This window comes from Lissotriton vulgaris, chromosome 9 (assembly GCF_964263255.1).
Source record: "Lissotriton vulgaris chromosome 9, aLisVul1.2, whole genome shotgun sequence".
NCBI lineage: Eukaryota > Metazoa > Chordata > Amphibia > Caudata > Salamandridae > Lissotriton > Lissotriton vulgaris.
Genome location: NC_141697.1, coordinates 952,546,134 through 952,614,080, shown reverse-complemented (window position 1 = coordinate 952,614,080; position 67,947 = coordinate 952,546,134). Strand labels below are relative to the sequence as shown.

Below are 67,947 nucleotides of genomic sequence, written 5' to 3'. Positions count from 1 at the left end.
CGTAACACAACAGAACCTTTCGTATGTACAGGCGTTGGCTAGATAGGAGGCCGATGAGGGTACAGAGAGGGATGGTATAGGTTCGTGGGTACTGCAATGTTCCTTGCAAAAAGGAGAGGTCATGTTGACCGTACGAGCTGACCAACTGACAAAAGGATCATGTAGCGTAAGCCACGGCATTCCCAAGATGAGCCGGAACTGTGGGGCGTCTATCAGGTCGAACTGGATGTGTTCCCGATGATCCTCCCCAAACTCCATCAATAAAGAAAGGGTGTTGTAAACCACCGGGCCTGAAGAAAGGATGGTTCCGTCGACTGCCTTAACGGTTTCTGGGCGTAGTTTTTTCTCGCACGGGATGCCCATCCTTAACGCGAAATCCTGGTCTATATAATTGCCCGTGGCCCCGGAATCGAGAAGGGCATCAACTTGCAAGGAATCGTTGGTCGCTATCCAGAGAGTCACACTTATATTTATATGGGCCACTGCGGGATGAAGGGTATTGGCCAGAACAGGGGAGATCATATGGAACTGGCATCTCGAGTCGTAGACCTCCTTTGGACTCGAGATCTTCAGTTTTCCGACGGTTCGTTGTCCTTCTGTGTCGCCTGGACTCGGGGAGGAGTAGAGCGCCCGGGAACATAGTTTCTGGCTCTGCATTCCTTGATAAAATGTCCTCCCTTCCCACAATATAGGCACAGTTTCAGGCGACGTCGTTTGTCCTTTTCTTCTGTAGTAAGGGGGCCTCGAACCCCCCCAATTTGCATGGGTTCAGCGTCATCAGACACCTTAGGTTTGTCTTCTCCTCCGGATCTAGATCGAAGGGGGGGATAGTAGAAACGGTTCTCTCCCCTTGGTTTTTCCCCTCTTCTTTCCAGCAGACGATGATCTAACTGAACCGTCAGATCAATGAATTCAGATACCACGGTAGGTAGTTGCACCACCTGAGCAAGAACATCCTTCAGTTCTCCTCGTAACCCTTGATAAAAAAGGGAAATCCGTTTTCCCGCTGGCCAATCAGTTTCCACCAGCAAGCGATTGAAGGTAGTGATGTACGTCAATAAATCCTGTGATCCTTGTTTGAGAGTCATGATTTCCCGGTCAAGGGTGAGCATATGGGATTTACGGTCGAAGAGTTTCCTCAACTCAATACAAAAATCTGAGAAATTATGCAATACCGGGTCGTCTCGCTCCAATAAAGGAATTGTCCAACTCGAGGCATTCCCACCCATGTAGGACATCATGAATGCCGTTTTCACTGCTTCCTCCTGAAAGACTACGGGTTTACACAGGAAATGAAGCCGGCATTGGTTCAAAAAAGTTTCGAACTTGCGAGGATCTCCGAAAAACCTCTCCGGGGGGGCTAACGGAATCCCTTGGTTCTGGATCACCTGAACCGTTGGTAGTGCCTCCTGGGCTACAGCGGGAGTAGATAAGGGCAAAAAATACCCCCCTGGTCGGGAAGAAGAAGGCGGTGGTAACGTGGCCGGTTTGAGTATGGGCCTGACTACTGGCTCCTTTTGTGCCAGGTCAGACATATCTTTGCGCAGTTGGGCCACTTCTTGATATAAGGCTTGGTTCTCTGCCCGAGAGGTAATAACCTCCTGACGTAGTTCCGAGAAGCTCTCCAACAGTGAAGCGAGAGTAGCGTCGGCGTCCATCGTCCGGGCTGAATCGTATTCGTGGGCTTGACAATCTGTCGCGATTGCAAGCAGCGCTACAACTATATCGCGCCACTAACCTGAGAATGTCTGGATCAGCAGGAACGATGCGATGAATGTCCTTCGGACTTATCTGAACACCACACCCAGGGGTGTCTCGGGGAACACCTCCTGAATGGGTATGCGCGAGAAGCCGGGAGGATAAGGCGCAGGGGGGCACACGGATCAATGGCAGGGTCCTCGGGGTCTGATAAGGCAGAATCCGTAGTGCAGGGAGGTACTGCAGCGTGGAGAAATAAAGGACAGGTATAAGTCCCGGTTCCACAAAAAGCACACTTCCTTCCCCGACCCCAATCCCTGGCACTTACCAAGGAACACTTCAGTGGTTCTCTAAAGGAAAAAACAAAGTGTTCCTCCTTCTTCTGTGATGGGCCGGAGGGGAGAAAGTTATTCGTCACTCTCTCGTCAGGGCTGTATCCTCCTAGTCTCGGCTTTACCCCGGGGATCACGGAAAAGTATTTTTTTTTTGCTTCCTCAATACGGCTTGAGAAGCAAAGGTATCTCTATTGCGCACTCTACCAAGCTACACACTCAAACACTTGGTAAACGGAATGCGCATCTGGATGCTATCAGGGTCTCGGATAAACAAAATAAACAGGGAGTAGAAGAACGATCCCGTTCTCCTAGGTATACTTGCAGTTAGTCGGAAGTTACTTCACTCCATTGACCACGCTGGCTCTTGATCGGAAAAGAAAGGCTTGAACTAGTCTGGCCGCGCAGGCTCTTGATCGGCGATGAGATCTTGCGCTGAACACGCAGGCTTTTGATCGGCGATGATGTCCTCGAACGCACTCCGGCGGGGATCACCATCCGCAACAAACACACCAAGAAAACAATTGTCAAGCGCCGATCTGTTTCCAAGGAGGAGTTATATAGGCTCCGCCTTCTTACCTTTTCTCCAGAGCCGTTTGGCCTTCTGGGACATGTAGTTGAAAGGGATCCCTCGTACTCGTTTCCCTTTCCTACTTTCTTTCGCAGCGGCTGTGTAGGCGATCATGACAGGAGAAGCTCCAAGGAAAGTGGTGAAGAAGAGTTAGTAGGAGAGGGTGGGTTCACTTTCCCTCACTTTCTTGACGTGGAAGATGATGTTGATGGTATTTTGGACCCCTGTTTGGAGCATTTACGAAATGTCGAAGAAGATGATTTTTTTGTAGTGACGGGGTCATTAGGAATATCATCCATTTTTCTTGCAGGATAATGAAAGGATTATAATCTTCTAAAGATGCACCATTGGACTGCTGAGCTTCTTTACGATTGGCACGGGATAATGCCATTACATATACTGAAAAAGGTGTTCCTCAACAAAACCTGGAGAATAGATTATAGCAATGGGGTCTTTCCAAATGCAAAGTAATGCACGGCGTCACGCTATGGAATGTATGTGAGGAGAAGAAACACTGGTAGCAGATCAGGGAATCCAAAAAATTGTTGTTCAAAATGAAGGAGAGCAGCAGAGAACACAGGAAAATATCAATTCAATGCCAACAGTCAATATGATGAAGAGAAAAAGCGACCCAAGTCTAAAAGGTGCTACTGTGAGAAACGTCATAGGACAAAATGGCACCTAGCGCAGGAAACCCAAATAATGTTGCTGAAAAAGAGAGGAGAATAATAGTGACCAAAGGAAGAACATCAGTTCAATGGCAAACTGACAATGTGGTGAGGAAAGACATTGTCCCAAGTTGGGTGGCAAATGTGAGGAGCGTCAGAGGACAAAATAGCATTTAGCTCAGGAAACCCAAATAATGTTGCTCAGGGAACCCAAATAATGTTGCTCAAAATGAGAGGAGAATGGTATAGACCAAAGGAAGAGCATCAGTTCCATGCCAGGTTATCGTAGTGGTGAAGAAAGACATTGCCACAAGCTCAGAGACGGCAAACGTGAGGAGCGCGATACAAGACAAACACAAGATGGCGGCCGCGATTATGCTTCAAGCTGCGGCCGGCAGGCAAAGGCAGAAATACCTTGTTGAGCTCACCCTGCTTCTTTATTCATATTGCGGACAGTGGAGCAGCAGTTCCGACGATAATAGATGCAGCTTTCACGCTCCGAAAACGTGCAGAAATATCCTGGAGAGTTCCCGTTGCTTCACGCCACTGCGGAGCTCCTGGGACCGGCAGCCATCTCCGTAGGCTCCTAAGCCACGCCCCCTCACACATTTATTCATGACAATCTTTACTGTGTTGTTTCACGGGGTGACATATCCCTTGAACATTGATGACATTTTGAGATTTTTCTTTGTCAAAATTAAGTTTTCTAGCGAATGAAAGAGGGAGAGAACAAATTTCTGATCTGCATCGGAGGGCGCAGAAAGAAAGGAACTGACGTCAATGCACAGGGGTGGCAAATATATGTGGCTCCAGTGTTGTTTCCATGTCACAATGAAGTCAACGCAGATCCGCACAACGTCACCTACTTGTGTGCAAAGGAATTGATGAAAATCTCCAGATTCAGTCTGGAACTTGGGGGTATTCATAAAGTGAGGAGTCTGCGGTTAGAAGTATCCAGCTGAAATGTTTCTTTTCTCATCACAGGTCAACTTAAAACTAAGATAAGGCTGAATGATTTGTGACTTTTGGATACTCTGCACTTCTGTCCATTTATCCTAAATGTATGCTATTAAACAATGACAGCAGCCTTCAAAGATATTTAGGTTTATTTCAGTGCTTTGTAAAATTGGAATCAGGCAGAATGGCCTGACATACAGAAACTTTAACAAGCAGCAGGCTTTTCTACATACCTGTGAATCCATGGATTCGAAGGAAATGGAAAGAAATCACGTGGTGTACAAACATATAGCGAATTTTATGTGACCCTGATGAAGTCCCATGTGGAAACGAAACATGTTGACTGGGCTGTTGCTGTCTGATTTTAATAAAGATGCAATAAATAATAAAGATTGAATCCCTGTTTTTTAACCAACAACATCTGAATCTCTTTTTTGTGGATGGCGCTTGAGTAAGGATATTATTTGGAAGATAAGGATTTAGGACTTCTTGTTTAGTTGAATAATTGTCTTCCTGAATCTATTTGAACAGCTTAGAGGGATCTCCCACTCAGGGCATTCTGTTTTAGTTTTGTTTTCAGAACTTGCGGAGTCACTTTTAATACAGTTTTTAGTGTACCCGAACAAGTGTAATATCATTACTATGCAAAAATATATATGTCAAAAACGTTTCTGACCTGAATTTGGAGTGACATACACAGAGGCCAATGTGCCCAGTGTTGCCTATCACCTTTGGCCAGTTGTTGATTTTTACCCAAAATCGCTTTGCATTCTTGCACTTATAGTTTTGCTTCTAAGTAGCCAAAACTCTGATGTGTTGTGATCTGATGACTTTATTATATGATGTTGTGTCTCAAGTGCTTAATGAAGCCTTAAAGCATCTCATGAGTTTGCATCCAATCAATGCTAACTCAGAGTTAATTATTTTAAAGTTCATAAATTGAGTACTGCTAAATTGGGTTAAGATAACATCCTGATTTACCGTGCTTTAAAAGATAGTGACGCTGACACTGGTAATGGATAGTGCGAGTATTAGAAATGGGTGGCACCCTCCTAAGAAACACTTTCAACCCTGGCTTAAAAAAAAATAATAATTTTAGCATTGAATTTATATAGTATATTTCCGTGTCTACCTACATATGATATGGTTCTCCCCTAGGTATGAGAGAAGAGAAAATACTCTGGAGATCATGAAAGAAGGTAAGAAGGAGGATGCAGGTGTGGTATTGAGGTAATCAAAATACATGTAAGGGTTCAGCTGCAGTACATGCACTTATTGTACCAGTTCACTTGAACCTAGGCAAATTCTGAAAACAGATGGTAGTGCAACTTCTGAATTATTAAACAGGGATCTCTTTCATTATCATCCATAATGCCTCCCACCGCCTCAAACAATTGATAAAAAACTACACACATATTTCTCAGCACCAATGGGCAGCTGTCCCAAAAGTGAGTCTGAGTTATTTACTGACAATTCTTTTTTTAATTGTTTTTATTTTTAAACATCAGCCCAAATGTTTAAACATCAGCCAAAACATCAGCTGGTGAGTCTTATACACATCAAGTTTGACATTGTTACAATCAATTGTTACTTTCAGGGATACAAAAATTGGACAATGGGGATCCATCTCCAGTGCTCCTACCCCCTCCCTCGAAAACTAGCAATGCTTTATGCTTAATTCAAAATGGAAGTGGTGTATATGAAACTGATGTTTATTCCAAACTGGGAGATATTTATGGGCGTACACAACATGAAACACACAACATTCACTTTTCCACCAATCCAGCACTGGAGTGCTTCCTCTAGTTTTTTTTAGATTTATAGGTTGAGCCCTTCCTGGTTTTGTATACTGGGATAGGGAAATATAGACCTAATGAACATAGGGCAGCGTGTAAAGCAGTCTGTGTTTTTTGCACAGCAACTAGCTTGCCACATGCCCCACCCATTTTGCACAATCGTAGTAGGTGGCAAAACCTCCTGGCTCATTATTGTGAATGAGGTAGAAGGCATTTTGTGACACTCCTGTGAATGCAGGGAAGAGGGTGTATGCGAGACAGCAAACTTTCCCTCCCTGCATTCGCATTCCCACTAAAGGGACAGGGGCTGCTTTTAAAAGGGAAAAATAGAAGTGCAGGGAATTATATCGAAAGAGCATACTGTATAACCATGGATCTGTTACTTCCCCAGTTGTCGCCCAGCATCATTCACAAGGTGGAAGCTACCCAAAAGGCAGCTTCCACTTTGTGAATGGGTTGCTTGCCACCACTTGGATCTCAGTGCTCCAGTTTATAAGGTGTTAATTCAGCACCTCACAGTTAGTGATACCAGAGGTCCTGTTAGCTTCAGGGGATGCTGAATGAACAGCAATTATGGGTGGAAAATCCCACCTGTTTTGAGGAATTTTCAGGGGTATCAGTTAATTCCAAGTTTGATTGCCCATTAATTCTCAATTTTTCACAGTCATTTTCACTGGCCAGAGATTTCCGTTGCTTTTAGCAGCTGATATCTCTGGTGAAAATATTACAGATTCATGGTGTTCTTCATAATTATTGGCAGTAGTGTTATCAGCAACTTATTCTCAAGCATCATGTCACTTGGCAATAACCTGCAATTGTGGCTGCCATAGCATTGACACATACTATTGCGAGTTACAGTGAGGTGAGGGTTGCCCTTTTCACACCCCCTCCAATTTGGGATTTGGAAAGAGTCAGTCACAAAAGGTACTTTGTCAGTGGAAATTACCTTTAGCACATTACGACTTGTGATTATGTGATCAAAATGCCTGTGATTTGCGAATCGCAGCCATTGTGACTGTAAGAGCACTTACTATATGAAGACCTAAGATCGCCCATGCAGTTGACATTTTTACTAACGGTGGGAGAGCAAGCATAAAGGGCTACATTCTCATGTCATTTCAAAGAATGTGTTTACTTTTTAATTGCTTTTCATAAAATGTGTAAATTTTACATTTTGCTGTAAATATGTAAGTGATTGTTTTTGTAAATCAAAAACAAAAAGCCTAAAAATAATGACAAAGAACAGCTCATCTTGTGCCAAGCTAGACACCGGTGAAGAGCATAAAGCAACATAGGACCATGAAGAAGTTACCATAGGAAACAGGTACCAAGCTATCTGTAATAGAGAGACAGCAGCCTTTCTCACAAGGTTAACAAAATGTCCTTTCACATAGATTGGTTCCTTAGCTTTGCTGTCAATATATCCCTCAAAGTTCTCCATGACAGATCTTGCAGGATAAATGAAAGAAGATTCCTTTTCTACCCATAAAGTTAAACATATAGAATCATTCATATTCTGTGATAACAAAGAGGAGGAGTATTTAAGAAAAAATGAAGTATGATACGAAGAAAAATCAGGAAAATTGACTCCACCCAAATGTTTAGGTTGCTTAAGTTTGGAAAAAGACATCCTAGCTTTTTTGTTTTGCCACAAAAAAAATTATAAAATATTATAGATATTCTTGTAACAGGATTTTGGAATACTAATTGGAAGATTAGATAAGAAAAATAAAATTATTGGAACTAACATCATTTTCACAGACTCTGATCTACCCCACCAGGATAGAAATAAGGGATGCCATTGTGATGTGAAATTAGTTAGACTTGATTGTAGATTTTTTTAATTGAGTGATACAGTATCTTTAATAGAAGGAGTAAATCATAGGCCTAAGTATTTGATCTTTGTAGGGATCCAGTGAAAAGAGGAAGCTAAGAAATCAGCATGGAAAAATGTTTATTTAAAGGAAGGATTTCACATTTATCAACATTGAGTTTATATCCTGAAACTAAAGCAAAAGTGGAAACCTCTGAAAGAAAAGTTGGTATAGAAGTTTGAGGATTAGATATAAATAAAAGGATATCATCGGCATATGCTGAGAGTTTTAGGTGTATATCACCATGTGTAAAGTCTGTAATATTCTTGTTCAAACGAATTTTAGTTAGCAAAGGTTCTAAAGCCAAAATTAATAAAAGAGGGGAATGAGGACAACCTTGTTGGACGCCTCTGAAAAGAGGAAATGAGGAGGAGACGAGGCCATTTGCTAGAATAAAGGATCTAGGAAAAGAATAAAGAAGTGAGATATAAGAAAGAAATTTAGGGCCAAACCAAGTGAGTGTTGAAAAGATAAACTGCCAATTAACCCTGTCAAATGCTTTCTCAGCATCTAATGCAACAGCTGCTAACAAATGACTATAGGAGTGGGATTTACTAAGAACATTGAAAAACAGACGAGTATTATCAGAAAGATGGCGGCCCTTAACGAAGCCACATTGTTCTTTGCCAATTAATTTTGGTAGAATGTTGTCCAAAGGCAGCGCAACAATTTTCGCAAATATCTTATAACCCAGATTAATTAAAGAAATGGGTCTGTAATTCTTACACAATGCATGATCTTTATTTTCTTTAGGGAGGAGACAAATCAAAGCTTCTTGAAATGAGCCTTCAGATTTCTGGGATGCTATAAAAAATAAGAATAATTGATGTAATTTGGGAATGAGTAGATTGGAAAAATGAGTGCAAAATTCTATGGTAAAACCATCAGGTCCAGGAGCTATTCCTTTTTTAAGTGTTTGAAAAGCTGTGAGAATGTCCTTAGTTTGTATATCAGCTTCCAAGGAAGCAAAGTCTTCATCTAGGGAGGAAGGTGGAGAAATAGAGGATAAATATTGAGCAATGTCATTTGGATTGGGGGGATGATTCAGGTGTATACAATGATCGATAGAAGTTGGAGAATTCTAAGAGAATATCTTCATCTTTATGGATCATAGTATTTGATGAGGATACATTAGATTCAATTTTAGTACGTTCTTTTTTGACTTTGAGATAATTAGCAAGTAATTGCCAGATTTATTTTGTGCATTATAGAATTTAGCGCTGGATTTAAGTAGGTACAGATTTGCAGAATCAGTAGAAAGTTTATTAAAAGAAAGCTTGGCTTTAATAAGTTCCTTTAAGTCAGTTTGGCTCTTGGTTAAGTAATAGAGGTGTTCCATTTTTTTAATCTGTGTATTAAGCAATCGCATTGATTGGGAAGCTGCACGTCGCTTTTGAGCAACAAAAGAAATAATAAAGTCTCTGGAGGTAGCGTTAAAGGAATCCCAAATAAGTTGAGGGGATAACTGGGCAGATTTGTTTTCTTCAAAAAACAAGGTTGCAAAATCAAGAAAGGCTGTTGTGAATTTAGGATCTAGTAAAAGAGAGTTATTAAATCTCCGGCGTCTAGTACCTTTAATGGGAGGGAGTAGGTCCAAACTTAATGAAACTGGAGCATGGTCCGAAATTAAAATAGAACAATCAGAGTGAGAAATGTGTTGAATTAGGGCTTTGGAAATAAAAAGATAGTCTATTCGGGATTGTGAGGAGTGAGCAGGTGAGAAATAGGTGTATTCTTGTAACATTGGATGACAGAGTCTCCAGGAGTCCACAAGAGACCTTTGAGAGATAATGGAAGTGAATTGAGAAAGCATGAAAGAGGGAGAGAATCTGGAGTTAGATCTTCTATCAATAAAGGCGTCCATAATCATATTACAGTCACCACCAAAAATAAGATACTCGTCAGTGTATTGCATCAAAGAGGAAAGGGTTTGGGGCCAGAACAATTTATCTTGGTTAGTGGGAGCATAAACATTAAAAATAGTGAGAGGAATATCTTTGGAATTATTATCTTGTCTTATGAGTTGAACATCCAAGCGTTTATGGCAAAGAATAGCAATGCCATTGCGTTTTTCTGAAACTGGTGAAGCAAAAACATGTCCTACCCAATGATGTCGTAGGTTAGTTATCTTAGCATCTGTTACATGAATTTCTTGCAGTAAAGCAATATCTCCTTTTAAATTTGCAATATGCGATAAAACTCGCTGACGTTTAATAGGAGAGCCCACACCTTTAACATTCCAAGATATTTAATAACATCTAAATCTTATACATTATAATCCTAAAAATTCTTGAGAAAAAACTAATATGTGAAAGTGTAAAATAAAGCATCATTTGTAAAAAATATGATTAAGGAGAGTTGTCGTAGAGAAATAATAGTTATAGATACACAATTGTAGAATAGAAAAAGAAATGAAGAGGAGAAAAAAGATGATATGAATAAGAAAAATAAAAGAAGATCCAGAAATTAAGGTGAAACAAGAAATTAGGGAGAAGAAGAGGGAAGGAGTGAGCACAACCAAAAACAGAGAGACAAAACAAAACAAACATCTGATAAGAAGATACGGTAACAAGAAAACATACCACAAAAGGACAATAATGATGGGGTAGGTGGAGCCACATGGGGGAGATCAGACGCCGGATGGCAGATCCCAGGACGAGACCAACACGTAGAACATCATCCAGGACAAAATGAAGGAAACAGAAAACGAGGGATCACAAAAACCGCATCCTGGTAAAGGAGAAAAATAAAACGTTAATTAATGAGGACTATTATAATAATACAAAATTTACAAATACACCAGGAGTTAAACGACTTTATGACTAAGAACGAACAAAAAACAAACAACAAACAGTTGGCATTGAGATTCTCAGACCATTTTATGGCCTAGAAGTATCCATCAAGTTTCCCCTACAAGAATTCAAAAATTGTTGTAGCAGAGCAGGATCTTCATAGTTTGTTGTTCTGTTATTGTAAGTCACTTTGAAGAGTCAGGGATGAAAAAGGCCATATCGTGCATTCAGGCTGCGAAGTGCTGGTCTCATATCTAAAAACTTCTTCCGACGATCAGAAGTTATTTTGGCATAGTCCTGGGCAAAAAAGAGGTTTGATCAATTTCATGGGATTTTACCTCGATTGTTTGGCAGCATCTAGGACTTTAAGTAAATCAGTGTACTCTTGGAAGTACAAAATTACTCCTCTAGGGTTCGCTGAAGAAGATGTAGAACAAGGGTTTTGCCCCAAGCAATGCACACGTTGGATATTTAATGGTGGAGCATCTAGAAGACAAGAAGAGTTGGAAGAAAGGATTGAAAATAGGATATTGGGTTAGATCCTTAAAGGCCCTCAGTCAGACCCTAAATGCGTAAGTTGTTACGCTTATTGCGATTTTCCAAATGTTCAACGTGTTGTTTGAGCTGTTCTATCTCTTTATGTATAAGAGGAACTTGAACAGTGAATTCTTGAACAGAGTCCACTCGTTTCTCCAGGACATCAACTCTTTGCTCAGTATGAGACCAGTTATCTTCCAGACTCTGCAAAAGAGTGTTGGTTTCTTCCATATATGGTTTGAGAGCGAATCTCTTCAAGGAGAAGCTCCAAGGAAAGTGGTGAAGAAGAGCTAGTAGGAGAGGGTGGGTTCACTTTCCCTCACTTTCTTGACGTGGAAGATGATGTTGATGGTTTTTTGGACCCCTGTTTGAAGCATTTACGAAATGTAGAAGAAGATGATTTTTTTGTAGTGACGGGGTCATTAGGAATATCATCCATGTTTTCTTGCAGGATAATAAAAGGATTATAATCTTCTAAAGATGCACCATTGGGCTGCTGAGCTTCTTTACGATTGGCACGGGATAATGCCATTGCATATACTGAAAAAGGTGTTCCTCAACAAAATCTGGAGAATAGATTATAGCAATGGGGTCTTTCCAAATGCAAAGTAATTCACGGCGTCACGCTATGGAATGTATGTGAGGAGAAGAAACACTGGTAGCAGATCAGGGAATCCAAAAAATTGTTGTTCAAAATGAAGGAGAGCAGCAGAGAACACAGGAAAATATCAATTCAATGCCAACAGTCAATATGATGAAGAGAAAAAGCGACCCAAGTCTAAAAGGTGCTACTGTGAGAAACGTCATAGGACAAAATGGCACCTAGCGCAGGAAACCCAAATAATGTTGCTGAAAAAGAGAGGAGAATAATAGTGACCAAAGGAAGAACATCAGTTCAATGGCAAACTGACAATGTGGTGAGGAAAGACATTGTCCCAAGTTAGAGGTGGCAAATGTGAGGAGCGTAAGAGGACAAAATAGCATTTAGCTCAGGAAACCCAAATAATGTTGCTCAGGAAACCCAAATAATGTTGCTCAAAATGAGAGGAGAGTGGTATAGACCAAAGGAAGAGCATCGGTTCCATGCCAGGTTATCGTAGTGGTGAAGAAAGACATTGCCTCAAGCTCAGAGACGGCAAACGTGAGGAGCGCGATACAGGACAAAAACAAGATGGCGGCCGCGATTATGCTTCAAGCCGCGGCCGGCAGGCAAAGGCAGAAATACCTTGTTGAGCTCACCCTGCTTCTTTATTCATACTGCGGACAGTGGAGCAGCAGTTCCGACGATAATAGATGCAGCTTTCACGCTCCGAAAACGTGCAGAAATATCCTGGAGAGTTCCTGCTGCTTCATGCCACTGCGGAGCTCATGGGACCGGCAGCCATCTCCGTAGGCTCCTAAGCCACGCCCCCTCACACATTTATTCATGACAATCTTTACTGTGTTGTTTCAAGGGGTGACATATCCCTTGAACATTGATGACATTTTGAGATTTTTTTTGTCAAAATTAAGTTTTCTAGCGAATGAAAGAGGGAGAGAACAAATTTCTGATCTGCATCGGAGGGCGCAGAAAGAAAGGAACTGACGTCAATGCACAGGGGTGGCAAATATATGTGGCTCCAGTGTTGTTTCCAGGTCACAATGAAGTCAACGCAGATCCGCACAACGTCACCTACTGGTGTGCAAAGGAATTGATGAAAATCTCCAGATTCAGTCTGGCACTTGGGGGTATTCATAAAGTGAGGAATCTGCGGTTAGAAGTATCCAGCAGAAATGTTTCTTTTCTCATCACAGGTCAACTTAAAACTAAGATAAGGCTGAATGATTTGTGACTTTTGGATACTCTGCACTTCTGTCCATTTATCCAAAATGTATGCTATCAAACAATGACAGCAGCCTTCAAAGATATTTAGGTTTATTTCAGTGCTTTGCAAAATTGGAATCAGGCAGAATGGCCTGACATACAGAAACTTTAACAAGCAACAGGCTTTTCTTCATACCTGTGAATCCATGGATTCGAAGGAAATGGAAAGAAATCACGTGGAGTACAAACATATAGCGAATTTTATGTGACCCTGATGAAGTCCGGTGTGGGAATGAAACATGTTGACTGTTCTTTTGCTGTCTGATTTTAATAAAGATGCAATAAATAATAAAGATTGAATCCCTTTTTTTAACCAACAACATCTGAATCTCTTTTTTGTGGATGGCGCTTGAGTAAGGATAATATTTGGAAGATAAGCATTTAGGACTTCTTGTTTAGTTGAATAATTGTCTTCCTGAATCTATATGAACATCTTTGAGGGCTCTCCCACTCAGGGCATTCTGTTTTAGTTTTGTTTTCAGAACTTGCGGATCCACTTTTAATACAGTTTTTAATGTACCTGAACAAGTGTAATATCATTACTATACAAAAATATATATGTCAAAAACGTTTCTGACCTGAATTTGGAGTGCAATGTGCCCAGTGTTGCCTATCACCTTTGGCCAGTTGTTGATTTTTACCCAACATCGCTTTGCATTCTTGCACTTATAGTTTTGCTTCTAAGTAGCCAAAACTCTGATGTGTTGTGATCTGATGTTTTTATTATGTGATGTTGTGTCTCAAGTGCTCAATGAAGCCCTAAAGCAACTCATGAGTTTGCATCCAATCAATGCTAACTCAGAGTTAATTCTTTTAAAGTTCATAAATTGAGTACTGCTAAATTGGGTTAAGATAACATCCTGATTTACAGTGCTTTAAAAGATAGTGACGCTGACACTGGTAATGGATAGTGCCAGTATTAGAAATGGGTGGCTCCCTCCTAAGAAAAACTTTCAACCCTGGCTTAAAAAAAAAAAAAATAGCATTGATTTGATATAGTATATTTTTGTGTCTACCTACATATGGTATGATTCTCCCCTAGGTATGAGAGAAGAGAAAATACTCTGGAGATCATGAAGGAAGGTAAGAAGGAGGATGCAGGTGTGGTATTGAGGTAATCAAAATACATGTAAGGGTTCAGCTGCAGTACATGCACTTATTGTACCAGTTCACTTGAACCTAGGCAAATTCTGAAAACAGATGGTAGTGCAACTTCTGAATTATTAAACAGGGATCTCTTTCATTATCATCCATAATGCCTCCCACTGCCTCAAACAATTGATAAAGAACTACACACATATTTCTCAGCACCAATGGGCAGCTGTCCCAAAAGTGAGTCTGAGTTATTTACTAGCAATTCTTTTTTTTAATTGTTTTTATTGTTAAACATCAGCCTAAATGTTTAAACATCAGCCAAAACATCAGCTAGTGAGTCTTATACACATCAAGTTTGACATTGTTACAATCAATTGTTACTTTCAGGGATACAAAAATTGGACAATGGGGATCCATCTCCAGTGCTCCTACCCCCTCCCTCGAAAACTAGCAATTCTTTACGCTTAATGCAAAATGGAAGTGGTGTATACGAAACTGATGTTTATTCCAAACTGGGAGATATTTATGGGCTTACACAACATGAAGCACACAACATTCACTTTCCACCAATCCAGCACTGGAGTGCTTCCTCTAGTTTTTGTTATATTTATAAGTTGAGCCCTTCCTGGTTTTGTATACTGGGATAGGGAAATATAGGCCTAATGAACAAAGGGCAGCGTGTAAAGTAGTCTGTGTTTTTTGCACAGCAACTAGCTTGCCACATGCCCCACCCATTTTGCACAATCGTAGTAGGTATATATATTTTACAAAACAAGGGAACCCAAGGTGCAATCGCTAGGGACCTATGGGTAGTACTTTTAACAGAGACAGTGGTCCCTAAACAGACAGGATTAATTCAATGAATATAGACTAGATAGTTCTATATTAAAGTCCAGCCGGACCGTTTTATTTAATTAGATAATTGATTGTATCAAAATCTTAAAAATGTAAGTGGGACACCAGCCGGTGCCCAACTAAACACACTCCACAAGGGAAAAACATACAACATAAATTGTAGGCAAAACAAGAGGTAGTCTGATTGGCATGAATTATAAACAGACTAATCATAAGGTACACATATGCACATACAGAATCTCAATGCATTAGTGACATTTGTGTATGCTGTCGATGACGTTTCGAACTACAACTTATTTAGAGTTCATCTTCAGGACTGTTGATCCTTTGCCTATTCTAAATGGCTGCGCTAAATTCGCATACCAATAACAAATTATTCGATTTACCAACAAATAAACAAGAACAAACAAGGATAAGGAGAAGAGAGAATAAAAACAGTACATTAGAAATTGGCATATCAGACTATCCACACTATTTATCACATTTACGAAAAATTATTTTTCTCTCCAGCAATTGTAGTGACAAAAACCAATAATAATTGGGACCTTACAACCCATGTGACTTAATACAAACAAGGTCAGAATTTTCGTGTGGGTAATGCTAGTGACCCCAGTGTGTGACGCGAGGTTGCAATTAAAATACCCTTGTACATCGAGGTGAAAATAGGCGATGGAAAGTCTACTGTGGTAATTTAAATAGCCTGGCCGAAGACGCGGTGTTTGTGAAAAAAACAAACAAAGACCAGTGTGGGTTGGGATAAGAAGCTGGTTCGCATGCATAGACCCCAGCTCTATCACACATGCTGCATTAAACGAAATAGCGAGTATTAAGCTAGCTGGCGCTTACCAAGCTCGTCAGAATGGTGGGAAAAACGAATGCCGAATTAGATTCCACCGTTAAAGGGCCTGGGGGCGTAGAATAATTACGAGGTTATTATTGTACCCTGGATGTGGAGTCATTATATACCAACATACCTCAAAATGAATCCCTACTAGTCATACAGAATGTACTCAATAAGAGACCTCGACCTCACCAAGTTCCTACCTTATTTATCTTACAGCTCCTCGAAATTTGTCTAACAAACATTTTTTTCTTCTTTGACGGCAACTACTTTGGCCAAATCAAAGGGACATCCATGGGGGCAATTTTTGCCCCCAATCTAGCCATTTTGTATATGGACCACCTGGAGGTTGGGCGTATCCTTGGCTCTTCCAATCCCTTCCATAGTGCTATTGCACTATGGAGGCGATATATAGATGACATCTTTATGGTGTGGACCGATTCTGAAGAGCTGATTCCACATTTTATCCATTGGCTTAATGGTAATAGTAGTGGCTTAACATACACATCTACGACTAGTCGTGTCTCCATTCCATTCCTTGATCTCAATGTCCAGGTGAGAGATGGTGCTTTGATGACGAGTCTCTACAGAAAACCCACTGAGCGCAACACTCTTTTAAGTTATCAAAGTCATCACCCGCGAGCACTTAGGGATTCCTTGCCTTTCTCACAATTTTTGAGACTACGTCGTAATTGTTGTATGAAAGAAGATTTCTTCAAGGAGTGTGCGATACTAAGTGCCAAACTAACCAATAGAGGGTACCCACGAAGGCTTATCCGTAGATCAATCAAAAGAGCCTGGTATTGTCCTAGGGACACATTACTTGAGCCAAAACCAAAGAAAAAAGAGGAGCGGTTGGTCTGTGTAACCACATTTTCCCCGGCCTCCAACTCCATTACCAAGAGCATAAAACGACACTGGCATGTCCTTAATGCGGGAACTTTGCAGATTGAGAGACCCTTATTCGCATTTAGGAAATCTAAAAATATCAAGGACCATCTTGTCCGGGCAGCCCTCCCATGCCCCGAACAATGTGATACCTTGGAGGGGATATGATCATTACCTCGAATCACAGGTCATGTCAAGTGTGGAAATTGTACAATGTGTGGTAGTACAGTAGAAGGAAAAGAATTTTCTTTTAATGATGTAAGACATGTCCGGAAGCAATTGACAAATTGTAATAGTAATAATGTCATTTATGCTATTATATGTACTTGCCCTAAAATCTACATTGGACAAACCACGCAAAAAGTTAAATTGAGGATGTGTCAACATAGAAGCCATATTCGTTGTAAGACCCCAAACGCCCCTCTAGTTGACCATTTTGTGGATATGGGTCATACAGAACTTGATTTTGACTGGACTGTCATTTCCTTGGTTAAGCAACCTCCCCATGGTGCAAACCTCCAGCAACTTCTAAATAAGGAGGAGTTACACTGGATCTTGAAGACACGGAGTCTGCATGAAGGACTGAACAGGCAGGAGGACTGGACCTCATTGCTATGAACTTGTTTTGCTTTCCTCTAAACACCCTGGCAACCATTCAGGCTTGTTTCTATCAATTGAGAATGTCATTCTTTGTCATTGTATATGCGTAAACAGTGTTTGAGAAGTGTATGACGAAAATGGCACAGCCAATGGTTCTGGATTATAAGGGTCACATTCTCTTCACTCACTTTGTAAATCATACAGTTTTAAAGGAAAATGGATTATAAGGGTCACATTCTCTTCACTCACCTTGTAAATCATACAGTTTTAAAGGAATTTTTTTTTGTTATAATTGCACTATTTAACTGCCACGATTAACACGTAACATGATTACACCATCACTGACCCCGTTAGTATAAGCTGAGATCAGCAACCAAACACGCTGTACTAATAATGAAACCCCTGGTAACCACTATAATATGGCCGCCACGACTACATCGAATACACTGTCGGCTTGCTCCAAACAGTATTTGAGCATGCGCGGCGTTTGTCCAAATGCGAACTCAGCCACAAGCAGAACGGACCCCCATTGAGGACCTGCTACCCCGGAAATATTTGGTGAGTGGCAACCAGACGTAACCGCCGTTTCGGGACCTTCATAATTCGGAATTAGCTCAAATTATAACTAACTCCCTTGATTTCAGGGCATCGACCCCAGCGTACATTAGACTCCCATTGTGGATCCTTCCCACAACGGTTACCGGGTAAGCGTAATATCTAGAGCGCCCCAAATCACCTCCATTCGATATAAGAGACAGGCCACTCACTACTCTTTGGTTTTTTCTGTCCTTCATTAGGATTCCGTACTTTACTCTGGACCGCGGCAACTTTAAATTTTGCTGATGTGCCAACCGCCCTTGCATAAATTTCTTCCCCGGTAAGCCCATGAAACTTAACTAACGTGCAGTAGCCTGAACCACAGTGTGGATAAAAATAACCTCGTAATTATTCTACGCCCCCAGGCCCTTTAACGGTGGAATCTAATTCGGCATTCGTTTTTCCCACCATTCTGACGAGCTTGGTAAGCGCCAGCTAGCTTAATACTCGCTATTTCGTTTTAATGCAGCATGTGTGATAGAGCTGGGGTCTACGCATGCGAACCAGCTTCTTATCCCGACCCACACTGGTCTTTGTTTGTTTTTTTCACAAACACCGCGTCTTCGGCCAGGCTATTTAAATTACCACCGTAGACTTTCCATCGCCTATTTTCACCTCGATGTACACGGGTATTTTAATTGCAACCTCCCGTCACACACTGGGGTCACTAGCATTACCCACACGAAAATTCTGACCTTGTTTGTATTAAGTCACATGGGTTGTAAGGTCCCAATTATTATTGGTTTTTGTCACTACAATTGCTGGAGAGAAAAATAATTTTTCGTAAATGTGATAAATAGTGTGGATAGTCTGATATGCCAATTTCTAATGTACTGTTTTTATTCTCTCTTCTCCTTATCCTTGTTTGTTCTTGTTTATTTGTTGGCAAATCGAATAATTTGTTATTGGTATGCGAATTTAGCGCAGCCATTTAGACTAGGCAAAGGATCAATAGTCCTGAAGATGAACTCTAAATAAGTTGTAGTTCGAAACGTCGTCGACAGCATACACAAATGTCACTAATGCATTGAGATTCTGTATGTGCATATGTGTACCTTATGATTAGTCTGTTTATAATTCATGCCAATCAGACTACCTCTTGTTTTGCCTACAATTTATGTTGTATGTTTTTCCCTTGTGGAGTGTGTTTAGTTGGGCACCGGCTGGTGTCCCACTTACATTTTTAAGATTTTGATACAATCAATTATCTAATTAAATAAAACGGTCCGACTGGACTTTAATATAGAACTATCTAGTCTATATTCATTGAATTAATCCTGTCTGTTTAGGGACCAATCGTAGTAGGTGGCAAAACTTCCTGGCTCATTATTGTGAATAAGGCAGAAGGCATTTTGTGACACTCCTGTGAATGCAGGGAAGAGGGCGTATGCGAGACAGCAAACTTTCCCTCCCTGCATTCGCATTCCCACTAAAGGGACAGGGGCTGCTTTTAAAAGGAAAAATAGAAGTGCAGGGAATTATATCGAAAGAGCATACTGTATAACCATGGATCTGTTACTTCCCCAGTTGTCGCCCAGCATCATTCACAAGGTGGAAGCTGTCCAAAAGGCAGCTTCCACTTTGTGAATGGGTTGCTTGCCACCACTTGGATCTCAGTGCTCCAGTTTATAAGGTGTTAATACAGCACCTCACAGTTAGTGACACCAGAGGTCCTGTTAGCTTCAGGGGCAACTGAATGAACAGCAATTATGGGTGGAAAATACCACCTGTTTTGAAGAATTTTCAGGGGTATCAGTTTATTCCAAGCTTGATTGCCCATTAATTCTCAATTTTCCACAGTCATTTTCACTGGCCAGAGATTTCCGTTGCTTTTAGCAGCTGATATCTCTGGTGAAAATATTACAGATTCATGGTGTTCTTCATAATTATTGGCAGTAGTGTTATCAGCAACTTATTCTCAAGCATCACGTCACTTGGCAATAACCTGCAATTGTGGCCGCCATAGCATTGACATATACTATTGCGAGTTACAGTGATGTGAGGGATGCCCATTTCACACCCCCTCCAATTTGGGATTTGAAAAGAGTCAGTCACAAAAGATACTTCATCAGTGGAAATTACCTTTAGCACATTACGACTTGTGATTATGTGATCAAAATGCCTGTGATTTGTGAATCGCAGCCATTGTGACTGTAAGAGCACTTACTATATGGAGACCTAAGATCGCCCATGCAGTTGACATTTTTACTAACGGTGGGAGAGCAAGCATAAAGGGCTACATTCTCATGTAATTTCAAAGAATGTGTTTAGTTTAATTGCTTTTCATAAAATGTGTACATTTTGCTGTAAATATGTAAGTCTTTGTTTTTGTAAATCAAAAACAAAAAGCCTAAAAATAATAACAAAGAACAGCTCATCTTGTGCCAAGCTAGACACCGGTGAAGAGCATAAAGCAACATAGGACCATGAAGAAGTTACCATAGGAAACAGGTACCAAGCAATCCGTAATAGAGAGACAGCAGCCTTTCTCACAAGGTTAACAAAATGTCCTTTCATATAGATTGGTTCCTTTGCTTTGCTGTCAGAATATCCCTCAAAGTTCTCCATGACAGATCTTGCAGGATAAATGAAAGAATATTCCTTTTCTACCCATAAAGGTAAAGATATAGAATCATTCATATTCTGTGATAACAGAGAGGAGGAGTATTTAAGAAAAAATGAAGTATGATACGAAGAAAAATCAGGAAAATTGACTCCACCCAAATGTTTAGGTTGCTTAAGTTTGGAAAAAGACATCCTAGCTTTTTTGTTTTGCCACAAAAAAAATTATAAAATATTATAGATATTCTTGTAACAGGATTTAGGAATACTAATTGGAAGATTAGAGAAGAAAAATAAAATTATTGGAACTAACATCATTTTCACAGAATCTAATCTACCCCACCAGGATAGAAATAAGGGATGCCATTGTGATGTGAAATTAGTTAGGCTTGATTGTAGATTGTTTTAATTGAGTGATACAGTATCTTTAATAGAAGGAGTAAATCATAGGCCTAAGTATTTGATCTTTGCAGGGATCCAGTGAAAAGAGGAAGCTAAGAAATCAGCATGGAAAAATGTTTATTTAAAGGAAGGATTTCACATTTATCAACATTGAGTTTATATCCTGAAACTAAAGCAAAAGTGGAAACCTCTGAAAGAAAAGTTGGTATAGAAGTTTGAGGATTAGATATAAATAAAAGGATATCATCGGCATATGCTGAGAGTTTTAGGTGTTTATCACCATATGTAAAGTCTGTAATATCAAGGTTCAAACAAATTTTAGTTAGGAAAGGTTCTAAAGCCAAAATTAATAATAGAGGGGAATGAGGACAACCTTGTTGGACACCTCTGAAAAGAAGAAATGAGGAGGAGACTAGGCTATTTGCTAGAATAAAGGATCTAGGAAAAGAATAAAGAAGTGAGATATAAGAAAGAAATTTAGGGCCAAACCAAGTGAGTGTTGAAAAGATAAACTGCCAATTAACCCTGTCAAATGCTTTCTCAGCATCTAATGCAACAGCTGCTAACGAATGACTATAGGAGTGGGATTTACTAAGAACATTGAAAAAGAGACGAGTATTATCAGAAAGATGGCGGCCCTTAATGAAGCCACATTGTTCTTTGCCAATTAATTTTGGTAGAATGTTGTCCAAAGGCAGCGCAACAATTTTCGCAAATATCTTATAATCTAGATTAATTAAAGAAATGGGTCTGTAATTCTTACACAATGCATGATCTTTAGTTTCCTTAGGGAGGAGACAAATCAAAGCTTCTTGTAATGAGCCTTCAGATTTCTGGGATGCTATAAAAAATAAGAATAATTGATGTAATTTGGGAATGAGTAGATTGGAAAAATTAGTGCAAAATTCTATGGTAAAACCATCAGGTCCAGGAGCTATTCCTTTTTTAAGTGTTTGAATAGCTGTGAGAATGTCTTTAGTTTGTATATCAGCTTCCAAGGAAGCGAAGCCTTCATCTAGGGAGGAAGGTGGGGAAATAGAGGATAAATATTGAGCAAAGTCATTTGGATGGGGGGATGATTCAGGTGTATACAATGATCGATAGAAGTTGGAGAATTTTAAGAGAATATCTTCATCTTTATGGATCATAGTATTTGATGAGGATACAATAGATTCAATTTTGGTACGTTCTTTTTTGACTTTGAGATAATTAGCAAGAAATTGCCAGATTTATTTTGTGCATTATAGAATTTAGCGCTGGATTTAAGTAGGTACAGATTTGCAGAATCAGTAGAAAGTTTATTAAAAGAAAGCTTGGCTTTAATAAGTCCCTTTAAGTCAGTTTGGCTCTTGGTTAAGTAATAGAGGTGTTCCATTTTTTTAATCTGTGTATTAAGCAATCGCATTGATTGGGAAGCTGCACGTCGCTTTTGAACAACAAAAGAAATAATAAAGTCTCTGGAGGTAGCGTTAAAGGAATCCCAAATAAGTTGAGGGGATAACTTGGGAGATTTGTTTTCTTCAAAAAACAAGGTTGCAAAATCAAGAAAGGCTGTTGTGAATTTAGGATTTAGTAAAAGAGAGTTATTAAATCTCCGGCGTCTGGTACCTATAATTAGAGAGAGTAGGTCCATCTTAATGAAACTGGAGCATGGTCCGAAATTAAAATAGAAATAGAACAATCAGAGTGAGAAATGTGTTGAATTAGGGCTTTGGAAATAAAAAGATAGTCTATTCGGGATTGTGAGGAGTGCGCAGGTGAGAAATAGGTGTATTCTTGTAACATTGGATGACAGACTCTCCAGGAGTCCACAAGAGTCCTTTGAGAGATAGTGGAAGTGAATTGAGAAAGCATGAAAGAGGGAGAGAATCTGGAGTTAGATCTTCTATCAATAAAGGGGTCCATAATCATATTACAGTCACCACCAAAAATCAGATACTCGTCAGTGTATTGCATCAAAGAGGAAAGGGTTTGGGGCCAGAACAATTTATCTTGGTTAGTGGGAGCATAAACATTGACAATAGTGAGAGGAATACCTTTGAAATTATTATCTTGTCTTATGAGTTGAACATCCAAGCGTTTATGGCAAAGAATAGCAATGCCATTGCGTTTTTCTGAACCTGGTGAAGCAAAAACATGTCCTACCCAATGCTGTCGTAGTTTAGTTATCTTAGCATCTGTTACATGAATTTCTTGCAGTAAAGCAATATCTCCTTTTAAATTTGCAATATGCGATAAAACTCGCTGACGTTTAATAGGAGAGCCCACACCTTTAACATTCCAAGATATGATATTTAACAACATCTAAATCTATTATATTATAATCCCAAAAATGTTTGAGAAAAAACTAATATGTGAAAGTGAAAAATAATGCATCATTTGTCAAAATATGATTCAGGAGAGTTGTCGTAGAGAAATAATAGTTATAGATACACAAGTGTAGAATAGAAAAAGAAGTGAAGATGAGAAAAAAGATGATATGAATAAGAAAAATAAAAGAAAGTCCAGAAATTAAGGTGAAACAAGAAATAAGGGAGAAGAAGGGGGAAGGAGTGAGCACAACAAAAAACAGAGAGACAAAACAAAACAAACATCTGATAAGCAGATACGGTAACAAGAAAACATACCACAAAAGGACAATAATGATGGGGTAGGTGGAGCCACATGGGGGAGATCAGACGCCGGACGGCAGATCCCAGGATGAGACCAACACGTAGAACATCATCCAGGACAAAATGAAGGAAACAGAAAACGAGGGCTCACAAAAACCGCATCCTGGTAAAAGAGAAAAATAAAACATTAATTAATGAGTACTATTATAATAATACAAAATTTACAAATACACCAGGAGTTAAACGACTTTATGACTAAGAACGAACAAAGAACAAACAACAAACAGTTGGCATTGAGATAATCAGGCCATTTTATGGCCTAGAAGTATCCATCAAGTTTCCCCTACAAGAATTCAAAAATTGTTGTAGCAGAGCAGGATCCTCATAGTTTGTTGTTCTGTTATTGTAAGTCACTTCGAAGAGGCAGGGATGAAATAGGCCATATCGGGCATTCAGGCTGCGAAGTGCTGGTCTCATATCTAAGAACTTCTTCCGACGATCAGAAGTTATTTTGGCATAGTCCTGGACAATAAAGAGGTTTGATCCATTTCATGTGATTTTGCCTCGTTGTCTGGCAGCATGTAGGACTTTAAGTAAATCAGTGTACTCTTGGAAGTACAAAATTACTCCTCTAGGGTTCGCTGAAGAAGATGTGGAACAAGGGTTTTGCCCCAAGCAATGCACACGTTGGATATTTAATGGTGGAGCATCTGGAAGACAAGAAGAGTTGGAAGAAAGGATTGAAAATAGGATATTGGGTTAGATCCTTAAAGGCCCTCAGTCAGACCATAAATGCGTAAGTTGTTACGCTTATTGCGATTTTCCAAATGTTCAACCTGTTGTTTGAGTTGTTCTATCTCTTTATGTATAAGAGGAACTTGAACAGTGAATTCTTGAACAGAGTCCAATCGTTTCTCCAGGACATCAACTCTTTGCTCAGTATGAGACCAGTTATCTCCCAGACTTGCTAACGAGTGTTGGTTTCTTCCATATATGGTTTGAGAGCGAATCTCTTCAAGGAGAAGCTCCAAGGAAAGCGGTGAAGAAGAGTTAGTAGGAGAGAGTGGGTTCACTTTCCCTCACTTTCTTGATGTGGAAGATGATTTTGATGGTATTTTGGACCCCTGTTTGGAGCATTTACGAAATGTAGAAGAAGATGATTTTTTTGTAGTGACGGGGTCGTTAGGAATATCATCCATGGTTTCTTGCAGGATAATAAAAGGATTATAATCTTCTAAAGATGCACCATTGGACTGCTGAGCTTCTTTACGATAGGCACGGGATAATGCCATTGCATATACTGAAAAAGGTGTTCCTCAACAAAATCTGGAGAATAGATTATAGCAATGGGGTCTTTCCAAATGCAAAGTAATGCACCGCGTCACGCTATGGAATGTATGTGAGGAAAAGAAACACTGGTAGCAGATCAGGGAATACCAAAAAATGTTGTTCAAAATGAAGGAGAGCAGCAGAGAACACAGGAAAATATCAATTCAATGCCAACAGTCGATATGATGAAGAGAAAAAGCGACCCAAGTCTAAAAGGTGCTACTGTGAGAAACGTCGTAGGAAAAAATGGCACCTAGCGCAGGAAATCCAAATAATGTTGCTGAAAAAGAGAGGAGAATAATAGTGACCAAAGGAAGAACATCAGTTCAATGGCAAACTGACAATGTGGTGAGGAAAGACATTGTCCCAAGTTAGAGGTGGCAAATGTGAGGAGCGTCAGAGGACAAAATAGCATTTAGCTCAGGAAACCCAAATAATGTTGCTCAGGAAACCCAAATAATGTTGCTCAAAATGAGAGGAGAATGGTATAGACCAAAGGAAGAGCATCAGTTCCATGCCAGGTTATCATAGTGGTGAAGAAAGACATTGCCTCAAGCTCAGAGACGGCAAACGTGAGGAGCGCGATACAAGACAAAAACAATATGGAGGCCGCTATTATGCTTCAAGCCGCGGCCGGCAGGCAAAGGCAGAAATACCTTGTTGAACTCACCCTGCTTCTTTATTCATATTGCGGACAGTGGAGCAGCAGTTCCGACGATATCGTGCAGAAATATCCTGGAGAGTTCCCGCTGCTTCACGCCACTGCGGAGCTCCTGGGACCGGCAGCCATCTCCGTAGGCTCCTAAGCCACGCCCCCTCACACATTTATTCTTGACAATCTTTACTGTGTTGTTTCAAGGGGTGACATATCCCTTGAACTTTGATGACATTTTGAGATTTTTTTTTGTCAAAATTAAGTTTTCTAGCGAATGAAAGAGGGAGAGAACAAATTTCTGATCTGCATCGGAGGGCGCAGAAAGAAAGGAACTGACGTCAATGCACAGGGGTGGCAAATATATGTGGCTCCAGTGTTGTTTCCAGGTCACAATGAAGTCAACGCAGATCCGCACAACGTCACCTACTGGTGTGCAAAGGAATTGATGAAAATCTCCAGATTCAGTCTGGCACTTGGGGGTATTCATAAAGTAAGGAGTCTGCGGTTAGAAGTATCCAGCAGAAATGTTTCTTTTCTCATCACAGGTCAACTTAAAACTAAGATAAGGCTGAATGATTTGTGACTTTTGGATACTCTGCACTTCTGTCCTTTCATCCAAAATGTATGCTATCAAACAATGACAGCAGCCTTCAAAGATATTTAGGTTTATTTCAGTGCTTTGTAAAATTGGAATCAGACAGAATGGCCTGACATACAGAAACTTTAACAAGCAGCAGGCTTTTCTACATACCCGTGAATCCATGGATTCGAAGGAAATGGAAAGAAATCACGTGGTGTACAAATATATAGCAAATTTTATGTGACCCTGATGAAGTCCCGTGTGGGAACGAAACTTGTTGACTGGGCTGTTGCTGTCTGATTTTAATAAAGATGCAATAAATAATAAAGATTGAATCCCTTTTTTTAACCAACAACATCTGAATCTCTTTTTTGTGGATGGCGCTTGAGTAAGGATATTATTTGGAAGATAAGCATTTAGGACTTCTTGTTTAGTTGAATAATTGTCTTCCTTAATCTATTTGAACAGCTTTGAGGGCTCTCCCACTCAGGGCATTCTGTTTTAGTTTTGTTTTCAGAACTTGCGGAGCCACTTTTAATACAGTTTTTAATGTACCTGAACAATTGTAATATCATTACTATACAAAAATATATATGTCAAAAACGTTTCTGACCTGAATTTGAAGTGACATACGCAGAGGGCAATGTGCCCAGTGTTGCCTATCACCTTTGGCCAGTTGTTGATTTTTACCCAAAATCGCTTTGCATTCTTGCACTTATAGTTTTGCTTCTAAGTAGCCAAAACTCTGATGTGTTGTGATCTGATGACTTTATTATGTGATGTTGTGTCTCAAGTGCTTAATGAAGCCCTAAAGCAACTCATAAGTTTGCAACCAATCAATGCTAACTCAGAGTTAATTCTTTTAAAGTTCATAAATTGAGTACTGCTAAATTGGGTTAAGATAACATCCTGATTTACCGTGCTTTAAAAGATAGTGACACTGACACTGGTAATGGATAGTGCCAGTATTAGAAATGGGTGGTACCCTCCTAAGAAAAACTTTCAACCCTGGCTTCAAAAAAATAATAATTTTAGCATTGAATTGATATAGTATATTCCTGTGTCTACCTACATTTGATATGATTCTCCCCTAGGTATGAGAGAAGATAAAATACTCTGGAGATCATGAAGGAAGGTAAGAAGGAGGATGCAGGTGTGGTATTGAGGTAATCAAAATACATGTAAGGGTTCAGCTGCAGTACATGCACTTATTGTACCAGTTCACTTGAACCTAGGCAAATTCTGAAAACAGATGGTAGTGCAACTTCTGAATTATTAAACAGGGATCTCTTTCATTATCATCCATAATGCCTCCCACCGCCTCAAACAATTGATAAAGAACTACACACATATTTCTTAGCACCAATGGGCAGCTGTCCCAAAAGTGAGTCTGAGTTATTTACTAGCAATTCTTTTTTTTATTTGTTTTTATTGTTAAACATCAGCCTAAATGTTTAAACATCAGCCAAAACATCAGCTGGTGAGTCTTATACACATCAAGTTTGACATTGTTACAATCAATTGTTACTTTCAGGGATACAAAAATTGGACAATGGGGATCCATCTCCAGTGCTCCTACCCCCTCCCTCGAAAACTAGCAATTCTTTATGCTTAATGCAAAATGGAAGTGGTATATACGAAACTGATGTTTATTCCAAACTGGGAGATATTTATGGGCGTACACAACATGAAACACATAACATTCACTTTCCACCAATCCAGCACTGGAGTGCTTCCTCTAATTTTTGTTAGATTTATTGGTTGAGCCCTTCCTGGTTTTGTATACTGTGATATGGAAATATAGGCCTAATGAACAAAGGGCAGCGTGTAAAGCAGTCTGTGTTTTTTGCACAGCAACTAGCTTGCCACATGCCCCACCCATTTTGCACAATCGTAGTAGGTGGCAAAACCTCCTGGCTCAATATTGTAAATGAGGCAGAAGGCATTTTGTGACACTCCTGTGAATGTAGGGAAGAGGGCGTATGCGAGACAGGAAACTTTCCCTCCCTGCATTCGCATTCCCACTAAAGGGACAGGGGCTGCTTTTAAAAGGAAAAAATAGAAGTGCAGGGAATAATATAGAAAGAGCATTCTGTATAACCATGGATCTGTTACTTCCCCAGTTGTCGCCCATCATCATTCACAAGGTGGAAGCTGTCCAAAAGGCAGCTTCCACTTTGTGAATGGGTTGCTTGCCACCACTTGGATCTCAGTGCTCCAGTTTATAAGGTGTTAATTCAGCACCTCACAGTTAGTGATACCAGAGATCCTGTTAGCGTCAGGGGCTGCTGAATGAACAGCAATTAGGGGTGGAAAATCCCACCTGTTTTGAAGAATTTTATGGGATATCAGTTAATTCCAAGTTTGATTGCCCATTAATTCTCAATTTTCCACAGTCATTTTCACTGGCCAGAGATTTCCGTTGCTTTTAGCAGCTGATATCTCTGGTGAAAATATTACAGATTCATGGTGTTCTTCATAATTATTGGCAGTAGTGTTATCAGCAACTTATTCTCAAGCATCATGTCACTTGGCAATAACCTGCAATTGTGGCTGCCATAGCATTGACACATACTATTGCGAGTTACAGTGATGTGAGGGATGCCCATTTCACACCCCCTCCAATTTGGGATTTGGAAAGAGTCAGTCACAATAGGTACTTTGTCAGTGGAAATTACCTTTAGCACATTATGACTTGTGATTATGTGATCAAAATGCCTGTGATTTGCGAATCGAAGCCATTGTGACTGTAAGAGCACTTACTATATGGAGACCTAATATCGCCCATGCAGTTGACATTTTTACTATTGGTGGGAGAGCAAGCATCAAGGGCTACATTCTCATGTCATTTCAAAGAATGTGTTTACTTTTTAATTGCTTTTCATAAAATGTGTAAATTTTACATTTTGCTGTAAATATGTAAGTGATTGTTTTTGTAAATCAAAAACAAAAAGCCTAAAAATAATGTCAAAGAACAGCTCATCTTGTGCCAAGCTAGACACCCGTGAAGAGCATAAAGCAACATAGGACCATGAAGAAGTTACCATAGGAAACAGGTACCAAGCTATCTGTAATAGAGAGACAGCAGCCTTTCTCACAAGGTTAACAAAATGTCCTTTCACATAGATTGGTTCCTTTGCTTTGCTGTCAGAATATCCCTCAAAGTTCTCCATGACCGATCTTGCAAAATAAATGAAAGAAGATTCCTTTTCTACCCATAAAGGTAAATATATAGAATCATTCATATTCTGTGATAACAGAGAGGAGGAGTATTTAAGAATAAATAAAGTATGATACGAAGAAAAATCAGGAAAATTGACTCCACCCAAATGTTTAGGTTGCTTAAGTTTGGAAAAAGACATCCTAGCTTTTTTGTTTTGCCACAAAAAAAATTATAAAATATTATAGATATTCTTGTAACAGGATTTAGGAATACTAACTGGAAGTTTAGATAAGAAAAATACAATTATTGGAACTAACATCATTTTCACAGAATCTAATCTACCCCACCAGGATAGAAATAAGGGATGCCATTGTGATGTGAAATTAGTTAGGCTTGATTGTAGATTTTTTTAATTGAGTGATACAGTATCTTTAATAGAAGGAGTAAATCATAGGCCTAAGTATTTGATCTTTGTAGGGATCCAGTGAAAAGAGGCAGCTAAGAAATCAGCATGGAAAAATGTTTATTTAAAGGAAGGATTTCACATTTATCAACATTGAGTTTATATCCTGAAACTAAAGCAAAAGTGGAAACCTCTGAAAGAAAAGTTGGTATAGAAGTTTGAGGATTAGATATAAATAAAAGGATATCATCGGCATATGCTGAGAGTTTTAGGTGTTTATCACCATATGTAAAGACTGTAATATCCTTGTTCAAACTAATTTTAGTTAGGAAAGGTTCTAAAGCCAAAATTAATCAAGAGGGGAATGAGGACAACCTTGTTGGACGCCTCTGAAAAGAAGAAATGAGGAGGAGACGAGGCCATTTGCTAGACTAAAGGATCTAGGAAAAGAATAAAGAAGTGAGATATAAGAAAGAAATTTAGGGCCAAACCAAGTGAGTGTTGAAAAGATAAAGTGCCAATTAACCCGGTCAAATGCTTTCTCAGCATCTAATGCAACAGCTGCTAACGAAAGACTATAGGAGTGGGATTTACTAAGAACATTGAAAAAGAGACAAGTATTATCAGAAAGATGGCTGCCCTTAATGAAGCCACATTGTTCTTTGCCAATTAATTTTGGTAGAATGTTGTCCAAAGGCAGCGCAACAATTTTCGCAAATATCTTAGAATCCAGATTAATTAAAGAAATCGGTCTGTAATTCTTACACAATGCATGATCTTTATTTTCTTTAGGGAGGAGACAAATCAAAGCTTCTTGAAATGAGCCTTCAGATTTCTGGGATGCTATAAAAAATAAGAATAATTGATGTAATTTGGGAATGAGTAGATTGGAAAAATGAGTGCAAAATTCTATGGTAAAACCATCAGGTCCAGGAGCTATTCCTTTTTTAAGTGTTTGAATAGCTGTGAGAATGTCTTTAGTTTGTATATCAGCTTCCTAGGAAGCGAAGTCTTCATCTAGGGAGGAAGGTGGAGAAGTAGAGGAAAAATATTGAGCAATGTCATTTGGATGGGGGGATGATTCAGGTGTATACAATGATCGATAGAAGTTGGAGAATTCTAAGAGAATATCTTCATCTTTATGGATCATAGTATTTGATGAGGATACAATAGATTCAATTTTGGTACGTTCTTTTTTGACTTTGAGATAATTAGCAAGAAATTGCCAGATTTATTTTGTGCATTATAGAATTTAGCACTGGATTTAAGTAGGTACAGATTTGCAGAATCAGTAGAAAGTTTATTAAAAGAAAGCTTGGCTTTAATAAGTTCCTTTAAGTCAGTATGGCTCTTAGTTAAGTAATAGAGGTGTTCCATTTTTTTAATCTGTGTATTAAGCAATCGCATTGATTGGGAACCTGCACGTCGCTTTTGAGCAACAAAAGAAATAATAAAGTCTCTGGAGGTAGCGTTAAAGGAATCCAAATAAGTTGAGGGGATAACTGGGGAGATTTGTTTTCTTCAAAAAACAAGGTTGCAAAATCAAGAAAGGCTGTTGTGAATTTAGGATCTAGTAAAAGAGAGTTATTAAATCTCCGGCGTCTAGTACCTTTAATGGGAGAGAGTAGGTCCAAACTTAATGAAACTGGAGCATGGTCCGAAATTAAAATATAACAATCAGAGTGAGAAATGTGTTGAATTAGGGCTTTGGAAATAAAAAGATAGTCTATTTGGGATTGTGAGGAGTGAGCAGGTGAGAAATAGGTGTATTCTTGTAACATTGGATGACAGAGTCTCCAGGAGTCCACAAGAGACCTTTGAGAGATAGTGGAAGTGAATTGAGAAAGCATGAGGGAGAGAATCTGGAGTTAGATCTTCTATCAATAAAGGGGTCCATAATCAGATTACAGTCACCACCAATAATCAGATACTCGTCAGTGTATTGCATCAAAGAGGAAAGGGTTTGGGGCCAGAACAATTTATCTTGGTTAGTGGGAGCATAAACATTCAAAATAGTGAGAGGAATACCTTTGGAATTATTATCTTGTCTTATGAGTTGAACATCCAAGCGTTTATGGCAAAGAATAGCAATGCCATTGCGTTTTTCTGAACCTGGTGAAGCAAAAACATGTCCTACCCAATGATGTTGTAGTTTGGTTATCTTAGCATCTGTTACATGAATTTCTTGCAGTAAAGCAATATCTCCTTTTAAATTAGCAATATGCGATAAAACTCGCTGACGTTTAATAGGAAAGCCCACACCTTTAACATTCCAAGATATGATATTTAACAACATCTAAATCTTATACATTATAATCCCAAAAATTTTTGAGAAAAAACTAATATGTGAAAGTAAAAAATAATGCATCATTTGTCAAAATATGATTAAGGAGAGTTGTCGTAGAGAAATAATAGTTATAGATACACAAGTGTAGAATAGAAAAAGAAGTGAAGATGAGAAAAAAGATGATATGAATAAGAAAAATAAAAGAAAGTCCAGAAATTAAGGTGAAACAAGAAATTAGGGAGAAGAAGGGGGAAGGAGTGAGCACAACAAAAAACAGAGAGACAAAACAAAACTAACATCTAATATGAAGATACGGTAATAAGAAAACATACCACAAAAGGACAATAATGATGGGGTAGGTGGAGCCACATGGGGGAGATCAGACGCCGGACGGCAGATCCCAGGACGAGACCAACACGTAGAACATCATCCAGGACAAAAACTGCATCCTGGTAAAAGAGAAAAATAAAACTTTAATTAATGAGAACTATTAAAATAATACAAAATTTACAAATACACCAGGAGTTAAACGACTTTATGACTAAGAACGAACAAAAAACAAACAACAAACAGTTGGCATTGAGATAATCAGGCCATTTTATGGCCTGGAAGTATCCATCAAGTTTCCCCTACAAGAATTAAAAAATTGTTGTAGCAGAGCAGGATCTTCATAGTTTGTTGTTCTGTTATTGTAAGTCACTTTGAAGAGGCAGGAATGAAATAGGCAATATCGGGCATTCAGGCTGCGAAGTGCTGGTCTCATATCTAAGAACTTCTTCCGACGATCAGAAGTTATTCTGGCATAGTCCTGGGCAAAAAAGAGGTTTGATCCATTTCATGGGATTTTTCCTCGTTGTTTGGCAGCATGTAGGACTTTAAGTAAATCAGTGTACTCTTGGAAGTACAAAATGACTCCTCTAGGGTTTGCTGAAGAAGATGTATAACAAGGGTTTTGCCCCAAGCAATGCACACATTGGATATTTAATGGTGGAGCATCTGGAAGACAAGAAGAGTTGGAAGAAAGGATTGAAAATAGGATATTGGGTTGGATCCTTAAAGGCCCTCAGTCAGACCATAAATGCGCTTATTGCGATTTTCCAAATGTTCAACCTGTTGTTTGAGTTGTTCTATCTCTTTATGAATAAGAGGAACTTGAACACTGAATTATTGAACAGAGTCCACTCGTTTCTCCAGGACATCAAGTCTTTGCTCAGTATGAGACCAGATATCTTCCAGGCTCTGCAAACGAGTGTTGGTTTCTTCCATATATGGTTTGAGAGTGAATCTCTTCAAGGAGAAGCTCCAAGGAAAGTGGTGAAGAAGAGTTAGTAGGAGAGGGTGGGTTCACTTTCCCTCACTTTTTTTTTAAACATATTTTATTGTTGAAACACACATAGTATGCAAAGCTCCGTAATCCGGAGTCAACTGCCATCATCAATTGAACAACATCATTACTCACAACGTGTATTAGGAACAGGGAACTCCCCATTCAGAGTATCAGCAACAGTAAATTCAAACACCCCCACCCTCCCCTCAACTGACCCCCCCCCCTTGCGTAGCCACTCGCTCCTCCATCCATAATACAATAATAGATCACTTGCCATGTGTATCACACGCCAACGGTGTCCTTTCACAGTCCAGTCTCTCCAAGAGTTGGGAGGGCGGCCTCCTCGTGTGACGGGTCCAGGTCCAGCCCCCTGTAGTCTGTCGACCTCTTCCAAATTTTGAAGTGTTTTCTAGGGCACCCCCTGGCCAAAAACACAGGCTGCTCCAACCCCATATTGTAGTCCATTCCATTTTTCCAGGCGACTAGTGACGGGGCCCGAGGCGCCTTCCATTCCCTAGCTATATCGCGCTTTGCCAGTGTGAGGCCCAGTAGCAATAAGTGGCGCTTGTAGCGATTGCCCCCCACCCCTGCCATGACATGCAATAGAGCTAACTTGGGGTCCCTCTGCAAATCCCAGGCCAGAACCTCCGCCAGGCAACGATGTACCCCATTCCAGAACCCTCGCAACGCTGTGCATTCCCAGACCGTGTGCAGCAGGGTGCCTACCTCCGCCCCACAGCGAAGACACTCGGGGGATGCTATCATGCCCGCCCTCCACAAGCGCTGCCTGGTATAATACGTGCGGTATATGTAGCGGAACTGAATCAGGCGCAGGCGCGTGGATATGGCTGCCCCCCTTGGACTCCCCAGGAGCTCCATCCAGTCCTCCTCATCCAACTCTCCAACATCCTGTTCCCATGCAGTCCTAAGGCCACGTAGATCCGACGAGCAGTGGCGCACCAGCGTTTGATATATGCGCAACAGTTTCCTATCCGGCAGTTCCCCCATGAAGATCTTGGCTTCCAGAGGGCTAAACTCAGGGAGCTGCTCCAAGCCTACCAGATGGGGCGCCAAAGCGTGACGAAACTGGAGGTAGCGGAAGCACTGGGTGCGGGGCATCCCAAATTCCTCCTGCAGGTTTGTGAATGATTTAAGGGCACACCCAGACATAACATCCCAGAGGGTAGAGATACCTATGGCATTCCACCCCTGAAAGCCCTTCAACGCATACAACTGGGGCAGTCTGCCGTTCTGCCAGAGAGGGGTTTCCTGGGTAAGTACGTTCCACCACCCCATCCTATGCAGAGCCTGCCTCCACATGCGAAAAATAATTTGCGTGGCTGCGGGAAGAGACCTCCGGAGCGGCGCCGAATACAGCAGTGCATATAGAGAAGCAGATCCCATCAGCATCCTCTCCACCACGTAGGCCGGGTCGCCCCTGTCCCCATACCACCAGTCGTTCAACACCAGAAGATGCGCCGCCTGGTAATATGAGAGTACATCCGATGTACCCAATCCCCCAGTGTATGTGGACAGGAGGCACGTCTTCAGGGCCAAGCGCACCGCTCCTCCCTCCCACAGAAACCCGCTAAGTGCTGAATTTAACTGTCTGAACCAGCGGGCCGGGATCACATGTGGATGGTTTTGTAGTTGATATACCAGGCGTGGCAGCGCTACCATCTTAAAAATGGCAGACCTGCCCAGTATAGACAATGGCATCTTAGTCCATACCTTCAAGTCCTCGCGTGTGCGATCCCAAACCGGGGTAAGGTTGCGATCGCGGGACAATGTCGCGTCCTCAGTTAGGTACACTCCCAGATATTTCACCCCATCCGTCGCTAGTTGGAGACCCGACGCCCAGTCGCCTATCACTCTCTCACCACCCAATGTCCAAAGTGTAGATTTACTCGGGTTCATGTAGAGGCCAGAGGTTTCTTCCAGTACCGGCCGAAAGTGCGGGCCTAGCTGGACCAGGAACCGGAGGAAAAATTCGCCCGGAAATCCGTTGGGACCTGGCGCATTACCCTGATTCAATTCGCCCAAGGCCTTACCCAGCTCCTCATCTGTCAGGGGCCGGTCTAGGAGTTCCCGTACCTCATCTGAGACGGCTCTCGGGGGGAAGATCGTCTATAAAGCGCTGGACTGTTTCGGCCTCCAGACACTCCCTGGGCATGTACAGCCCCTCATAATATCTGGCAAAGCTCTCCGCTATCGCTACGGGTTCAAGTAGGGGCTCACCCTCCGGGGTCTTGTTTCGGGGCAGTGGCTGAGCATGCATGATGCCCTGACATAGGCGGTGCAGCATTTTGCACGATTTGTCCCCCCATTGATAAATTCGACTGCGGGTGGCCAGCCAGGCCTGCCTCGCCTCATGCATCAGGACTGTGGCGTATTGCTGTTGCGCCAGTGCCAGTTGCCATCTGGCGGGCCCGCCATCCTCCTCCCGACCCCTACATTCCAACGCCACAAGCTCAGCCTTGCGCCGCACTAATTCCTGACGCTTCTCTCTCCTTGCCGCAGCGCACCAGGATATGTCGACACCGCTTATTGTCGGCTTCATGGCTTCCCAGAGGACAGTCCGGGAGTCCACCGAGCCAAGGTTCGTAGCCAAGTACCAATCTATCTCAACCGTCATGTGCGCCCTATAGTCGTCCTTCGTCAAGTGCCAGGCTGACATTCGCCACCGAAACGGCTGCCTGGCCGGGCCCACGCTGATCATGACGGCCACCGGTGAATGGTCTGAAAGCGCCCGCGGCAGAATCTCCGCCGACAGCACCTTATGGGACCGCGCTCTGGGGATAAAAATATAATCTAGTCTGGAGAAGGAATCGCGTGCTGCGCAGAAGTATGTGTAGTCCCTACGCGCCACATGTTTATACCTCCACGCATCTGTCAAGTCAAGACCTACCGTCAATGCATGCAGCTTAGTGATGGGCCCTTCCCCCTCCTGCGCCGGAGCTGCCACCCCACTCCGCCATCTATCACAGCTCCTATCTAGGACATCATTCCAGTCTCCCCCCATAATGGAGAAGGCGTCCGGCATGGCACCCCAGAGGGACAATAGCCGCTTCACCAATGACCACTGTAGTGGCGGCGGAGCGTACACGCTGCCAAGAATCACCCTATCCCCTCTGATTTCGCCGTGCAGAAAGAGGTACCTGCCCTGCGCGTCCGTCCATAGGCGTTTGTGTATGTACGGTACTCTCCGATGGATAAGGACTGCCACTCCCCTTGAGCCCCTCGAGAAGCCCGCGTGATATGCATGCGTGAACCCTGAGCGCTGGAGGCATAGGGCCTTCGTGCCCAGCAGATGGGTCTCCTGCAGGAACAGAATGTCTGCTCCCATTCTCTTGGTACACTGAAAGACTGCCCCGCTTAACTTTGTCCTGCATTCACCGCACATTCCAACCCAAGATTCGCAGTGAACCAGGGCCTACCCGCCCTCCCCCCCGGACAGCAGACATTTGATCGGCTTATCACATGTGGGACAGCTGTCCCCAAGGCACATCCGGTGCAGCACATGGCTAATAACGAGCAGCAAGGCATACTCACACACACCCCCCAACCCCAACCCCCAACCCCCAACCTCCAACTCCCGACCCCCCCCATCCTCCCCCCACCCTGTACCTCCCGAACATGGAAGCACCTGTCGCGGTCGGATCGCGGCCTGGTCCCCAACGGGAGACCCAGCCCCACGTCCTCCAATGGATCCCCTTGCGGCAGCCCATAGGAACTAGGCCGTCACTCTCACCCACCCGTTCAGACTGGGAAGGGCTCCCAGCCCAAAGCAACAGTGCACCTGAGCATCTACCTCCCCTATAAGCATTGAATCTCGTTCACAGTCCCGGATCATCCAGTTCCATCAGTCTGCTGTTCCTGTGGAGGACTGTCTCTGCGGGCGACCGAGCCCGATCGCGAGCCCCTATTTGAGCGCTGTCTTCCACGGCACTGACTACTGCTTCTGAGGCCCCCCCGGGCAGTGCCACTGGAGGAGGAGTCCGACTCACCATCTCTAGCCGTGTTGACCCTAATTTTCATGGTTTCATCTGTCCAGTGGAAAACCTCCTCCGGAGTATCAAAGAATAGTGTTCGGGACTTGTAAATCACCTGCAGAGACCACAAAGGCGAGCCTTGGCCACAAGAAACGACTGACGCTGCTGCTGTACCAGTCTCGTATAGTCCAGAAAGATGAGGATATTCACGTTGTCGTGCAGTAGTTCGCCCTTGAGCCTTGCCTGCCGCAGGATGGTATCCCTATCCGAGTAGTTCAGAAATCTGGCTATGATCGGCCGTGGGCGCGCTCCCACAGGGGGTTTCTTCACGAGCGCCCGATGTGCCCTTTCCACCACAAAGCAGCGGGACAGCGTGTCCGCCGGGATCCAGCCCTCCAACCATTGCGCCAGGAAGTCTTCGACCTTGTCTCCCTCGCAACCCTCCGGAAAACCTACGAAGCGGAGGTTATTCCTCCGAGCGCGCCCTTCAGCATCCTCGACCCTCATGGCCAGGCCCTTCTGTATCTGTTCCATGGACGCTTCTTTCTTCTTTAGGATGGAGATGTCATCTTCAACCCCAGTGATACGAGTCTCTGCGCTAGTGATTCGCTTCACTGCATTCCGCAGGTCCTGGCGGAGAAGAGTGACATAGGCACCGACCGCGCCTATTTTAGCGTCCAGCATATCCCTCGATTGCGTGATAGCTGCCAGCAGCGCCGCATTGTCAGGTGCCAGCGCCGGCGGCGTCTGGGATCCCCCAGGTCCCGCAGCCCCAGTAAACTTGTCCATCGGCCCCTGCTTGCCCTGGCCACCTCCGGCCCCACCCCGCGTCATCTCTCCGTGCCCTCCGTGGTAGTAGCTCCCTGTGTAAGTGCGTTCACAGTCCTGGGCAGGCCGTGTAGGTCAGATGCACGCAGTCCTCCGCCCAACGCAGAATGGCGGCACCGGTGCGGCCTCCAACACCCCAAGCTCTCGTTAGTCCGACAGGGTCTGTGCACCACAGGGCCCCAAGCCAGTGCCTTCTGCAGGCGCCGCCAGCCAACAATGCCTAGGCAGCTCCAACATACACCCCGCTCTCCCAAACAAGTGAGATACTCCAGGGCTCCCGGACAGTGGATCCCCCGAGCACCGGAGCGCACCTCAAGGGCCAGGCGCAGCAGTCCGTGGCACGACTTATGGCTGGCCATGACAAGTCACCATCCCAGGCTCCTCACTCCGGCCACCGGCCCCCGTCCTCCTCCGCTCACGGGTCCCAGCGCGCCAGACCACAGTTCAGGGCTCGCGCACACTCAGAACCACCAGTGGCTGCCCTGGGACCCCACCGGGGGCCTCGCCGCCCGCAGTCCCCGTCCGAGCCGGGAGCCGCCGGTCCTCCCCACCGGGGCCCGATCTGACCCCCGAATAATTCCCTGGGCTAGCTCCACTCACCGCCACCACGACGACTCCGCTGGGCTACGCTGCGCCTCCCTTCTGATATCGGGCAGGCCGGGTCCGTCCGCTTCGCGCCGGGCTCTCTTCTGTGCGGGGCCCAACCCAGCGTCGGGCAGCTCTCGTCAATTAGGGCAAGCCAAGCGTTCCCCCAGCTTCCCCCAGGGCCTTTCACCAGCCCGCTGCTATCTCCCGGCCGTGGGCTCTCAGGGCCGACAGGACGGCACAAAATGGTGGCTGCTGCAAGGGATGTCGCCTCCAATGTCCACCCAGGTAACCCCAGGCCAAGCTCCACACCAATGGCTACCGGCGTATCTGCCACAGTGCACAGGGGGGGTTCTTTTCTTCCCCCGGTCAGCACCTCCAGGCCCTCCGCCAGGCTCCGGCACTCCGCGGCGCCCTCCGCCGCTGCCAACAGGGGCGTCCGATCCAGGCAACACCAAAATCGAGGCCCCCGGCTTTGCAGGCCTCGTCGGAGCTGCTGGGGCGCGCGATGTTGCGGGATCGCTCCCGCCGTCCTCGGTGCACACACCCGGCTGATCTTGCTACCGAGTGTAGCACGCCGGTCCCGCACCAGAATCCTCCTGCAGAAAGCCCAGTTAATGCTCAGGGCAAGGATATTCATTCAGGATATAGAAAGGCTGGTCCGGAGCTCACTCTCTACGTGACCGCCATGATCGCCGGCCAAGCCACGACCCCCTTCCCTCACTTTCTTGACGTGGAAGATGATGTTGATGGCATTTTGGACCCCTGTTTGGAGCATTTACGAAATGCAGAAGAAGATGATTTTTTTGTAGTGACGGGGTCATTAGGAATAATATCCATGTTTTCTTGCAGGATAATAAAAGGATTATAATCTTCTAAAGATGCACCATTGGACTGCTGAGCTTCTTTACGATTGGCACGGGTTAATGCCATTGCATATACTGAAAAAGGTGTTCCTCAACAAAACCTGGAGAATAGATTATAACAATGGGGTCTTTCCAAATGCAAAGTAATGCACGGCGTCACGCTATGGAATGTATGTGAGGAGAAGAAACACTGGTAGCAGATCAGGGAATCCAAAAAATTGTTGTTCAAAATGAAGGAGAGCAGCAGAAAACACAGGAAAATATCAATTCAATGCCAACAGTCAATATGATGAAGAGAAAAAGCGACCCAAGTCTAAAAGGTGCTACTGTGAGAAACGTCATAGGACAAAATGGCACCTAGGGCAGGAAACCCAAATAATGTTGCTGAAAAAGAGAGGAGAATAATAGTGACCAAAGGAAGAACATCAGTTCAATGGCAAACTGACAATGTGGTGAGGAAAGACATTGTCCCAAGTTAGAGGTGGCAAATGTGAGGAGCGTCAGAGGACAAAATAGCATTTAGCTCAGGAAACCCAAATAATGTTGCTCAGGAAACCCAAATAATGTTACTCAAAATGAGAGGAGAATGGTATAGACCAATGGAAGAGCATCAGTTCCATGCCAGGTTATCGTAGTGGTGAAGAAAGACTTTGCCTCAAGCTCAGAGACGGCAAACCTGAGGAGCGCGATACAAGACAAAAACAAGATGGCGGCCGCGATTATGCTTCAAGCCGTGGCCGGCAGGCAAAGGCAGAAATACCTTGTTGATCTCACCCTGCTTCTTTATTCATATTGCAGACAGTGGAGCAGCAGTTCCGACGATAATAGATGCGGCTTTCACGCTCCGCAAACGTGCAGAAATATCCTGGAGAGTTCCCGCTGCTTCACGCCACTGCGGAGCTCCTGGGACCGGCAGCCATCTCTGTAGGCCCCTAAGCCACGCCCCCTCACACATTTATTCATGACAATCTTTACTATGTTGTTTCAAGGGGTGACATATCCCTTGAACATTGATGACATTTTGAGATTTTTTTTTGTCAAAATTAGGTTTTCTAGCGAATGAAAGAGGGAGAGAACAAATTTCTGATCTGCATTAGAGGGCGCAGAAAGAAAGGAACTGACGTCAATGCACAGGGGTGGCAAATATATGTGGCTCCGGTGTTGTTTCCAGGTCACAATGAAGTCAACGCAGATCCGCACAACGTCACCTACTGGTGTGCAAAGGAATTGATGAAAATCTCCAGATTCAGTCTGGCACTTGGGGGTATTCATAAAGTGAGGAGTCTGCGGTTAGAAGTATCCAGCAGAAATGTTTCTTTTCTCATCACAGGTCAACTAAAAACTAAGATAAGGCTGAATGATTTGTGACTTTTGGATACTCTGCACTTCTGTCCATTTATCCAAAATGTATGCTATCAAACAATGACAGCAGCCTTCAAAGATATTTAGGTTTATTTCAGTGCTTTGTAAAATTGGAATCAGGCAGAATCGCCTGACATACAGAAACTTTAACAAGCAGCAGGCTTTTCTACATACCTGTCTTTAGGGGGATAGTGAGTGTGTTAGCAACAGTTCTTTATATCATTAGGCTGAATCCTTGCTCATATAGATTGAGTCAAAAGTCCATTTTTGTGTAGAAAAAGGCTCTTTATTGATTTTAGTAAAAACATGAACAGCCGACACGTGTTTCGCCCCCTGTGGCGATTCGCGCCAGGGCTTTTTCAAGGCTATTTACATTACAGTTTGCTCTTTGCAATTCTTCATCATAATTTGTACTGCTTTCCAACAAAAAAAGTCTGTTTTTTCAATATATGGATTTGTGAGGGGAAATCCCTAGGTTACATAGTCTGGAGCGAAAGCGGAAGGAACCTCTGGAGACCCATAGCTGTTCTCGACATAACTTTTTCACCAGGTCATTGATATATGCTGAAGAAGAAAGGCACAAGGACCCACCTTTTGACGTACTCCCTTACTGATTTTTAAAAAAGGGGTACACTTGCCGTTAGTGCCGTACCTAACACAGCCCTCAACAGCCTCATGTAGTTTACTTAGGATGTGCACCAACCCCGTCTCCACTCCCAAGTCCAGCAATTTGACCCAGAGTTGACCTCTGTCAACATTGTCAAATGCTGAGCTTAGGTCCATGAAGGCGAGGTATAATGGTTCTTTCTTAGCCGTGCATATATACCATGAATGAGGGAAAGGTTGAGGCATTGGTCAATTGTTCCCAGACTCCTCTTAAACCAGAACCGGACTAATGTCAGGATCTCATTATCAGTTGTCCAGTTCTCCAGATGCTCCAAAATTAAACTGACCAACACTTTTGCTGTGCTGTCTATGAGTGAGATTGGGCGATAGCATTTGGAGTCCCCTCTGTCACCTTTTTTGAAAATTGGGACTATACGGGCACTGGACCTGGACTTGGGGGGCCCACACAGAATAGTGCTATTTAAAATGTTAACTTAACTAGAATGGGTGCTCATAGTTTGGTATTGTTCCTAAACAGATCACCTGACACTCCATCCGGCACTTTATTAGTTGGGCATCTTGCAAGAGCTAGGGTAACTTCATCTAATTCAATAAGCAACTGATAGTTCCCTAACACGTGACATAAGTAATGTTGTGGTCTGGTGGGTGGGTGGGTGGCATGGCGGTCCTGCAGTGGTGCTGTTTAAAGGATCATTGTGAGCTTTAAACAGCACCACCACGGGACCGCCAGTGCACCTTCCTGCATGAGAAGGAATGCACCATGTCATGTTGTTGTAATCTTCCCTCCTTTCTCTCTATCTCCTTTCCCCCCCTTCTCGTTTCCCTCACTTGGTACAACCCTAGAACGTTCACCTAAAGGCTGCTGTAGAATGTTGGCTGTGGCACTAGAGGCTTACCCGGTGCCTGCAGCTGGAGGTGCACATTCACTGTTATAATAAACCAGACTGGAAACGTACTTGTTGGTGTTGATGTCGAATTACTACATCTTTGTGGCGACGAGGACGGGATGCTGGGACAGGGACAGCGGCGCATCTTTCCCTGTTGTGTTTCGTCTGCAGGCAGCTTGTGGTAGAAAGGGGTCGTTTTAGTGCTCACAATCAGGTAAGGCACAGGACCTTACGGATGAAGAAGGAAAATCCCTCCACCCAGCGTAAAGTGAATCTTCGGGAGAACAGAAGTTACATAGGCGAGTTCTGCCTGTGTTCGATGAACCGTCTGGTGGAGTTAAGTGGTGACGGTGAGTTCCCCGAACTAAGTAGTAGCTGGTGGAGTGAGTCATAGACTGGGAAAGTGGACTTGTCGAGAGCGCGCTGTCTAGTTGTGTTATTTTATGACCATCTGCCAAAGTAGTAAATCGTAATTTCCTGGCGTGGCATATTCTATGATGGTTTCACCTGCGTGACAGCAGCGATTAAATTAGGGGTCAACTTTTCCGGCTCATAGTAAAGTGCTCAAAGAGGCAGAGGTTCGGGTGAGGATCTTTGGACGCTGAGAGCAACGGTGGTTTGTTCGGAAGAGCGTGTGGGAAGTTCTACTGCACTCAGGCTGTGAAGAGAGGAAGAATTTGGTGCGCCCTGGTACGCGCTGCGAGTTTGTGGTGCGGTGCGAAAGTAAATCTGAGGCGTTCGCAGCTGCTTGCTCGGTGGCCGCTGCTGTTAAGGAGCGTACCAAGGAATAGCTCTTGGGATTTATAAGGAGTGTCGCCCTGGGATCAGAACTCACCAGTGGGTTTCTAGACTGAACAGCGTTTTGAGCAGCGAATTACAAGTACCTTCTGCGAATACTGGAAACGTTAAGAGAAGTCATCTCCGCGTTGATTCCACCCCACAGAAAGTTCCCGCCTCTATTCTCCGGAGAGGCGGGCCGTGCAGCAACTCTGTTTTGGTCATAGAAATAGGACTCTGTTCCCCACACGATTGATCTCTAGACAAAAAGGACTTCCTAAAGTGTGGACATTTTGAATTAATAGTCCATTATAAAGGTAAAAGGGTACTGCACAGCTATTCTTTACATTTACCACAGGTTACCAAGAATATTGCCATTATCTAATGTATATTCAAAAGTTTGAAGTTTGTACCATTTGAGTGAAACTTATTTAATCCATTTGTGGTAAAATCTGTGGAAAATGTATTCTGCAATTATAGTTTTCCCTTCTACTTTCGCATGGCGTGTTCTGGCATGAACCAGCCACCTCCTTTCCTGAATGAATTGGAAGAACCTGACATTCCGTGGAAAAGATGGGAGGGAATTTTCAAATCATATTTAATTGCCATTGGGGGAAGAAACTATTCTAGCATAAGAAAGCAACACATCTTGTTACATAATTTGGGAATTCAGGGCAGAAAGGTCTTTGAGGACATCACGGGTAGACTAGGGGAGGATGAGCCGTTAGAAGAAGAACAGGTAGGGGATGTGTATGAATACACGTTAAAGAAACTTGAGGCACACTTCAAGGTGAAGGTCAATGTGGTCTTAGAAAGGCATACATTTTTCAAAAGAGTACAGAAAAAAGAAGAGAAAGTATCCTCCTACATTGCTGTTCTAAGAGGGATGTCAGCTACTTGTGAATTTGGGCCACTAACGGATTCTTTGATCAGAGACCAACTGGTCAGATGTACCAATGATCAGAAGGTCCAGGAGGAGTTACTTACACGCAGCAACACGGGTTTGCAGTACATCTGTATGAGGAAGACGCAACAGTCTAAAGTCGCAGTAGTGACTCTCATGAAAATCGCGATCTTTACACAGAAAGAGGGATTCCGGTATGCTACGATATAAACCTACCTAAAAACACCTCCTTTAAAAACAAGGTATTACGAGAGTGACGCAGACTGCATCACCAGTTTTAGTGTGAAGGGACCCAACTCTTAAGAAGAATAAGGAAATATAAAAAATCTTTTTGTGGCAACAAATAGAAATATAGAAGGAGTAAGAACATTTTTTTTTCTTGTCGCAAATCTGGACTGCTGCAAATTCCAGTACCACTAACTGAATCTCAAGGAAGACAGCTGACACATACATTGTGAATGAAAAATCCCCTGGCTTTGGTTGTGTAAGGAATGTGTTTATCTGCATAGGTCCTGAGGAAGGTGGTGGACAACCCACCGAAACGCGCGTCGACCTTGCGTGGAAGCTATCTTTTACATCTGATGGTATAAAATTAGGCAAACATTTTTTTTGCCACATGACATCAAGATTTGTTCAGATACTGCATCTGTATGGAGTGTGTGGATGATAATAAGTTTGAATGAATGATAGTGTATGAGTGTAATTGTATTTATATTGTTGTGTTTTTATAGCCAAGGGGCTATTTATTATAAAATTGTTTTTGTACTTGCTGGAATATGTATTTTGCACAAAATCACCATATAAAAAGATAGAAAGATGTTATAAGAAATGAAAATGAAAAACAAAAAATGATGAATTTACAAGAAATGAAAATGAAACACAAAGAATGATGAAATAAAACCCAAAGAAACGTTATTCTTTAGTTCTGAGGTTATTGTTGTGTGTGAACAAAGTGAAATATGCAAATCATGTTGGTAATTAAAAGTATATAGGTCTTGAGGGAATCTCTTTAGTACTGTTACTTACACGTAATCCTGACCTTGACGAAGCCATTAGCATAGCAAAGGGTCTGGAACATACTGCTCATTGTATGAGAGAAGTGAGAGGGTCAGAAACTTTCAGGGAAAAGAGTGATCTGAAAACCATGAGTAGTGAAGAGACTGTTTGCAAAGTAGGAATTAAAAGTAGAGAGGATGTTAAGAAGAAAGTTGAGGGATTGCAATGCTATAGATGTGGCAGTGTTAACCATTTGGCTAACAATTGGAAATGTCCAGCTAGAAATATGAGGTGCAGAAAGTGTAGTAAAAAAGGGCACTTTGTGAAATTTTGTAATGTTTTTGGACCCAAAGTGCATTTGGTCCAAAATCCAGAGGAAGAAAGGGAAGAGGTAAAAACCTTTATCTTTCAAATTAAAGAATCAGAATCAGAGGAAGACATACTGTATCCCAGCTGTGAGATTGGTTTGGATGGCCAGCAATTTAAGGTATATGCTGATTCCTGTTCTCCGTTCACGTTGATTGACAAGAAAGATTTTGAAGAGAAATTTGGGGAGGGAATGTTAGAGTTGGAGGAAGCTGACATCTGTCCCGCTGGTTACAACAAAGGACCCATCCCTTTGGAAGGCATGGCAAGGATGAGGATTACATTTAGGGACAGGCACACTGTTGGCAAAGTGTACTTAACCAAACAGGGTTCGAGTTTACTAGGGTGGAGACATCAGAAGGAGTTGGGTATTAAACTTGATCCTAACCATCCCGAGCAAGTTTTGTTGATTGAGGCTCCAGCTATTGGAACAGATTTGGTGGAGGAATTCACAGATGTTTTCAATGATAAGCTGGGTTTACTAAAAAACTACATGCATAGAATTGTCCTTAAGGAGGGTTCTATCCCAGTGGTACACAAAACTCGCTCCATCCCTTTGATGATGAGAGATCCACTAAAATTAGAGATTGAAAGGTTGGTGAGTCAAGATGTCATACAAGAAATTGAAAGCTCGGCCTGGTTGGCACCCATCGTTATTACGGCCAAGGATGGGGGGAAGAGCATAAGACTGTGTGTGGACTTAAGACCTTTAAATGCCAATATTCAGGTTAACAGACACCCATTGCCGAGAATTAATGAAATGTTAAGTACAATACATGGTGCAAAATGTTTCAGTGTCCTGGACCTATCCTCAGCATATTATCAAATCAGGTTACATCCTAATTCCCAGCTCTTGACTGCCTTTACCACCCCATTCGGCAACTTCAAGTTCTTGAGAATGCCGTTTGGGCTGGCATCTGCAGCTTCAGCTTTCCAGAGAGCGATGCAGCATGTGTTGAAGGATTGTCCTAAAAGTCTGTGTTTTCAGGATGATGTACTCAAGTCAAGTCAAGTCAAAAAGTCTTTATTTCGATATTTCATCATAAAGGACATACTACAAAATCAACCTTATAAAAGCATCCCACCCCCAAGTTCAAGTGAGAAAGAACATGACTGCAATGCGCGTACCGTGCTAAAAGAGCTGAGAAAAGTGGGGTTTACAACTAAGAAAAGCAAATGCAAATGCAAAATAGGAGTGTCTTAAGTAAACTATCTTGGTCATACAATTTCAGAAGAGGGCATAAAACCCAAGATTGATCTGGTGGATGCAGTAAGAAAAGCTCCCTATCCAGAAAATAAAGATGATATCCTGGCATTTTTAGGGTTGGCAGAGTACATGTCGAAATACATAAAGAACTTTGCTATGATTTCCCAACCCCTCAGAGACCTTGTAAACAAGGATGTGGAATTTAAATGGGGTACAGATCAGATCACAGCATTAGAAAATATCAAGAAAGCGATCATATCTGCACCTTTCATAGGGAAATTCAATGTTGAAAAAGACACAGTAATCTTCACCGATGCAAGTGCTAAAGGAATTGGAGCCACATTAGCTCAAAGGCAAGACTCTAAGATCAATGTGGTGGCTTTCGCGTCTAGAATTCTCATGGCGTCTGAGCAAAATTACTCTACAGTGGAAAAAGAGGCACTGGCAGTGTATTGGGCCGTGAGACATTTCAGCTTTTATGTGTGGGGTATACCTTTTGAAGTACATACAGACCACAAACCCCTTTTGTCTTTGTTCAGCAAAAAAGAAGTAGAAAGCATGACGCCAAGGATTGCAAAGTGGTGCATTGGTCTAAAAGGGTATAATTTCAGGATGGTACATGTCCCAGGTCCTCTAAACAAGGTAGCTGATTTTTTATCCAGGGCCCCGGTGAAAGGTGATTTGGAGGACGACATGTAAAAGGACATGGTCTTAGAAATAAGGCAACCAGCCATCACAAAAGATTTGTGGAACATGAACATGGAAAAAGATGTAATGATACAAAATGTAAAAAACCTCATAGTGGAAGGGAGGCCCAGTAAATGTAAAGATTTGCCATGTGACATGCAACCATTTTGGAATGTAAAAGATGACTTATCAATTGCTGGGGAAAACTTGTACAAGTCAGGAAAGATTGTTCCTCCTGTGGGCTTGTTAGATCATATTGTAGACCTTCCTCATGAGGGACATTTGGGCAGAAGTTTATGCAAGGCAAAACTAAGATCTGAGTATTGGTTTCCTAAAATGGATCAATTAATGGAAGAGAAAGTCAAAGAGTGTTATGCGTGTGGGCTCAGTGATAAGACTAGAACAATAAGGCGGGCTCTACTCATTTGGTACAAGTTCCTGAACCACCTTGGGAAAAGCTGGGACTGGATATCACGGGGCCCCTACATGTCAAGGGTTCACATGAATGCTATCTACTGGTGCTCATAGACTATTACTCGAGTTGGATCACACATAAAATTGTACACAATATCGACACTAAAGCAATTAAGGTGTTTTTAAGTGCCCCTGCTTTTAAAACGCGCTATGTGCTGCTAGCGCCCCGCTCCCCTTACCGCAGTTAAAAAGTGCACATCTGTGCCTCAAAGCACCACCACTTTGGTGGGTCCGGGTTCCTGGGCTCCTTTTCTCGCGCCATTTTGGGTTGGGGATTGCTTGCTCGGTGACGGCCGCCATCTTGGATTGGTCGCGCGCGCCAAGGGCTCACTGGAGAGCCTATTTAAGGCGGTCCTTCGAGGGGCGTCGCTCTTGACCATCGACCACACTGCTGTGACTGCGCGCTACCAGCGCTGTGTTATTTTTTAGCTTCCCTGTTTGGTATTTGTGTTGCTATTTGTTTAGGAAAGTACCCCTGCTTTTAAAACGCGCTATGTGCTGCTAGCGCCCCGCTCCCCTTACCGCAGTTAAAAAGTGCACATCTGTGCCTCAAAGCACCACCACTTTGGTGGGTCCGGGTTCCTGGGCTCCTTTTCTCGCGCCATTTTGGGTTGGGGATTGCTTGCTCGGTGACGGCCGCCATCTTGGATTGGTCGCGCGCGCCAAGGGCTCACTGGAGAGCCTATTTAAAGTCGCTCCCTTACGCGCAGCGTGACGCGCAGGTAGACGCCTTCGCTTAGCCTGAGTCGTGCCGGAGTCCTGCCCGTCTGCGCCCGTCAGCGTCCCGGAGGCGCCGGGGCGGCGGGGGACTCCGGTCTGACGAAGATGATCCACTATTCTTCGGCGACGCTCCGCGCCTTACGCACTTCTTCTTGCCTGTGTCACTCTGTCTTCCCTGGTCGGTACAAGGGTAAACGACACTGTCCGGCCTGCGGCTGGTCGCCTGTTAGGACGCTGGGCACCGCCCCTATGGGGGCCAAGGTGCACGCTAAGCATCTGTGTTTGCTACTGAACACTAGGTCGCTTGGAAGACATGCCCTGCATATCTATGATCTCTTGGTCAGGGAGAATCCTCTTTGTCTACTCCTAACCGAAACTTGGCTGGGAGAGGCGTCCAACCCGGACATCTTCACTGCGATCCCTCCAACCTACAACATCTTCCGCCAAGACAGAGCTAAGGGCAGGGGAGGCGGAGTCGCGGTGGTGGTTAGGAAGAACGTGCCTTGCTCTGTTCTTCCCGGGAACCCCATTGGGAGCTCTGAATCCCTCGCTTTTATGCTGAAACTGTCTCCGAGCCAGGCGCTCAAGGGTCTGTTAGTTTACAGGCCTCCTGGTCCGGCGGGCACCTTTTGGGGGGACTTACAGACAGCCATCTCGGAGCTGGCGCTGTCGGCACAGCACTGTTTGCTGGCAGGCGATTTCAACTTTCATCTAGATGTCTTGGACGATTCGGATAGGGCTAAACTGCTGGACATTACATCACCACTTGGTCTGGCACCGTTTGTGTCGGGGCCTACACATGAGAAAGGGCATACCCTCGACCAAGTGTTTTCCTCTGTCCCTATTGTCGACATTGAAACGCGGCCTGTGCTCTGGTCGGACCATAAGCTGATTGGGTTCTCTGTGTTAGAGGTAGGACGCTCTGACATTTGCGCGCCTTTGGTGCCCAGACCGGCATCGAGAGCATTACACAGAGTGACGCCAGCCATGTTAGAGCAGGCGCTCACGGAACATCCTTGCTCTCTCTCGGGAGATCTGGAAAGTGACACGGAGGCCTTGCAGCAATGGCTGACTGAGAGGTTGGATGACCTTGCTCCTAGGGTAACCCCCCGCTCCTCGGCGAAAAGGCAATCTGCGCCCTGGTTCACAGAGGCGCTTCGCATGGCTCGCAGCCTATGCAAGGTTGCTGAGCGGGCCTGGCGCCACAGATACGATGGGGAGGCCAAACTCGCTTATCGATCTGCGGTGAAGGCCTATCATCACGACATTCTTGTTGCCAAGCGGGAATATCTCGCCAGGAGGATTGAGGCATCAGTGAACTCCTGCAAGGAGATCTTCACGATTGTGAAGGAGTTCACCTCTCCCTCCTCTTATTCACCCCCGCCTGTGTCACCCGACACGTGGGCACGTGATCTTGCCATCTTTTTCACCGACAAGATTAAGGCTATTCAGGCCTCCTTTTCGGAGAGCACAGTGGAGGCTTGCTGTGATCCTGGAACAGGACTAGGAACATCGGCCACGCCTGTGGCGATCCTGGAGGACTTTCCACCTGTCTCCAGTGATATGTCCTGTACACTGTTAGCCAGCCTTAAATCTGGATCCCCACTGGACCCCTGCCCCGCCAAATTTTTGGCTGGGATGGCGGCAGTGGTAAATCCCCTGGTTAACCCGATCCTCAATGCCTCCCTGAGTGAGGGGAGTGTCCCACGCTCCTGGAAGAGGGCGATGGTGATCCCCCTCCTGAAAAAGCCAGGTCTTGATGCCGAGGTCTTGGCTAATTATAGGCCAATCTCACTTCTTCCGGCTTTGGCCAAGATCACCGAGAAACATGTTCATGGCGTCTTGTCTAACTTCTTGGAGACTAACAATCTGCTCCACCCATCCCAATCCGGTTTCCGTCCGAATTTCAGCACGGAAACGGCGCTGGTGGAGGTCTCTGAAATCATCAGGGAGACCTTGGATGGGGGTGGCAAGGCCATGCTAGTCATGTTGGACCTGTCGGCGGCTTTCGACACCGTCCCCCATAAGGCGCTGCTCGCCAGGCTCTATGACATCGGCCTACGGGGGACGGTGCTCAGATGGTTTACATCTTTCCTGGAGGGCCGCCGCCAGACGGTCTGGGTATCCCAGAGCTCAGCCGAGATGCCGCCTTTGGGTGTTGGGGTTCCACAGGGCTCTGTGTTGAGCCCGACATTATTCAACATCTTTATGTCCCCTCTGGCGGCTATGGTGGAGGCCTACGGAGCCCAGATCGTGTCCTACGCCGATGACACACAACTCCTCTTCACTTGTGAAAAAGATCAGACATTTGATGGGGAGAGAATCCGGGACTGCTTGGACAGGGTCTTCAGCTGGTTCCAGCTCAATTGTCTGAAGGCCAACTCCAGCAAATCGGAGGTTCTTTTCTTTGGCTGCGCCTCCGATCCCGAGTGGCGGCAGTGGTGGCCGGCTGCCATGTGTCCTCCGGCACAATCATCCTTGGTCGCCAAGAACTTGGGTGTCAAGCTCGACAATCAACTTTCTCTGAGAGCGCACATCCTTGGCCTGTCCGGCACCTGCTTCGGTGTCCTCAGAATGCTCCGCAAGTTTCTTCCCCTATTGTCTGCGGAGCACAGACGGATTACGGTGCAGGCGCTTATTGGATCTAGGCTTGATTATGCCAATGCCCTTTTTCTAGGCCTTCCGGATTACTTAGTCCAGCGTCTGCAGGTGGCACAGAACTCGGCAGCCCGGGCAATCTTCGGCCTGCATAGACGGGCACGGGCTTCTGTGCTATTGCAGTCACTCCACTGGCTGCCAATTCGGAAACGGATTGTTTTCAAAGCTATGACCCTGATGCACAAGGCTCTTTTTGGCTCAGGCGCTGGCTATTTGAAAAAAAGACTAGCTTTCTACCGCCCGGCCCGCTCACTGCGTTCTGAATCCCTCTTCACTGCCGTGGTTCCACGCGTGAGGAAGGCTCGCACTGGGGGGCGCTCCTTCAGCTTCAAGGCTTCCCAGTTGTGGAATTCGCTCCCTTTGGCACTGCGTAGTACCCCAAACCTGCTTCATTTTAGGAAGAACTTGAAGACGTGGCTTTTTAACTCTTCTGTTTAGGTGGTTTTTCTTTCTTTCTTTTCTATCGGGGTCTGTTTTTATCTGTTATGTTGATCAAACACTGCAAGTTGCCTGTGGAAAGCGCCGGGACACTCTTTTCGAGTAGCCGAGCGCTATAAAAATGCAATCTAACATAACATAACATAACATAACATTTTCTAAAGAAGATATCACATCCACTTTGGTCACAGACAACGGAGTACAGTTGGTATCGGAGGAGATGAAGGTATTCCTAAGAGATTTGTCTGTGAACCATGTACGCACTCCACTTTACTGTCCAAAGTCTAATGGTAAAGTAGAAACAGCCAATAGAATGTTGAAGGATTGCATTCAATTAGCTGGAAGGTCGGGTATACCATTTGAGCAGGCCATAAGAGATATGTTATGGTCGTACCACACAACACCTAGTCTCAGCACAGGTTACTCTTCTTTCGAACTATTGAGGGGAAGGAACGCTGACTCTGAGTTGTCACCCAACTGGTTGTTTCCCAAAGAACCAATTAATGTGAACAAGGAAGAATTTAGAAAAAATGTAGAGGCACGACAAGGCAAGTACAAAATGTGGTACGACAAGAAGTTGGGTACAAGAGAAAAAACTCTAAGACAAGGCCAGTTGGTTCACATTAGGAAACCAGAAGGGTTAGGCAGGAAAGGGGACAAGTACTTTGCCCCAGAGAGAATAAAAGAGGTGCACAAAAACATGGTCACTATGGAGAATGGTAAGAAATGGAGTATGGACAGAGTAGCCCCTGGTGATATTGGTGCAGAGCCTAGTAAGAGCATCAATGCTGAGGCGAGAGTAGTACCGGGAGGAGAGCCTTTGTTGGGAAGGGGTACTAGGCCTCACAAAGCACCGGGCTGGCATCAGGATTTTCATTGGGGTTAAGTTTTTGTTGCTGTACTTGCTGTCATTCTTCCCAGGGTCGACGGCCTCAGACCCTCTTTGTTCAAATTTGCAGGAAGTTTTCTTGGTTTATCTTCTGCCTCTTCTCACACCCTTCTCTCCAACCTGCTTCGTCCCACCTGTTTTCTTCCTCTTCCTCATCTTTTCCTGCTTCTGGTCTACTGTCTCTTTTTTCCCCTTAGGAAGGAAAAGGTGTTGTAATCTTCCCTCCTTTCTCTCTATCTCCTTTCCCCCCTTCTCTTTTCCCTCACTTGGTACAACCCTAGAACGTTCACCTGAAGGCTGCTGTAGAATGTTGGCTGTGGCACTCAAGCCTTACCCGATGCCTGCAGCTGGAGGTGCGCATTCACATTTATAATAAACCAGACTGGAAACTTACTTGTTGGTGTTGATGTCGAATTACTACACATGTATTCCTTCCTGTGCAGGAACTGGGGGTGCAAATCTACTGGGTGGGCACAACATGTGTCCTCTTCTGGCACCTCCATGCAAAAGGACAAGAGGGGGTCCTGTAGGGCCCCCCTTCTTTTATCACTACCAGCAGTTACATGGAGGAAGAACCTCCATGAGACCGCTGGCGGAGGTGGAAAGTTGTAATATGCTTGGCGGTGCCTCAGGGCACCACGAAGCATATTGCAGCCCTCAGACCGCTGCGGGACCACAAAGGAATACGGTTTCTTGGTAGTTGCGGTTGTGGAATGGCGGTCCAGCCAACAAAGTCCTAATAGGGCAGTCTGACCGTCGGTGCGGCGGTGGCTGCACCACCACCTCTGTGCCCCATGCAAGTCTGGCGATCCTCAAACTGACAGACATGTAATCAGATCCTAGGTCATGGGTCAGGATGCTTTTGACTAGATTTATGTTGGGGTCTGTCAGTTTCCAATGTTGTTTTCCCTTGGGCCAGTATGACTCAGCTGCTACTATTAGTTGTCCTTGTGATGAATCTTCTTCATAGAATTTGCTACACTTTGTATTTGTTTGCAAATTTTACCATCCATTTGCGAGGAGCTTTTTAGTTCCAGTTCTTAAGCATTATTAGATGCAAACCCACCCTACACTTTCTCTAAATACTCATCTCACATGAGGTGTGCTTTCGAGTATGTCAATCAAATTAAAAATGTTTATTTCAGATACAATAATCCATAAAACACAATACAGCAGATTAAAAGATATAAAAACAATTAATATAGTTTAAAAGCAATGGATACCATGTTATGTTATGTTATATGTTATGTTATAAGAGACTTATAACGCGCACAACTACTCTGGAGTAACCATCAGATACAGACAGAATTTTAGAACCACAATCATAAAAAGGCATAATAAATAATAAGGAAACCTCAGCAATGTTAAAAAAACAGCATTCAACAAGATGCAGATAAAATGCTAAAACATTATCAATTCGACACTTTGGAGCTACGTATACGGATGAGCCAATCAGCATGTAAAAATGTTGTCACTCCAACAACAATCAACTCTCTCATGTCAGAGTGTAAAATGCGAAGTGCAGACTCAAAATTGACGAAAGCCCAGAACTTTACATAAAGGCTTGAGCCATTGTTTGCGTCGCCTAACATATGTGGGGCAAAAAAAGGCATAGTGATGAATAGTTTCCTCCGCTAGGTTACACAAGGGGCACTAGCCGGAGCTACAATTCTAACATACCATCTCATATAGAAGCTATTTACTGGCAAGACCCGTACCTCCATTTAAAAAAAGGTTGCAATGGGTGGGTCCTGGGAGAATATCAAAAAACAATTCATAACCAGGAGTTAACATGATGTCTAAAAAGAGATTAATTAGGCGCACGGCTTTAACATATTTCAATTCCCTTAACCACAGATGCTTCTGTAAGGTTTGTATGACGGAACAGGGAATGCCTAAATAACGTATGCACTTATAATACAAGTGGAACAATGATCATACCTCAACAACGCAAGTCTAAACCACGCAGGCCTACACCTCGCAAATACATGAAAACACAATAAACATACGTATACAACGGATACCATTGCTACGCATCACTTAACCACGCATACTTTGACAACCCATGCACTCGAGCATAGTGAAAATGCTCTCCTTTACACTTCAACCTTTTTTTTTATTGTTTGCTCCTGTTTTTTAAATTACACACAGCTCTTTTAGTTTGCCAAATATTTTTTTAAAACACAAGATTAAGAGAAAAATGTGAACAAATACACATTTCCATACAGATACGGGTTTCACTGTATCCTGTTTCCACAGAAGTCCTCTCTTTATTTTCAACAAGCATTAGATGTTCTACCTCTATAAAATGGCTGACAATCTATGCCTGGAACACGAATAAACATAATTTTTTAAAACGTACAAAATAAATACATTTTCTGTCACATACAAATGTTCCTTAAAAAATGAAGTTCAAAATATGTTTTCCTTTAAAATATGGAACACCCCACAAAACAATATATAAACTGCCGTCCACCATTTTGTACTCAGTGGTACACTGAGTTCCTTTGTGACCACACGCACCGTTAGGAGCTGAGAATTCTATATCTAAACAAAAGGAATCCACTCAAGTAGTGGTGGTGATCCCTACAGTGGTGGGGAGCACACAGTGTTGTTTTAAATACCCCTCACACACCAACAGGCCCCTTGGTGTCATTCTTCATCATCGGGGTCTTCGCACCCCTCTACGGGATGCGGCGTGCTACGACTCACGACTACGCAGGAGCACTGAAGGTGAACTATGTGTTGATGTGTGTGAGGGGAATTAATGTGAGTGGTGAGGTGATAGAGAGTGGTGGTTAAAAGATACCTGGCTCGTAGGAGAAAAAATATTTAAAAGTTTTTATTAGGCCCTCGGCTGGTATCGTTAAAAATGTGCAGAGTGAGGTTGTTGTATTTACTTCAACCTCAAAACGCCTTTCTGAAATTCCCCCACCAAATGTCGAATGAGTCAATGGTGTTTTTGGATTTGAACATCTATCATGAGACAGGGTTTCTGAAGACAGAGACTCATTTTAAACCCACAGCAAGGAACTGCCTTCTCAGGTTCGACAGTTTCCATCCACATCACCTTAGAGAAAATCTACCATACGGGCAGTTCCTACGGCTACGCCGCAACTGTAGCGACGTAGAAAAATACAAATCCCAAGCCCAAGACCTGAGTGAAAAACTAAAACAAAGACGGTATCCGGACAGAGTCATAAAAAAAGCAATGAAAAGGGCACGGAATAACAACCGTGAGGCTCTGCTGGAAGATAAAACTCCTAGAGATAATACAACCAACAGAACAGTCTGTGTTACAACATACAGTTCAATCTCGAATCAGGTGGCCAAATTGGTGAATAAACACTGGCGCATTTTGACGAGTGGTACCCTGGATTTAGAAAAACCTCTGTTTGCCCATAGGAGGGGAAAGAATCTAAAAGACATTCTTGTGCACACCAGACCCCCTACCACTGTAATTCAACAAACAAGGCTACAAGGGCTACATGGGCACCACCCATGTGGAAACTGTAACAGCAGCCATCTGACTGAGAAAAGTCTGACCCTCACTTTTCAGAATGGCACGAAATGGAAACAGCGAACTTTCACTAACTGCAACAGCAGGAATGTGGTCTATCTCATCACGTGCCCATGTAACAAGGAATACGTAGGCATGACCGCGAGAGCTGTTAAGACCAGGATAAACGAGCACAAAAGTAACATAAGATGCAAGAAATCGACTACAAAGATGGCAGCACATTTTTTGGAGGCACAACACTGTGTAAATGAGTTACACTGGACTGTGATTGAACAAATGCCATCAGATGCTGGTTTATTTGAAAAGGAGCAGCGGTGGGTATTCCGTTTGGGGACAGACACCACCGGTTTAAATGACTCCATTCCATGGAGCCAATTACGATGATCAATCCCCATCTGTTTATAATAATATACTGCCCTTTATTAGGAAAGTGAAAAAAACCCTTAAAATGAATAACCCAGATCTCAGGTGTTTGACTCTAAAAACGTCATGTAAATACTTCAGTATTGAATCTCTTCTGCTATCATACAAAATAGATCTTTCATTGACACTATTCTGGCATTGTAAGAAAGAAAAAACTCCCCTTTCCTCAGAGTTGCCTGTGACTCGAGTTAATCTCGGCGGCCCTCTTTGCGCATGCGCGGGTAACCAGTATTACACTCGGCGCATGCGCACTGTGAACAGGACCGCGGAATCGCGAAGCTAACCTGCCGCTCATGCGTGGCTCGTTCTGACACACCCTCCATAAGCGCGCAGGACCGGACCTGATTCCGAAGGACCTAGTCCTTCTTTGGGCATATTCCGATTACAATTAAGCACCATTTATGCAATTAAAGGCACTATATAAGGTACCTGGTCAGTACAACCCGACATACCATCGGAGCCGCGTTGAGGGGAAGATGGCCTACGATGCAGTGCAGTAACCGTGAGTTTACCCGTGGGGAATAGAGGCTTCTATTTCTCTCTTGAAAAGCAGCATTTGAGATCCTAAAACATAGCTGTTTTTTTGTTTGGCATTCTACAGGTTGCTATATTCAGCAGGAAGACAAAAACCCCCCAATACCAGGCTTTAGGCTCATGAGGCCAGTTAACCTCTATCTGGAAGTAAGCATTGTATAGATGCCAAAATGTGTGTTTTTCCTTCATTTATCCAATCCTAGGAAATCTGATGGCGACTATATTTGCAATTAATGTGTGTCCTTGTCTATGTGTATGTCCATGTCCTTTTACTTTTACAGGGTTCGTGGATCTCATTTTGGGTCCCCCATCACCCTCCTATGTATTAACATAGATTTTTTCTGAACATCAAAACCATATTGTGATATTATATTTCATGATGTTTTTTCATTCACAGGTTCTGTATTAATAACGCCAATTGGGCGCAACAGAATTCATTCTAAAACACAACTAGGTACATTTCACCTTATTTATTTTTTGTAGAGCACACTTTGATATCTACATTTTCATGTGAGTAAGGTAAGGATAATTGTGCATATCCTCATCCTGAAGAAGGAGTTCTTTAAACTCCGAAACATGTCGACGCACTTTTGAGGATGAAGTAAATACAACAACCTCACTCTGCACATTTTTAACGATACCAGCGGAGGGCCTAATAAAAACTTGTTATTATTTTTTCTCCTATGAGCCAGGTATCTTTTAACCACCACTCTCTATCACCTCACCACTCACATTAATTCCCCTCACACACATAAACACATAGTTCACCTTCAGTGCTCCTGCGTAGTCGTGAGTCGTAGCACGCCGCATCCCGTAGAGGGGTGCGAAGACCCCGATGATGAAGCATGACACCAAGGGGCCTGTTGGTGTGTGAGGGGTATTTAAAACAACACTGTGTGCTCCCCACCATTGTAGGGATCACCACCACTACTTGAGTGGATTCCTTTTGTTTAGATAAATTGCCAGGGGAGAGAGAATCCACTTCCTCCTCTCCCTCCCTCCTCCTGTTATTTTCTGAGAATTCTATGTCAGGACCGGAGGCTCCAATTAATGCTTATCTCATTTCTTTACTAGAAATGCTCAGCAGCCAATCACAAAACAGTAAAGAAAAACACAACTACAATACCCATGAGTACTCTGGGTATCACCTGGTAAACCATAGAGTAGCCACTATAAAAGGTCCCATAGAGAATACTACATCCTCTTTCTTTGCTGCTCCACAGCCAGTTAAGTGCCTTATCTCCTTCTATGTTTTTCATTACTTGCATTGCTTGTGCTTTGTTCCTTGCTGAATGCATAAATTTGCTTACTGTTGTGCTGCCTGTATTTGCGCTGTGTCTCGCGCTTTGCCGCTCTGTTCTCCGGCTTTGTGGCGGCGTTTGCGGTATCACGCTGTGTTGCGGTCCTTTGTTGTTACTGCCGTTGAAGGGAGCGCATGCTCGCCTCCCCGGTTTCGGGCACTTTGCGCCTGTTTATGTGGAGTGGGAGACAAGGGGACCCAGAGGTTGCGCGCACTGCTCGCGCTGACCTCTCCTAAGCATTTTGTCAGGCGGCCGTTACCGCGCATGCGCGGCAGCCATTTTCGTTGTTTATTTCCGTGTTGTCACAGAGTTTTACACGCCGGAGCAGCGTTTTCTTTGCTCAAGCCCACAGCCTGCACTTCTGGTCCCCAGTTTACGCCCAAATAGCAAAATAATACTTTGGGCTGCCTAATTTTCATAGGCATTGCCTAGAGTGGCCTGTCTGTCAGCAAGCCCTCCCTCCGCACTTTACGTTTATTTCAGTCAGGTGGCTACCTGCATTGCATTGGCTTGCTTTAGGGTTGTCTCTCCCCCTGTTATATACTTGCCTTCTGCATTTTTTGGATTTCCCTTCCTCTTGTGGGCGTACATTGTTACACTTTGTGTAATTATGGGTGATTATTACGAGGAAGAGGGTTATTATTATGATGTGGAAGCCTCTGGTTCTATGGAACAGGATTTGGTGAAGGCACTGGATCAAGGTGTCCAGCATTCTGTTAATAAGGCGCTGGTTCGCGCTATTGCACCTTTGAAGCGTCATCTATCAGAATATGCTTTGCAGCAAGGCTGGTTGCTTTCTTCTTCTTCCAGACGCACTTCTAAATCTCCCAAAAATCCCCACCAGTCAGATTTTGCCAAACTGGCCAAGGCACTGTCTTCCGAGCAGGCTTCTGGGAAATCATCCAAAGATTCTCGAGCGTCCTCACCTCTTCAGACAGACAATGACGATACGTCTTCTTCTTCATTCTCTGATCACGATGTTCCTCCTCCAGCTAAGAAGGCTCGTAAGGAGCACTTTGTGGATGCGCTATCTCATCCCCAACTACTTACCTTCGATCCTACTGACATTATACATCCAAATTCGACATCTTGGCTTTCTTCTCCAGAAGTGGCGGAGTATGTACAGGCGCATATATGCCAGCCATTCGAACAGGATGTACGGGCCCGTCTTAGGTCGGAGTGCTCGCGGCCTGCTTTCGCTGACAAGTTGAGGGATACCCCTGAAGTGGATCGCACAATGGTTACGTATCTCAAGAAATATCCCAAGGATCCCAAAAAAGGGCATAGACAGAGCTTGGCGTTCGTGGCAGGATAAAATGTTAGATCTTCTGGGTCCCCTTACGAAGATTCTAGACTTGGGCTTTCGGCCCAAGGAGTCTGCCACTCTCATAGAACCTGACGAGTTGATTGGTTGGTCCCAGAGGACCATCTGCCAGTTAGGGAATGCCAACTGTGCGATTTCATGTGAGCGCCATCGCTCTATTTTGTTAAAACTGGATCCCAAGTTGACTGAGTTGGCTACATCAGAATCGGGTTCTCTCGCTCGGGGTTTATTATTCGGCCAGCCATTCCTTAAGGAATTAACCAAATTTGTCTAAACTTTTAGTGGGCTTGACAAAGCTCAGTCATCTTTACGTTGGGCATTCCGCCCGGTTTTTGGAAGGGCCGGACGTTACAGGGGACGCTCGCTCGGTCGTGGATCTAACCAACAGAACCAACGTGGATACCAGTCCCAGAGAGGAGGTGGTCCAGATTCCTCTTACACCAGTCATAAGTCCAACTTCTATCCCTCCCGCAAAGGGAGAGGACAATTAAAAAAAAGGACGCTATGGTGGAAATCAGGGAGGACATGACGATTCCTAAAATTCAGGTGAGCTTGATCCCAGCCTCGGAGGTTGTACTGGGGGGCAGGATACAAATTTTTCTTCCAAATTGGCGTCTGATCTCGAGTGATGCTTGGGTGTTGGAGACTGTCCTGGGTTACAAAATGGAATTCTACAATTGTCCTCGTCAGCCCCATCCTCCTTCGCCCCTTGTTTTTTCCCAACAAGATCGAGAGGTAATTTCCACGGAAATCGAGTCTCTTCTGGCAAAAGGGGCCATAGTCCAGACTTCCCATCATCCTCAGGGTTTCGCCAGCAACATCTTTCTTGTCCAGAAAAAAGGGAGCGGTTCCAGGTTGGTTCTCAATCTCAAAGAGTTCAATGGTGGAGTTGTTTACCGCCAATTCAAGATGGAGGGCATCCGTCTTCTCAGGGATCTTCTTCAGAAAGGGGACTGGATGGTCCGCCTCGACCTGAAGGATGCTTACTTGTAGATTCCAATCTACGGCCCTCATCGCCGATTCCTCTAATTCCAGGGGCTAGGGACTTGTTTCGAATACAGGGTTCTCCCTTTCGGCCTCTTGTTGGTACCGTGGTGCTTCATGAAGCTCCTGAGGCCTGTTGTGGAATCTCTGCGAGCCCGCGGAGTTCGCCTGATCATATATCTCAACGACATTCTCATTTTGGCACACTGTCCTCTCCTGTTGATGACTCATTTGAATTGGTCAATAGATCTTTTACAGTCACTAGGGTTTCTGGTGAAACCTCAGAAGTCTGTTTTCGGTCCCTCTCAGTCGATAGAATTCCTGGGTTTCCTGGTCAATTCGGTCTCTTGTCAACTCCTCTTGCCCAATCAGAAGATCAGATCCATCAAGAGGGAGTTGAGGTTGGTTTTATCCAAACAGAGTATTTCATTGAGATCAGTAGCTCAGATTGTCAGTCTTCTGGCATCTTCGATTCAGGCGATATTCCCGGGTCCTTTGCATTACCGATCTCTTCAGGGTCTAAAAATCAGACATCTCCAGAAAGGCCTCCGCTATTCAGATCAGGTTCCTTTGTCGGAGGACGCGAGGTGGGAGATGTTATGGTGGTTGGAGCACATGGAGTCTTGGAACGGACGAGCCCTGTTCGGATCGTCCCCGGATGTGGTGATGGAATCCGATGCCAGTCGGTGGGGTTGGGGAGCCCGTTGCGGTCCGATATCGACGGGAGGCCGGTGGTTTTGGGAAGAATTATCTCTCCATATAAATTGCTTGGAGCTTCTGGCAGGGTCTTTTGCGATTCGTTGTCTGGCTCCAAACATGACGAATTGTTGCATACTCCTCCGCATGGACAATGTTTCGTCAGTTCGGTATGTCAACAAGTTAGGGGGACAAGGACCAGGCTCCTTGCAGAAATTGCCAAGGATTTTTGGCACTTTTGCCTTCAACGTCAGATCACAGTTATTGCCGAATATCTCCAGGGTCGCGACAATCTGATTGCCGACTGGAACTCTCGCCATCTGCGGGATCTCAGCAATTGGAGGCTTCACCCTCACGTATTTCGGTGTCTGTCCCGGATTTGGGGACAGTGTCGGATATATCTGTTCGCCTCTCGTCTCAACACTCAGCTTCCCCTGTTTTTCAGTTGCCGTCCGGATCCGGAAGCCCTGGCCACGGATGCTTTTCTCCAGGTCTGGCCTCCTCTCCTTTGTTATGCGTTTTCCCCGTTTGTAATGATTCCCAGGGTCCTGGCTCACGCAAAGCATTGCCAGTGGGAGCTCATTCTGATCACTCCTCTGTGGAGGGCTCAGGCTTGGTTCCCAGTGCTTTTGGAGATGAGTTGTGCGGTTCCGATCCTCCTTCCCCAGAGATGGAATTTGTTGCTGGACCCCCTTCTCAATCCGCATCCCCTCATACAATCGGGTCAGCTCCTCCTGGTGGCTTGGCAACTTTCGGAGACCTCTGGCAAATCCCAGGCCTTTCTAGAGACGCTGCCAGATTTATCAGCGAGGCTTGGTCTCCCAACACACACAAACGTCATGCGTCAGCTTGGAAACGATGGTGTGATTGGTGTTCTCAATGGGAGGTGGATCCCGCTTCAGCGGATATCTCTTTAATTGTCAATTTCCTGGCATCTATTGCTTCGTCAGGTCTTCCTTATAGGACGGTGAATAATTTTCATTCTGCCAATTTCTGCGGGACATGTCTCTATAGATGGCAAACCTGTTGGTGAGCATCCACTGATTTCAAAGTTGCTCAAGGGTACACGGCTGGTTAAACCGCCCAGTCCTAAGTATGTGGCTTTATGGGATGTTTCCGTTGTTTTGCGTTTCTTAGAAGCTTGGCCTTCCAACTCTTCGTTGTCTCGCAAACAACTCTCAGCTAAACTGACGATGTTACTGTGTTAGTGTCGTGCAAGCATGCTTCTGATGTTCGCGCTCTGGATCTTGCGGGTCGTGCTTTCTCACCTGAAGGTGTTACTTTTACTGTCTCCAGACGCACCAAATGCAATATGTCTTCTGTTACGTATCCCTCTTTTCCACATAATTCAAAGTTTTGCGTGGTTCAATGTATTAAGGATTATGAGGTGAGTACTGCTCCTTTTCGTCAAGATCCTCATGGTTAATTGTTAATTGCTCTGCAGAAGCCTTTTCGTCCTGTGACCCCAGCTACGTTAGCTAGATGGGTTCGATGGCTCTTGCATTAAGCAAGTATTGATGTTTCCAAATTTGGGGCACATTCCGCTCTGGGGGCTATGGCTTTCAAAGCCTTTTCTATGGAGGTGAGTTTGCTTGACATAATGAAGGCCGCAGACTGGTCATCTGACTCTGTGTTTAAATCTTTCTATTATAAACCTATTGTTTTTTTGTTTTGTTTCTTTTTATTGAAATATACAAACAAGCAAGGCATGAAACATATTATACAAAGTGCCAGTTCGATTAAGGGAGGAAAAATACACTTGAAACAGCAATCGATAGAAAGAAAGGGGATGGGGGGGGACAAGGGTCAAATATAATAACAATACAGAAGAATGGTCAAAATGTATGGGTCAGGGGGAAGGTGGAGCATCAGTGTTATCAACTGCAGGCGGTATACATATATTTCCACGATAACTATTCCAAGGTCCCCACACTCTGCACCACTTCAGGGGACAGCCCCTGGCTAGGTACACAGTCTTTTCCCTGAACATGCACCAGTCCATGTTTTCCTTCCATAAGTCCACTGTAGGAGGCCTCTGGGACCCCCACAACTGAGCAATGTCTCGCTTAGCAATCATGGCCCCCAGGAATGCCCACTGAGTCTGAGCTACATTATAATTCGTAGGTTCCCAAACGTTCAACAAGCAGCGTCTGGCCTCCGGCAGGAGAGCAACACCAGTCACTTCCTTCATGATCTCATGGACCCCACTCCAAAAAGCAGCAATCTTGCGTCATTCCCAAATAATATGAAGAAAGGTAGCAACCTGCCCACACCCTCGCTTACATAATCCCTCCTCAGAAAAGCCCATATGGACCAAACGGGGGCCCGTGACGTAAATTCTGTGGAGGATCTTAAGTTGTACCAGTCGGAGTCGAGCTGGAATCGCGACCTCCTTGGGAGAGGAGATCGCAGATTGCCAGTCCTTGTCAACCAATTCCAGGCCGTCACGGGTCCACAAATCCCAGAGATGCAACAGGAGATCAGGCCTATTATTAATTAATTTCTTGTAAACAAGGGAGATGGTGCTGTCTGGGAAATGGCCATCTAACAGCCTATCCTCAAGTGGAGACGACTCCGGAATTACCTCACCGAAAGGGAAGACCGACGTTAAAGCATGGTGAACCTGGACGTTGCGAAAGTATACTGTATCACCCAATTCAAACTCCGTCTTTAACACCTCAAATGATTTCACTTGGTCCTTCACCCAGAGGTCGCCCACCTTACTAATACCAATAAGGTCCCATCTATCGAACCCCTTGGTTTTCCATAACTTCCCAAGCCTGTCCGAACTGAAGAGCGGGGTCGTTAAGGTTAAACGATCTTTCCACCCCAGGGAAGTATTAGCGTCTTGCCACGTACGCACCGCCGTCTTTGTAGGCCCAACAGAGTCTTGACCACCTATTTTGAGTAGAGCGCCCTATAATAATTACCCCCAGGCAGCAGCCATCTGTCCATAGCGAAAGCAGGATTTAATGCAGGACCATACGTACCATGGTTGATGGCACCCAATTGAGCAGCCCAGTAATAGCGTTTAATGTCAGGGAGAGCGATTCCCCCGTCATACCAGGGGAGCGTCAGTTTGGCAAGAGCAATACGAGGTCTACCGTCCCATATCAACTTCCTCTGAAGGTCTTCGACCACACAAAAGTAGTTAGCGGGGACAATATTAAGAGTGTTCTGGAGAGTGTATAAAAAACGAGGCAGAGACATCATTTTAAATAGGGCCGCACGGCCAAGCGGCGAAAGCGGAGGTTTACGCCAACCCGCGACGTCCTGTTTCAATCTAGCCAGAGGTGGGAGAAGGTTCTGTTCATAACGGGCCATCGGATCCAATGAGATAAAGATACCGAGGTACTTAAATCCCGTGAGAGTCACCTGAATAGGGCAGGTACGTGGGAGGAGAGGGACTATAAACCTATTGTTGATATTGCATCTGTGGTGGTGGCTCAGTTTTAAACAAGCATAATCGGAGCCTCCGGTCCTGACATAGAATTAGAAATTTGCAAACATATGTGACAAGAATTTTCAATTCTATTAAGGACACGGAGGCGAGGATTATCCCACCCAGTTTTTATTTTGTTGCATTTCTAATGTGCTGATATTGTTGCCTTTTTTCTTGCAACTGTATATGGTATATTGTATATTATTTGGCTTTATTCCTTGTTTCCCCCCCCCTTCTTGGTTTATACACATTTCTACTATGGTTGAATGGTATATTACGACTCTATGATTCTTTTCAGGTTCTGATCCTAAATGAGGTTCTTCCTGTTTGGCCCTTTGATCTGTCTAATTACTGTCTCCAGTTCCAGTGTTTCTTCTACTACTGCAAGCATCGCGTCTTCCTTTCCAGTGGACTGCTGCTTCATGATGTTTCCTTTCTTCTACGGTCTTCGCTTTGGACTGAGAATTTTTTCAATTGAACTGTTTTAAGATGGCCAAAGAAAGAGGATGTATATGGGACCTTTTATGGTGGCTACTCTATGGTTTACCAGGTGATACCCAGAGTACTCATGGGTATTGTAGTTGTGTTTTTCTTTACTGTTTTGTGATTGGCTGCTGAGCATTTCTAGTAAAGATTGAGATAAGCATAATCCTCGCCTCTGTGTCCTTAATAGAATTGAAAATTCTTGTCACGTATGTTTGCAAATTTTTAACTGTGTGCCACTGCCTGTGGAAAATACTGCCATCTAGCTACAAAAGTTGGTAAATCATTATGAATATCTGTACAAAATCAAAACTAGATTTATGTCTAAACATGTATTGAGTTTTTTTACAATAATTTACAGATTTTTGAAAAAATTAATTGTCACGAAGGCCTGATGAATCCACAGGAGTCGACGCTAGTCCCAACGCCCCACTGCCTCAGGAGCCACCCGACACTACAATGTCCAGGTAACCACTAAAACAGAAGGGAAAGGGGAAGTGGGTAAAAAAACAAAAGAAAAGAGAGACTGCCCTTGAGTGATAGTGTACACTCGTCGTATTGGTCCTCTGGGTCTTCTGGTAACACCTGTAAGGGAACCCTAATTAATATACATGCATTTCTAACCAACATATGAAGTCATATTCAATACTATTATAACGCTTACCCCTGGACCTTAGGCAATTGCTTCTCTCTCATTAATTTTCAACTGAACTCGGGTTTTCTTATAACCTACGTAAAACACAGTACCATTAGTTCTCAAGAATTACTTTACATGAATTACCTAGCGTGACTCTATGGTGTCTCTTATTATAGAATGTATACCTGACAGAGTTGAGGGAAGCTCTGTAACTTAAGTTCATAAACGTAGAGTTCCGTGGTTCACCAACATAAATTCTGCAGTTCCATAAGGATTCAAATCCTAACTATGAGTAAGCTATAAAAGAAAGAAGACAGCTTCTGGCGAACAAGTTAAGTCACTCGTTAACCTCTTGAATTGAAGACGCCCAGGATGCGTCGAATGCAGTACAAAATACAGTCTAGAATGGAGGTTGAAGATTCTTACTTCGTTGTCCCACGTTGCGCATGCGAATGCTGAAATACCTTAGGTTGAAGAAATAGAATGCTTCTCTGAAATTTCGGAACTCCAGGATTTCACTCTGACTCCGCGAACAACTTCAGTTGAAGTGCGCAGTTCGTTATCGGAACGCGCACCTCACCTGCAGCATCTGTCGCGAGCTGAGAAGCACTAGACCGGCAACCTCGAACTCTGCCGCGTCCTGCTTCTTCCGCCATGTGTGTACTGCTACTTTGGAGTTCAATCAAACACCGCTTAAGAAAAATTACTGGTACCACATGACGTCTTTTCAAACGCGAGTGTCTACATCGCGTTTGACCTCCTAACGTGATTTTAGGGGTTTTTCCACCATGTTGAATAGTCGCTAGACAAGTCTTGACAGTACCTCCCTCCAAAATAGGGCCCCCCAGTTTTGGCTTTGTAGGGAACATTCTGTGGAAGGTTTGAATTAATCTTGGAGCATGTACGTTTGAAGAAGGTTCCCAGGATCTCTCCTCTGGTCCATAACCTTTCCATTCAACCAAGTAATATAACTTCGTTCTGGAAATTTTAGAGTCTAGAATCCTGCTAACCTCAAACTCTTCTCCTGATTCTACATTGATGGGGGAAGGAGCCACTTTAAGCCTAACATTTTTTGGATTCTTTTTAAGAAGGGAAACATGAAAGGCTGGATGTATTTTCAATGATTTTGGAAGTTGTAATTTGACTACCACTGGGTTTATGACTTTCAACACCTTAAATGGACCAATAAATCGGGGTTGAGACTTTCTGTTTCCTTTTAATCTTAAATGTTTGGTAGACAACCGTACCTCATCACCCACCTCAAAACTTGATCCTGATCTCCTTTTTTTATCTGCTTGTCTTTTGTACGACTCTTTAGCCTTGGTTAAGTTCTTCTGGGCCTTGTCATAAGCTACTCTCAAATCGGTCATGACTTCAGTAATTGCTGGCACTGTTTCATCCATTTTACCCAAAACTAGTCTCGGGTGTCTTCCTGAATTTAGATAGAATAGGCAATACCCAGTGGAATCATGCACAGCATTGTTATAGGCAAATTCCGCTGACCACAACAACTCGGACCAATTACCCTCCTGTTCCAACAGAAAGAGTCGAAGATACTGTTCCAACTCCTGGTTGACTCTCTCCGTCTGACCATCTGTTTCTGGGTGGTAACTGGTCGAGTATCGCATGTCAACCCCAAGGCTATGCATGAATTTTCTCTAAAATTTGGATATGAATTGAGTACCCCTATCTGGTACAAGGATTTGTGGAATCCCATGTCCCGCACTATATTTTGATTAAATAGTTTAACTAACTGGGGAGCAGTGGGAACGGCCTTTAAGGGAATGAAGTGTCCCATCTTAGAAAAGGAATCAACGAGCACCAAAATGACTGTATGCCCCAAACTAGATGGAAGATCTACAATTAAATCTAATGACACGGTATGCCACGGGCCTGGAGCATTAGGCAAAGGCTGTAATAACCCTTGAGGAGCACTTCGGTTAGGTTTCCCTTTAAAACACACTTCACAGGTTGAAACATACTGTCCTACCTGAGCCGCCATGCCTGGCCACCAAAAATGCCGTTTTATCAGTTCCAGAGTCTTTTTAACTCCCT

The 67,947-nt window shown here is 43.7% G+C and overlaps 1 long non-coding RNA gene across 1 annotated transcript; it reads left to right on the top strand.

The window, feature by feature from the left end:
- Positions 1 to 18,164: 18,164 nt before the first annotated feature.
- On the top strand, positions 18,165 to 18,961 carry LOC147692597 (uncharacterized). Its single transcript, XR_015299835.1, has 3 exons — positions 18,165 to 18,245; positions 18,331 to 18,389; positions 18,888 to 18,961. It is a non-coding gene; the product is annotated as an uncharacterized LOC147692597 (long non-coding RNA).
- Positions 18,962 to 67,947: the final 48,986 nt, after the last annotated feature.